This window comes from Bactrocera tryoni, unplaced genomic scaffold (assembly GCF_016617805.1).
Source record: "Bactrocera tryoni isolate S06 unplaced genomic scaffold, CSIRO_BtryS06_freeze2 scaffold_25, whole genome shotgun sequence".
Taxonomy (NCBI): Eukaryota; Metazoa; Arthropoda; class Insecta; order Diptera; family Tephritidae; genus Bactrocera; species Bactrocera tryoni.
In genome coordinates this window covers 18,217,228-18,289,316 of record NW_024395977.1, presented here as the reverse complement: position 1 = coordinate 18,289,316, position 72,089 = coordinate 18,217,228, and the positions used below count along the sequence as shown (strand labels likewise).

At 37.6% G+C, this 72,089-nt stretch overlaps 2 pseudogenes; one reads left to right on the top strand and one right to left on the bottom strand.

The window, feature by feature from the left end:
- Nucleotides 1-11,956: 11,956 nt before the first annotated feature.
- On the top strand, nucleotides 11,957-12,159 carry LOC120780986 (annotated as a pseudogene).
- Nucleotides 12,160-31,554: 19,395 nt separating this feature from the next.
- On the bottom strand, nucleotides 31,555-42,987 carry LOC120780774 (annotated as a pseudogene).
- Nucleotides 42,988-72,089: the final 29,102 nt, after the last annotated feature.

Sequence of the window (72,089 nt, the reverse complement as noted above, 5' to 3'; positions counted from 1 at the left end):
CCACAAGATTTACCTGATGCTTTAGCAAAAGCTCAGGAGCTAGAATCTAACAACCAAAGAGCCCGGTTTGCTCAAAACTTCACGTATGATAGAAACAGGGTGAAGTCAACATACACAAACAATAACTTAAGGTTTCCTCAAAGGAACAACGCTCTCAATAATAATACAAATTATAATTTTCCAAAACCAACTCCTATGGATATAGATCCATCGGTATCTAGAATTTACAATAGAGATCTTAATATGAGGGGGCAACAAAGCACCAACAATTTTTACCAACAACAGAGAAATAACAATTTTAATCAAAATGTAAAACCTATGCAAACAAATGCAAACTTCCAGGCCAATAGGGGGCAAAATCAGGAAGCACATGGGGTAAAGCGGCATAGAGAAAGTAATAACAGCTTTCGCCCGCAAGAAAAGAGCCAGAGAATTAATAATATGAACGAGAGCCATTTTTTAGGCGAAGAGGGGACGAACTCCCCTATCTCAAATTACACGACTCAAAATTAAATAAAAACTTAAAAGCTCTAGTTGATACGGGAGCAACCTCATGCTACATTAAGCCTGGGGTTTATAATAATAAAAACGAATTAACCATTTATAAGCGCATAAAAACCGTTAATGGCTATTCCATAATCAAATTTTACCACTTAATTACCTTATTTGGAGTCGAAGAAATTTTCTATGAAATAGAGGGATTAGAATCGGATCTCCTTTTGGGATACAATTTCCTTAAAAATATTGAGGCACTAATCGATGTGTCCAATGGGAAAATTAATTATAGGGTAAAAAATAATTTGGAAAATGAAAATAAAAGTATGAATATTTATTTTGAAAATAAAACTAAGGAACAAGAAGTTTCCAAAAAACCAGCCGACGGAAATACCGACAAATATAAAAAAATAAATACTGTGGAGCAGGAAAGCTCTACAACGCCAGCCGATGATAATACCGGCAATTTAAATAAAAAATATATTGTGGAACAAAAAAGTTCTACACCGCCAGCCGAAGATTTTACCGGCAATATTATACTAAAAAAATTTATTTTGGGACAAAAAGATCCTAAAACGCCAGCTGACGATTTATACCAGCCTAATGAAAGATGTAATTATAAAGAAAATATTGTGGAACAAAAAAGTTCTACAAAGCCAGCCGAAGATTTTACCGGCAATATTTTATTTAAAGAAATTATTTTGGGACAAAAAGGTCCTAAAACGCCAGCCGAAGTTCTTACCGGCAAAATAATACAAAAAAAAAGGTGAAAAACCAAATAAAAATATAAAAATACCAAATTTAAACTACTTGGGAGAAGAAAATCCTAGGACGCCAGTCGAAGATAATGCCGACAATAAAATCAAAAAATATACTCCAAAAAAAGGTAGTACTAATATTTTAAAAATAAATAATTTCCATATTACCGATGAATATAATTTCGAAAAATTAACTGAGCTTCAAACACATGCAAGCTTCCCATTTGACCCGGGAGAAATAATTTATGAAAATATGATACGATAAAGAAATAAACTAAATCCTAGATACAAGAAACAGCAAGTTAAGGAAAATTTAGAGAATAAAATAATAATTAATAATAGAAATAGAATTATTCATAAAGATAATATAAAATCATAATTATTATAGGTTTCATTTTAATTTTGACTGCACTAATCAGCTCAGCAACCGCTGATGTTATAGATTACACCCGACAAGACTACGTACTTATCGAAAAAGGAGATGTTTCCATTTATGAGGAATACGGGGACTTATTTCACATTACTAATTTATCTTATTTTGAAAACATAATAGCAGACGAAAATAGAAATTTTTACAGTAATAATGAACAAAATCACGACAGCTTAGGAATTATTACACAGGAAACAGAATCAGAAACTTTGATAATTAAAACTTTATTGGAACAATTAAAACAAACCCATTTTAGGCAAAAAAGGGGTATAAATGAATTAGGAACACTTTGGAAATGGATAGCTGGTACACCAGACCATGACGACTTTGTAAAAATTAATAACAAATTGGACGAACTAGTAGTAAATAACAATAAACAATATACAACAAATTCAGAAATTTTTAAAATAATAACAGAATTAACTGACACAGTTAATAATATTAAAGGTGATACCATAAACAGGAAAATAAAAACAAAACGAAATCAATATGTTATACATGAACTGCAAAATTTAATAAATAAAATAACCTTTGTTAAAATTGGAATTTTAAATCCAACAATTTTACACTTTGATGAACTAAAAAACATAACATACTACCAACACGGTATAATGACAATAACAGATTTAATGGACATTTCTAAATTCAAAATAGCCCAAAAAGGAGACATAATTATAATTTATATAAAATACCCTAAAATAGAACTAACATGTAAGTACTATGATGTAAGAGCCATAGCTCAATTAGATGGTAAGCTTATTATTGACCAGAACATAATATACTGTAATAATAAATTTTTCAATATTCAGAATTGTAAAACAGAAATTTCAAAAACCTACTGTAAACTAAATAAAAAAAGCACATGTTTGTCAGAAATTTTAAACAAAAACCAAGGAAAATGTAATAAATTAAAAGAAAAAAACCTACAAATTGAAGAAATTAAATCAGGAGCGATATTAGTTTCAGGAAAAAATATTGTAGATAATCAAACATTAAATGGAACATATCTAATAACATTTGAAAATTATACAGTAATAAATAATCAATCTTATGAAAACATTGAAGTAAAAATGTGGAATTATTTTAAAAATAACCATATAAACAATTTTGAAATTTTAGAATATTTTGAAACAACCAACAAACTGTTAAAATTAGATAATATAAATATTTTAACAGAACGGAACAAGAACATAACAGTCCATTCATATTTTTGGTACATAATTTTAATTTTGGGAATCATTTTCATAACTTACTTATTACTAAAATTAAAAAAATCTCGCGAAATTCCCAGACCAATCCAAAATACGCAATTTCAAGAAATCACTTATAATGCTCTTTTGGACCAAATATATAAATTAACTCAAAATAATAGTGAATCGGGGACGATTCATTTTAGGAAGGGGGGAGTTAACGATAGCCTCCGCATAGAAACCTTACCCTAACTGTAAATAAAATTGAATCTTTGCACTTTGCAATTACATTGTGTCATAAATTAGAAATATAATTAACGTTTTTGATTACTTAAGAATTCGATATGCTTTTTCCGTTCTGACTCCAAAAATCCATTATTATCAAAACAATATCGCTCGCCCTCACAAGAAGGCATAACAATAACAATCGTAAAGAAAACAGAACGCTTAACGTTCTGCTGGAATTTGCTGTCGCAGCTAAAATTGTAATTAACTCTTTGTTCTGGATCCAATCAAGCTGATGCTTACACTTCAGCTTTAACTTTAAGTAAATAAAACCAAATTGTATATATATTAGTATTTCTGAAATAAAGATTTGATTTGTATCTTGCAATCCACTAGAACCACACGTGTTCTCATTTCATCCGCGCGTTCGCGGATATAAAATATATATTTTTTTCAAAATTCCCTCGTTGCGGGAATTAATTTGTACACAATTTCGTTGTGGCCATACTATGTAATTCCTTTCACTTCAATGAAATTTTAATATTTTGTTCAAAGTGAAATTTTTTATGCAAAAAATAAGTAAATAGGTAAATATTTTTGCTTTAAATTATCAATTGTTATTACAAATGATATAATAGAGCTATTTTATGCTTTTATTTGTAAAATAACTTCAAGTTTATTAGAGCTGTGAATAATTTTACATTTTACATATTAGTGGCATCACCACTCTACCTCATCTTTCTATCTTCCATTCTACTGTCAAATCTACTGTCGTCCTACTGTCGTTGGCAAATATAGGAGGATATTGAAGTTAGCGAGAACGACAACTGTCGGCCTGCAGTCGTGTAGTCGTGCAGCTGTCAAAATAACAGTGTCCATAAGAACGTGTGTATTTTAATATTAGACAGATGTAGTTTGCAGTCTGTCGCGCTCTATGTGTTCAGCGCTTGACTGTATACTTTCAAATTGATTGCAACATAATACTTACCATTTTACATTTCTCATTCCTACGGTGTTCATGTTACAAAAATTGCGACAATGCTCTACATCACGGGGCATCTCGACAGGCAAAAATTTATGGCATACTAACTGTCAAATCTATTGCTATTGCCATTGCCAAATCTGTATGTGGACATTTGTTACCATGAACATAATCATTTGCGCAATGGCGTCGGGTAAGTAGGTTCGAGCTGATGTAGCGCATGTTTTATACTGTGTTTTGAGCTCTTTGACTGTTTAAAACTTTTGTTTGGAAAATAAAAAAATAGTAGAAAGATCCTTTTTTTTTTTACAAATATATTTCTGGGAAAAATAAGAAAAGGAGAAAGATCTTGATTTACGCTTTTATAAGTTTATTAAATTTAAGACTTCGCTCATTCCCAACCCTTTTTACATAATTTTTCTGTAAATTAACAATATTAAACTAAATATTAATTTTTGGAAAAATATTATTTTGAAAATGTACTTTATTTTTATAATAGAACACAACCGTTTTAATACTCGCTCTACTAAATTTAATATTACCGAAATGGAAGTGCCGTCGGTATATGTGTAAATGGGATATGTTGCCTCTTCGAAATTTTCATAGAAATGTCAAACTGCAGCTTATTGCTTTCAATATATGGCATACTAATTTTATCCTGTCGAGATGCCCCGTTAGAGGTGGCCATATTAGCCCTCAGTGGCATTTTTGCATCGTTCGGTCACGCAAGGCACATTTTGAGGACTAGATAAGGGGATCATCGCGGGCAAACATGAAAAGGGATTGGAAAGCATCGTATTTTTCCACTCCTTGTTTACAAATGAGAGCGCGCGTATATATGGGTAGTTGCACTGTGGGTAGCAATTGTAAAATTGTCTAAAAATTTTAAGTTTCTTTATAAATACCACAAATTTATAAAATGTAAGACATATAATAAAAAGTATAATAAATATTTCGGAAGATGTTCTTTGGTGAAAGTTCCAGCTGCTTTCAAATTAATTAAATAATTTTTTTTTTAATTTTGGACAGTGTTTTCACGCGCTGATAACATTTCTCCACATTTAAATTATAATAACTACAGTTTATGAACCACTGCTTCTTCAAACACATATGCACAAATGAGCGCTCAGCACTCACCTATTAGCGTTTGTATTCTATTTGTGTGCTTAGCCATTCTCAATTAATAATAATATGTGTTCCTTTTCTAAAGTGCGTATTATTATTTTAATACATTTCCAGACGCAACTTAGATCTTTACAATTTAATGAAACCATTATAGAATAAAACCTCAATCCTATGAATATTTTGGTAGCCAAACTGAAAAATATCACAATCATATATGTGTTTATATAAGCATTTTCATTAAATGGAACTACAATATGTTTAAAGAAAATATATATGTACATATTATAGTCACATGTATCTTTTCTTTTTTATATACTTGTGTGTAGATATGTGCAATACAATAACTTAAATTTAAAGTATCAAAAACACAAAATATATTTTGATAGCTACTGTTTTATTTACGGCTTTATAAGATGTATTAAACAAAAACCAAATTTTAATTAGTTATAAATTTTTTTTAATAAAAAATAAATTATTTTACTTTAATTCCATAGAAAATAATTATATGTGCAAAATAGAAAACTTCTTAATATTCATATCCAATGTTATTTTAACACGAATATAATACAAATAACCTTAAGTAATTGATGTTTTAAATATTTTTAGTATGTAATAGTATTACCCTTTTGCAGTTTTACCATGCACAGTCTTCGTGGCATGGACCCTACTAAGTTTTGCAAAGTAGTTAGCTGAATTTTCTCCCGCTCTGAGACAATGGCACTTTTTAACTGTATAATAGTACCATACTGCTTGGCACGTGCATATATGTACTTAAGCTTAAGATCAGGACTCAAAACTGGCCAATCCAATAATTGGATATTCCGGGACTGGAAAAATGCTTTCGTTGCGCGAGACACATGAATGGGGGCGTTGTCTTGCTGAAATATCCAATTGTCGTCATGAAAATTCCCAGAAAAAGGAATGAGCTCACTATCTAGTAGATCAATATAAACTTCTGAATTCACTTTAGTAGGTAAAAAACACATAGGAGATTTGCCGTTAGAACTAAAGGCAGCCCATACCATTAAAGATCCCCCACCATGGTTTCGCTTATAGCAAGTCTCTCTTGGATGTCGTATATCTCTCCAATATTTGTGATGACCATCTGGACCATCCAAATTAAACTATTTTTCGTCACTAAAAATTATATTTTCAAACTCCTCCTCCCAAAACCGATATTAGTCGCAAAATAAAATATGAGTACCTTTATGTTGCTTTTTCATTCGCGGCTGAGCTAGTTTTGATTCAAATTTAAGGCCCAAATCATGCTTCAAAATTTGCTGAACACGCTGTCTAGAGATTGGTAGGCCCAATTCTAGTTTTATCTGTCTGCAACTCATACCTTCGCTAATTGCTAAGTGATGAATGCGTCTCTTGGTCCGCTTATAAACTGCTGGTAACCGACCAGTACGCTTTATGACACCATAATGTTGAGGATTTTTCAAATAATTTGAAACTGTATTACTATGTCGGTTCACTGACTCAGCGATTCGTCCAATTCTTATGCCGGCTTCGTGCATTACAATTATCCTACCCCGCTCTTCATCCGATAGTTTTGTACCACGTTGCATTTTAACTATATAACCTATTCCTACTATATTCCAAAATAGTAAATTATTTTTCTACGCACTATATTTAATTCCTATAATCTACTTATTTCCCAATTTTTCACTATAGTTAAAAATCAAACTTTATATGTTGTCTGTACAGCTGCCAGAGCACAAATAGATGAGTTTGCACATATAATTATTTTCTATGAAAAATACTAATCGCAATGACATTTTCAATGAACGGTAATTCAAATGAAATAATGTTAAACCTTATATACAAACAAAATATGTAAACGTCGAATACTGCATACTGGAAAAAAATTTAGCGTTATTAATTCTCGAGATACACTGAAAAAAAATTTGCACATATAATTCTTTTACGAAGGTACAAGTATAACTTATATAATTTTTTTCCTAATAATAAAAATAAATATTAACGCGAAACTCTAAAACCTGCAAAATAATTTTACCTCTTTTTGTTCACACAACTGTACAATTCCGATATGAAGTAAATTTCCGCTTTTTAATTTGGATACAATGTCAAGTTTCATGGAAATGTCATTGATTTTTTCCCAACTTTTTATGCTCTTTCCTTCCTTCCGTAAACTGATATTCCACTCATCTAGCCCTCGTTCGCACTATGCTAACTTTGCGGGCTAAAAACTTGCCCATCCCTGCTCTACATAATAATAAATTAATATGCCAACATAAACAAAATTTGTTAAAGAAATTTCATTTTTAATAAATAAAATTCAGAATAAATATGAACACTAAAGTGACAAGTTGTTTTTCATTCACATCTAGCCTACCAAGTTTCAAATATCTCAATGTTTACTCAAGTTACAGCTTGCAAGGACGGACGGACAATCACCGGATTTCAACTCGTATCGTTATCCTGATCATTTATATGTACATATATAACCCTATATCTTTCTCGATTAGTTTTAGGTGATACGTACAACCGTTTGGTGAACAAAACTATTACACTCTGTAGCAACATGTTGCAACCGTATAAAAAAGGAGTTCCGTTAAATTTTGAGTAAAACTTAAATTCCCGGTGCCGAAACGTTCAGAATGTTAGAAAATGTCTTCGGTGATAAGTGTTCGTCGCGAGTAAGTGATACTGATTGGTACAAATTATTCAAAGAGGGTCGAGAACGCGTTGACGATGAACTGCGTCCAGTTCGCCATCAACATTAACTAATGATCAACATGTCAATAAAATAAAGGTATTGGTGATTTAAAATCGACGATTAACAGTCAGAGATCCTGCTTGTACCGTTGGAAAATCGGAAGGTAAATCATTTTGAATGATAATTTCTGTGAAACAATGCGTTCTTTCTATGAGGAAGTCATAAAACGTATTGTTACTGACGATGATTTTTGGATCTATGCTTACTACCCGCAAACAGGCGACCAATGCTTAACAAAATATTTGAAAAAAGGAGCTAAAATTAACATTCGTGACCCCCAATATACAAATTGGTTTGAGAATGCACAATGAAAGCGCTGCTGACGAACCCACTGGTTCTCAAGTATCCGGATTTCAATCTAAAATTCCCCGTAACCACATGATTTTGCAATAGAAGCTGTGAGCAGATCACTAAACGACCACTAAAGAGAACACTCAGCGACAGAAAAAGATCTGCTTGCCATAGTCTGTGCGGTCAACTATTTCATATCTACGGTAGACAATTCGACCTCATGACACACCATCAACCGCTTAAGTGGTTATAAATTGTATATGGGATATAAAATTGAAATGCAGACAGAATTTTTTCCGGATAATAATAATAACTTTATTTATCAAAAATGGGTTGAATCGAATCTATACTTCCTTGAGCCATAATATACCTAATATAAAGATTTCGAACTTCCGCCTGACTTTATTCTGGATATATCGGAATATTTTTGAGATATCTCAATTAAAATTAGAGAGCGTATTTTAGTCACAGCAGTGTATCTTTGTGCCTAAAATAGGTAGTTCAGAGAAAACTGGACCTAGCCCCATGCAACTAATATTGGTGATGGTAAGTGAGGTACCTTAATTAAACCCAACGAACATTTTATTAGTTAGTGGCATGTTAATAGTATGTGCTATTGGATAGATAGATAAAACCAGTTCGATACTACCCCAAAACCCAGATACTACATATATGACCCCGCACATAGAAACCCGGGTAGTGTGTCAAAACAGGATTTTTCACGAGAAGCGTTGAAAGATGTGAAGCACGTGTTCTCTCTTGTTCGTTACTATGTTAGCAGTTTAGCACAATGAAGCCGTCTGAGTGATGTCATGGTAATCGAACGCTCATTGTTTTGGCTGTCGCTTTCTGTTGTTGCTGTTCGCTGTTCGAACAGAGCTAGTGTTATCAAAGTCAACATTATTCGTTATCGACAAAAGCATGCTTATCCTGGAATAAGCAGTTTGTGATTGTAGTATGGTGATTTCGACGTGCAGGTAATCATTTTTGTTTAGAAAGGAAAGAGAGTGAAAGAATGGAGACAGAAAACATTGATTTAGAGCAGGAAGTGCAGCGAGTAAATGCGATGTACGGTATATCGGTATCGTAATTGGAAGTGGAATCTTATCCAGGAAGAAGGAACTCCGGCAGGCGTGAAGAAAGTAGTGGCGAAGGTGACAACAAATTTTCCGAAAGTGAGTTTCTGGAGAAATGTACAGATGATATGAAAGAATTCGAAACCATTGAAAGTATGTTCGGACCGACTGCAGAACTGTGTTGTACCCGCTATAAGTGTAACACCATTTTATAAAGACAGCTTGTATGTACGTTTCGCGACTACTGTTTGGAGTTGCGAAACAATTAACTCGACCTCGTTATTTTATCACATCTGGAGGCGCATCGGCAACACCTTTCGCTGGAAGCCTATTATAACACTCTTTCGCGGAAAAAGTATTCGGACAGAGATCAAGAGAAGATACGAGTCGATACAGAGTACACGTTCCGTGGCATGCGAATTTGCCGCCAAATGTATCTATTCATTCACAGTGTAGATCGTGATAGGTATGAAGGTCTTAATAGACACTTCGACGAAAATGGATTGTGTACAAGAGCCACGGTCATGTAGGAAAACCGTTGAACCGACAAACGGACGTGACGTACGAACTAAGAGAAGAAATCATAAATTTCAAGAATTTTCCAGAACACTGTGCTGTTCCATTACCTGGTCGCCTCCCGGCATTTAAAAATTACAATGTAATGAAATAGCCAACGTCAGAAACGAAAATCGCGGTGCATCGGCGGTATATTGCAGCGTGCGCAGATTGTCCGGAGAAGAAAATTTCAGAACGTTTATTTTATAAATTGTGGCAGGAAGGTTTCCCTTACATCAAAACAATGAAACGAATGTCAGCCTTGTGCAATACGTGTAAAGAAAATACGACGTCTGTCACGATTGCGAAAAATGCAGACCAACGAGAAGAAAAATTAAATATTTTTTTACAACACATACGATGCGCGAAAAATCAGTTAGCATTGTACCAAGAGTGGTGCGCTGGACAAGATGAACCTGACATACTTGTTTTGTCGTTCGATTATGCGCAAAATGTGGTTTACCCAGTAGGGTGGGTCGATTCCGGACTTTTTTCGATTCGGGATTTATAATAGTGCGGAAAAGTTGCCTTAGTACTTCCTGATTCCAATGCAACTTTTTGTTTTGAGATCGGATTGCATCTTCAACCCCAACTCCGGCCTTGAAATTTCGGAAATTCGCCTAAAATCGTGAAATTGTCTACCTAGCGCCTGAAATACGCATCTCATGGCAAAATGTATAAAACAAAAGTTATTTGTCACGTCATTTGCTACCGAAGTGGTATGAGTGATCATGGCCGTAGGACGAACCGTTCCCGAGATACGAGCGAAAATGCGGCGCTCCACAGCGAAAGGTGAAAATCGGCTTGCGGCCACACTTCTTGACGTTGATTTCGCCGAGTGCTATCACTCACATTCATTCATCTACGCCAAAGGACCCGTTCGGATAGGTCTCCACACAAATATTTTTTCATTGAGTTCCTTCACTCTTGTCGGTGATTTCGCCGAGTTCTATCACTTACATTCATTTCCCTGCGCCATACGACACGTTCGGACTGGTCTCCACATAAATATTTTTTCATCGAGTTCCTTCACTCTTGTCGTTGATTTCGCCGAGTGCTATCACTTATATTCTCTCAATAGAACACAGAACTCAAAATGTCTGTATCTAAATTTAAATTTAGACAGAAATGTCCTGTGTTTGGCATATATCCGTACAATCTCTTAGTTACGTACTTACCAGGATGTTCTTTTGTGTTTGATATTAGTTTGAAATGATTATCAGTTTGAAAGATTTCGTATAGGGCGACTCCGAGGCGACAACTATTAACCTAGGAGTAAAGAGGTTACAGAAATAGTTGCAACAAAGGTTGAAAATACTTTCAAAAAGTCATCTATTCCTATAGTTTCACACACTAGAGTTGTACAAATGCTCACCAAATACCTCAAGAAATTTCTGACTCTTAAACAAATGTTTTTAATGAACCCAATAGGTTTGAGCTCTAAAAGAGACGACTTTGTCTCTTCTGCCGGAAAATTATTTGACTTTGCTGCTTGTAAATGCATTTATTTTTGAAGTTATACTTCTTATACGAGTTCGGAAAAGGTCGCGATAGGTTTAGGTTGCGCAACCTTGCTCAATATGAATCTATGCAACCTTGTCTGCGAAGATGTTCGAGCAGCAAGCGAAGCGGTGACAATCGGCGATCGTTTGTTCGTTTCTTTCGGCACAGCTCGGCTTTTCTACCAACAACACAATGTTGCCATGCTTATGCTGTTGTTGTTTTTGTAGAACAATGTTTCAATTTTTGGTTGGTGACATATTAAATCAAAAATAAATTCTGTAGGGATTCGAACCTACGTCCTCGTCGTAACTTTTCAAGCGCTTACCACCAACACCACCATTGACAAATGCACTGTATTGCGTTGTCCTAATTATGGTTTGGTTATGCATGAAAGAAATATACAATGGATCGCCGATTGTTACCTCTTTCCTTGCTGCTGCTGCGCATATGTATGTTTGTATGCTTGTGTATTATTGAAGTTATGCTTCTTTTTCTTTTTTCTTTTTGTCTTTCATTTCTGCGAATTCTCAACTATTTTGCGTATATTGTGGTTGAAATACTCTGCGTTGGCCGTTAAAAAATTAAGGCTATACTTTACAGGATCATTTCTGTAGTTAGTCTTCATTTAAACTTTTTGGAAATCGACCCGCGATGACGAGGTACAGCGTTTTATCTGACAGCGTGAGGTTTATGAACTTCATTTCTAATATTGTGTTGTGGCATATTAGAAATGATGTTTCTTCGAAAATCGCTCGCTTACAACGGATAAAACGACTTCTGAGCGGTGATTTTAATGAATAAATTCCAAGGTTTTACGCAAAAATAATGCGGTCAATAAGTACAGTACGCTTATGTATGCTTGCGCATTATTTTTCTTTCGTTTGTCTTTCATTTTTGCGAATTCTCAACTATTTTATGTGACTTTATTTCTTTCGTCTCTCTTTTTTTTTTTGTGCGAATTCTTTGAATTTCCGAACGCGCACATGCGTATACATACATTCATATGAGCATGTGCATATACACAAAATAGGATAGAAAGATGTATGCCTTTTAACATCGTATACTATACTAATAAATATTTTTCGTACTAATAGAAATTAAATTTATCACAGCAATATTATGTATATGTATATTAGGTATATTGCTGTGATAAATTTAATTTCTATTAGTTAAAATGCAAAAATTTAAGACTAAGTCCGTCGAGATTCGAACCTGCGTTCACGTCACAATGTGCTTACCACCAACACCACTATTGACACTTTCGTGGCGTTGCCTTAAGTATGGTTTGGTTATGCATGTAAGAAATATACGATGGTTCAAATAATTTCGCTTAAGTATAGAAATATGCTTTTGTAGAACATTTACTTTCGCAAACACACAGACAAATGTGCAAACGACATAATATATGTATGATTGTTTCGCATTTTGCTTCTACGCCGGTCAAATTTCTGTACAAAATTCTACTGAAATGCATGAGAAAATAAAATGGACAACTAGGCAAATAATTTAAAAAAATTTATTGATAATTAAATATAAATGAAAATACGTGTAAATTTACTTAAATTTATTTAAATTTATTAAGAAACTTATTTAAATTTATTGAAAAACTGCAAAGAAAAATGAAAAGAAAATTCATTTTACTTTGGCCCAGTTTTGTGCGCAATACAAATGCAACGCCAATAATGAATACAAGAAATTGACTAAACACCATGATATAAGATATACAAATTATAATATGACAACCCAATTCGAAGAGTACAAAAGAGAGATGGTTACGCTGCATAATCCCTTCCGCATCGAAGAGACAGAACTACTTTCCCAGTCCTTCATTTAGACTTTGCTTTATAAAATGTGCATAATGAATTTAAATGTTCTAGTTTTCTTTCATACAAAATGATATGCATTTCTGAATATCACTAAGAAGTATAACTTCTTCCGCGCGTAGGGACTCCACGCACCTTTTTTTTCTTCTGGCACTTGTCCAAAGGAAAGGAAAGTTCCTATCAATGAACAACCATTTCTCTTGGACCAGAGAACCAGAAGAATTGGTCGCATTGGAAGTGTTGATCTACCTGAAACAAAAAAGATTACAAAGAAAAATGAACGTAAAGAAAAGCTTTCAAAACGTCATTCAACATCAACACTTACCAGAAAAGTGTCAGCTAGAACACGTGACCATTCAGATCAGGCAGACTCTCATACAGACGACAACAATGTAGGTGCGTCGCACATGGATTCTTCCAAAAACGATGCTGAGGATGAATTTTCTCTTCCATCCTCTAAAACCAAACAAAACACACTAGTATTAGAACACACTGCTTTAGCTGCCCAAAGATTTGGAGTAAGTGATAGAGCAGCGGCCTTGAATGTTTCATCTGCTTTTCTGGATCCCAAAAAAGCAAGTTTGATAACAGAGGATCAGGCTAGCTTTGTCACTGACAAATGCAAGATTAGTCGGGCAAAAAAAAGTGTTGGAGTTAAGCTCCAAAACACCGAAAGTATTGACTCTGTATATGGGCTGTATTTTGACGGCCGCAAAGACAATACACTTACACAAGTCAGCGAAGCGGAACCTGGTTTGTCATTACTTTGGCCACGTCACCTCTCCTTCCGGGTCAGCTGAGGATGAGACGCAAACTATATGGCAACATTTACAAGACAATTCAGTTGATGTGGAACATCTAGAAGTTGTCGGTGCTGATGGCAAAAACACGAACACAAGTTGGAAAGGTGGAATCATTCCGAAACTAAAAGAAAGAATAGGTAGGCCATTACAGTGGGTTGTTTGTCTTCTACATTTCAACGAACTTCCATTTCGTGCTCTTTTCGAACACATAGATGGTGTCTCAAAGAGTCCAAATACATTCTCTGGCGACATAGGTAAACTGCTCCCTGATTGTGAGAAGTTGCCTGTTGTCAAATTTGAAAGTTTTCCATCGTGCCAATTACCTTCTGAGGTTATTAATCCGACCCAACTTAGCACAGACCAAGCTTATCTCTATAAAATATCAGAAGATGTTATTTCCGGTCAATGTTCCTCAGATTTAGCGTCGATGCATCCAGGTAACATGTGCAAATAGAATTCTGAGATTATACATTTCTACTGACAAACCAACAAAGGAAATAAAGATTTTGGTCAAGTACATACTTACAGTTTACTCACCTTGGTGGTTCTCAATAAGTTTCAACAGTTCATTCAAAGATGGCTCGCGCCATCTCTATGCTGCAATTCAAAGGTTGAGATACTTACCTGCTAAACTGCTAGAGGTTGTCGATTCATCCATTCAACAGAATGCTTTCTTTGCTCTTCCAGAAAACATTCTCCTTAGTGTGATGACTGACGAACGGATAGAAGTCAGAAAGTTGGCCCTTGACCGACTTCTGGCAGCCAGAGAAGCAGAGTCTGACACTGTAAATGGAAGGGTTAGATGTAATAAAGTGCCAATGCTGAACTTCAAAGCTAATAATTATTACGATAAGATTAACTGGAAGACTATTACCTTGACTGTTCCACCAGTTCTTTGTTCAGTTTCTAACGAAGAACTCATAAAAGGGCTGTCGGGAGACACTGCAGAGGTATGGAAATTTAGTGAATTCTCCTCTCACACCGTGGCAGTCGAGAGAACCGTCAAACTGGTGAGTTTAGTACAAAATCTGATTTTATCAATAAATTTGACACAGATTCAGACTAAAACAAGGCTGACGTATTGTTGGTTGGTTGGGTTGGGCTTGGGAGATTAGCTGAGAGCTGCAACAATTTTCACCTTGCGCTGTGGCGCGCCGCATTTTCGCTCGTATTTCGGGAACGGTTCGTCCTACGGCCATGATCACTTGTACTATTTCGGTAGCAAATGACGTGACAAATAACTTTTGTTTTGTACATTTTGCCATGAGATGCGTATTTCAGGCGCTAGGTAGACAATTTCACGATTTTAGGCGAATTTCCGAAATTTCAAGGCCGGAGTTGGGGTTGAAGATGCAATCAGATCTCAAAACAAAAGTTGCATTGAAATCAGGAAGTACTAAGGCAACTTTTCCGCACTATTAGAAATCCCGAATCGAAAAAAGTCCGGAATTGGCCCACCCTATTACCCAGTGAAATGTCGAACATGAATGACCTTCATATAAAATACATTTCCAATAAAAAATCCATACTTCTTTTTTTTAAAATACATTAGCGTTATCGTTAGCTAATCGATGAGCGGCATTTTCTTCAGTCAAAATATTTCCATATGTGGCGCAATGGCTCATTGCACAGGTATTACATATCTGATGACTTTTATATTTTTCGACAGTGTTCCTGTGGAAACTATGAGGGAAAACCAAAATTTTCACACACTAACCGGGTATTTGACACACTAGCCGGATTTCTAAAACATTTGTCACACTCATTTTCACTCACTCTGAAGCGTTTCCGAGACGAACCAACAAGCTCTTGGGTTGCTCCCTGTAGTTCTACGTACATTCTCGTTGAAAACCGATAATCGACATTTTGACATACCAGCCGGGTTTCTATGTGCGGCGTCACATATAATGATTTTTGTTTTTCAAACAAATCTTATACCGAAAATGTCGGTCAGTGTATGAGTTTTATTAGTATATGTGTTTATAATATTTCTTGGATTCCGATGCTCTGTTTGACGTTTTACACCTGGCTTTGCTTCCTGTAAGTTACTTACTTACTTGTTTAATAAAAGACCACTTTCATTTACCTTGAAAACTGCTTTGGCAAGATATCTGAAAAAAATTTGGCACACATTATTATGCAAATTAAGTGCTTCAGTTTGGATGAATATAGCATGTGTGGTAGCTGCTATACAAATTGAACGATCCGAACTAAGTTCTTGTACGAAAAATTTCCCACTGTAGTAAATTTCACAAGGACCTACTCGTCTCAGTCCTTGTCCCGTTTATCGCACTTCTTGGACGGCGGTGATGTCAGCTCTTATGTTGTTTTTTAGGATGTTTTTTTTATGTGGCGGGTCCGAAACCCAACGCACAACCCTAGGGAGGGATGTTTCGCTTTTTGACTTTAGCTCGCTTTCAAACGGACGATTTTTGGCTACTCGGTTGATACCGGACCAGAAGTCGTGAGCTGCTTGAGTCATATGTAAAATAATCGTTTCTAGTCACACCCAAGTGAATGGCGCTCAGAACCTTCTTCACTTAAGTAAACTTCTGCATATATCTCTTTCCTCTACACATGGTTGATTGATTGATTGAATATGAGGAATGCACCGCGACCTTTGGTCTATTGTGCCCTCTCCTAACTCACATAGACTCACCCAGCCCCAGCGCATTGATGAAGTTCAATAGACTTCCGGGCGCTAATGAGGCTATGCGATCCTTATCCGGAAGCATTGATCCAAGGGCCTTAGTCCTGCGTCTCCAGACTGCTGTGCAGTCGATCAGCAGGTGCTCCGGGGTTTCAGGATCCAAGTCGCAGAACCGGCAGTTAACGCAAGAGGATAGGCCCATGTTTTACAGATGCCTATTCAACTTGCAGTGGCCAGTATACTATGCAACCAGTAGCCTGAGTTTGTTCCTGGGGAGGTTTATTAAAATATTGAACCTACTCAAGTTGTATCCTCCCATTAGCAACTTGGCATGTTTCATACCGCGTGTTTCCCGCCAATGCTCCTCCCTGCCCACTTCTTCTTCCTTGCGGAGTAGCTCCTTTATGGTATGTAAACCTACCCCAATAAAGGGTTCTGGTCCCACCATCTTGGTGGAGGCTGCGGAGCGGGCTAGCTCGTCCGCCAGTTCATTACCGGCTGTACCTCTGTGACCAGGCACCCAAATTAGGTGTACCTGGTTACGTTCTGCAAGGCTGTTCAGCCTTTCCCTGCACTCCTGCACTAAAGCGAATTGATTTCGTAATAGGCGATCGCTTTTAGCGCCGCTTGACTATCGCTGAGAATGGCTATTATCTCATTGCGATAGTTGCGACGGAAGTTTATTTCTATACACCGAGTTATGGCAAAAACTTCTGCCTGGAGAATGCTTGGGATCTCTCCCATGGGTATGGAGAGCTTAGTACGTGGGCCCGCGATCCCTGCACCGATTCCCTCCGACATTTTCGAGCCATCGGTGTACCACCTCAGCGTGCTATTCCTCAACATCAGCTCGAGATTGAAGTCATTCCACTCGTCTTTGCTGCCGAGGGTGACCTTGAACTTCTTCTTGAAGGTAACTGTTTTGGTAGTGCTGTCCCTCGGGAGGAGGGCTGATGGTACATCGCCACTTATCTTTTCCATCTTCTGGGACGAGTTTACCTTACCTTTGCCCACCCTCTGCCGTTATTTTCGGAATTGTGTGCTTGGCTACCTGACCAATAACCAAATGAAGCGGAGTAAGTTCCAGCAGAACCTCCAGTGTTGCCGTTGGACAAGTGCGCATTGCGCCCGTCATGCAGACACAGGCTAGTCGCTACAGCTTCGATAGTTTGGTCTTAACCGAAGTCTGCGACGCTATTGAGGCCCAGGCCACCGCCCCGTATGTGATTATTGGTCTCACTATCGTGGTGTATAACCACCTAACGATCCTTGGCTTACAGCCCCAGGACTTGCCTGCCAGCCGATTGCACACCATTGAAGCTTTTGTTACTTTGACCAAGGTCAGGTTTATATGCTGCCTTCACCGCAGCCTCCCTACACCACATCTTCGACAGGTTTAGACCTCTCTGTATTAGGTCACAGAGAGTGTCTTCGTATTTACCTTTTGCTATAATTACAATGTCGTCCGCATACTCCCGGCAGCGGATCCCATTGTTCGTTAGCAATACTAACAGGTCTTCTACAACCAGACTCCATAGCAGAGGTGATAACACATCTCCCTGTGGGCAGCCTCTTGTTGTGCCGAGACGAATCCTCTTATCACCTACTGTGGTCTCAGCAACTCTGGTGCGCAGTACGGCTTCAATCCATCTGCGCACCGGTGCTTCCACATTCCTTTTCTCCAGTGCCTTGGCTACACTTCTATGAGACGTGTTATCAAAGGCACCTTCGATGTCCCAGAACGCGCAAAGCATCACCTCTTAATGCTCCAGTGAACTCTCTAACTCAGAGGTTGTCTGGTATAGAGCAGTACTGGTGGAACTGCCCGCTCTGTAGGCATGCTGAGTCGCATGCAGGGGTGCTCTGTTCAGCGCTGTCGTCCTTATTTCATGATCCACGATCTTCACCATGGTTTTTAGTAGGAAAGACGTTAGACTGATTGGCCTGAAGGATTTCGCCACTGAGTAGTCTTTCCTACCCACCTTGGGTATGAAGATCACCTTCGATGTCCTCCATACTTCAGGGATGTACGCCATTGCGAGGTTTTTCCTCAGCAGCCGAACCAGGTGAGGCAGTAAATACTGCTCTTCCTGTTGTAACAGCGCTGAAAAAATACCATCCACTCCCGGAGACTTGAATCTCTCAAACGAGGCCATTGCCCATTGGATCGAGTCCGCCGTAAATAGCTGTTTGGCGATATTCCAATCCTCGCGGGATGGCCTGTGTTCGATCACGGGTACACCTTGGTCTGCCCGAACCGTCTCCGGGAAGTGCGCCCGCAGAAGCTCCGTCGCTCTGTCCTCTGCGCTGGTCGTAAATGTCCCATCTCCTCTTTTGATTGCTACTACTGCGTCGTTTGTGCCTATGGCCAGAGCTTTATGCAGCTGGGCCGCCTCTGGTGTTGAGGTCACATTCTCGCAGAATCTCCTGAAGCTAGTCTGCTTTGCAGACCTAATCTCCTTATTGTATAAAGTGAGATAGCTCCTATAATCTTCTCAGAGTCCCGAACGTTTCGCTATGTTGAATAGGCTGCGTACTTTTTCCCGGAAGTCTGCTAGTTTCCTTGAACACCAGGGACAGTTTCGTCTGTCTGTGGTCACTTGTAGGGGGCAGCTGCCATGATAAGCGTTAGTGACAGACTCGTTTAGCTTAGATAGCCTAATCTCCAAGCCTGGGAATGAAACGCTATTATCAGTCTACCACCCCCTGCTCAATTCCTCATTTAGTATATCCCTGAAGGCATACCAGTTCGGCTTCCGAGGGTTGCGTCTGGGGGGGAGTTTCCTGACTTCTACCTTTAGCGTGAACCTTAAAATCCTGTGGTCTGACAAGTAGGGCTCCGTCGAGACTCTCCATTGCGAGACCAATCCCTTTGCAGTCTCAATACTCAAGGTGATGTCCAGCACCACTCTCCTGTTTATAGTTATAAATGTGGATTCACACCCCACATTCTCTATCACTAAGTTACTTCCTATTATGTATTCTACAAGGGACTCACCTCTTGAGTTGCAGTTGGTACTGCTCCATTCTACATGGGGGGCGTTTGCGGCGCACCCCATAATAAGGGGAAGCCTATGCTTTCTGCAATGCTCCACCAGCCTTCCCACCACCTCCGGGGTTGCCGTGGGTACCTCCCCTGGGAAGTATGCTGTAGCCAGGACGAAGTCCTTGCCTTCGAAGTCCCTGGCTTGCACCGCCACCAGATCCTACGTCAGGAACTCTGAAATGCAGAAGAATTCAATGTTATTCCTGACAACTATGCAAGTTCTGGGTCTCTCGGTAGAGAGATCCCAGATTACCTTATTTGACTCCGTTTTGAGGCCTTTAACCTATCATCTATGGACCCAAGGCTCTTGGATCAGCAGCATGCCCAGTATCTCTGCTGTGAACCTGTTCGCTATGACAGCCGAAGCTGCCGCCGCGTGATGCAGGTTCACCTGGGCAATTTTCGTATTGACGGCCATTATAATAATGGTTCGAGGAAGGGTATATCCTCTTCCTCGCCGTCAATCACGCTGCCGTCCAGTGGGTCTCCTAACCCCTCGAGGAGTTCCTGCGTGGAGGGAAGCTTTTCTCCCTGACCGCAGGAACTAACATCCGGGACGTCGATGGCCGCCGGTGACATTGCCTGTCCAGTCCTGCTTCCGCTGGGCTCATTCGCTACCTCGTCCACCTGCATTGCTACTTCGTCCGGGGGTTCAACAGTCTCTGCCTGTTTTTCGACACCCCCGCTTTGTTGTGGGGCCGCATGACCACCGTGCTGAACCTGTAGAACAGGCGGAAGCTCGCTTCCCGGACGTACTTGTACGATTCGTCGCCAATTTACAGGTACAATCTTCAACCTACCATGTCGCCTATGTTTTCCACCTTGCTTCTGACGATGCGCCAGGACGAGATGCTGAGGCCCAGGTTCTGATTTTTCACCAGGCCTAAGGCAAACTCATAGCGTTTGTCCCCGCATCGAGGGAGGATTTTGTCATGCTGTGCATGATTGGCAAATCTTCCGCCCTCCTCACGCAGAGGACAGGACTCCTCCAGTCCCCCAGCTTTGGGGCGAACTCCCGCAGCCAGTTGGCGGAACTCTTGTCCTTGCAGTCCACTTGTATCATACCTCCTTTAAAGTCTACTCCCAGGAAGGATGCCGCGTATTCGATTCCCTGAATACCTCATCCATAAGGAGGTCTTAGAGCACGGTAAGGTCCTCCGGTATTAGCAACTCCGCCGGGTATTTTTGAGGCAGTACAGCCATGCGGATGCCTTTGACAGCATCCTCCACCCGGTGGGGTGCCGATTTAGAAGGTTGGCCTCCGGCCGCACTTGTGTTGCTGCCCCTCAGTCTTTTGGAGCTGGGCGGCTCCTGCGGCGTGATTTGGCCATTCTTTCGCTTTGCGGCTTGAGCATACGTGTCCGAGGGCGCTGCCCTTCCACCGGCACGCCTTGCGGAGTATGTAGCACTGACTGGGCCACGGTTGCTGGCTCCGCCGCTTGCGCGCGAGCTGACACGGTCATGCCACGCACCTTATCTGGGGATGCGTTGCTCCCTTTGCTCCTGCTTCTGGCTATAGCCTCCGCAGCCTCTGGAGTCTTTCCTTCTCGGAAGTAGCGCAGGTACCACTTCATACTGGCACCACTCATACCTTTCCTGTGCGGGTCGTCACATCCGCCGGGTTTACCAGCTTCTGGGAGCGGGCGTTGCCCACCTCTTCTGCACTTCCTCCTCCGTCCACTACGAGCGCCGTCGGGCTCTGCCCGATGTGACTCACCCGAGTCCGACCCGCTCCGCCTTATGGCGGGGGTCTTGGCGGCGCTCGTTGCTGCTTCCGCGGCGTCAGGTCCTTTCGCCAGGCGAGCGCCGCTACATGAGGGCATGCCGACACCATCTTCCCTGGCATGCTCCTCAAACAGCGCCCGCTCCTCTGGCAAGAGAGCGTAGAGGAAGCTAAACTTCCGCCTACCTCCTTGACCTCCTTTGTTCGCTGCTGCACTGGTTTCCTTATCGTTGTCCGAGTCCGTTTTCCGTGTTTGCTGCCTTGTTTCATCTTTTGTTGCATCTTTTCCTTACGACCCTTGGCTCAACAAGGTGAGTTGTTGGGTGTATTATTTTGATGGAGAACTAGAAGGTCCGCCACGCCAGAGCCGCTTGACGCGGTAAGGCCACAGTTACTCCCCAATTTGACCCGGTGCTGGGGAGGCTCCGTTATAATACAGCCGAATTTACCTCCTGGCTGCAAATCATCCAATGGGCACGGGAGTCGCATAACACCCTGGATTAGGAGGTGGTAGCTCTTGGTTGGCGCACGCATGCGGCACCCGACATCCTGCCTGGGCAGTGCCTGTCGGTACCACCCACACCGGTTGGGGGATGCCGAGTATGCCTTGCGGCTAAGCCCCTGCACCGCGGCAAGGTGTCTACCATTCGCAGAGGTTACATCGTCCATTGAATAATTTCTCTCATCGTAAAAATCTCCGAACGCACTTTATGTACTTCAGAAAGACAAGCGTATACTAAACACTAATGATTATTTTGGTGTGATATTTGGCACAGATGTCACTGACAGTCATACTAACTTAGAAAAAACTATTTCGACCATTGACGCGAAATTTGAATTAAAAAGTCTGACTCTTTATAACTTTCAAGCGCGTTGATTTTTACAGTCTGCCAAATGTTATGTAAATGATCAGGATGAAGAGACAAGGTAAAATCTTCGCCACTGTCTATAAGTCTGTTTGAACTCTAGTTAGTAAAAACTGTAATGATACTTTGTATATATGTTCCCTGTCAAGAAAGCAGTGGCAGATTTGCAGATGGACGTTATTGAACCACTTCCACGCTCACAAAACACCATTAAATGAAACAACTTATAAATTGCCATTAGTAATTATAGTATATATTTAACAGTGACAGTGTTTGTGCCTGAAAAAGTTAAAAGTTAAAGAGTTAAGCTCCGCAGAAACTTTCTAAAAGTAACGTGAAAGTGTTAATAAAAACAAAAAACACCAAAAAAAAGACTTTTTTTGCAAACAATAAACATAATAAAATACCAAATAAGTGCAAAATAAACAATAAAAGAAACAAAAAACATGAGCGCAGCGCGGATAAGTCGTCGCAGCGAACAACTGAGCAGCCCCGACGAGCAGCAGAGCTCACAAAATACATAAGCAGTTACCAGCAAGCACGCAGGCAGCGAAGAATAGCATAACGCAAGGTGATAATGTACCATTAAAAAAGGGCAGTCTGTGCAAACATGGCGATACGTTAATATAAGAAGGAAATTAAGTCCTTCAAAGTCAGCGGTCAATCCTAAAAAATTTCAAGGAGGCACACCAAATATGAATAAAACGGAAGTTTTAAATGGCAACAGATTTGCCCTACTTAGCAAGAGTTCAGACGACGATGCGAAGGGTACCACCGCAGTCGTTAATGCCAAACCACTTCCGGTAAATTTGCGCGAGCGTAGCAGTAATACTCTTGTTGCTAAATTAAGTGAACTAACAATTTTCATATAGTGCCTTTGAAAAAAGACAATATAGATGAAACAAAAATTCAGTCCTACAGTGAAAAAAGTTTTATGGAAATAGTTAAATTTTTGTCAAATAAAAACAAGAACTATTATTCGTATCCACTGAAGAGCTCTAAGGGTCTAATTGTTGTAATCAAGGGTATCGAGTCGCCGTAAACTCTATTGAAGTCACAGAAGCATTGGAAGAATGCGGGTTTGGTATTAAAACTGTTGTAAATATATTTAATAGAAATAAAGTACCACAGCCAATGTTTAAAATTGAATTGTTGCCGAATTCTAATCAACTTAAAAAAATTAAACCCATCCCATATATAATTCAAAATATTTGCTGCATCTTAGAATAACTGAAGAAGTAAGAATATGCGCATACCAAATCATATTGCACTCTACGCAGTGTTTGTGTGATATGTGGTGATTTACATTACTTCTAAATGCACCCTTAGGAAAGACGAATTGAATAAAAATGCATCAATTGTAGAGGAAATCACACTGCTAACTAAAGGAGTTGTCCTGTATGCGAAGATTTGAAATCGAAGTTGTCACAGGGCATTCAAGCGCGTCGTAACCAAATGTTACAAACACCCCGTGATGAAATTATAGCAACCTCAAACAAAAGTTCAAATCCTATTACTTCTTACAATAATAATATGCAAGGAAGCTATGCAAATGTGGTGAGAGGCAACACTGTGCAAATGCAACTGCCGCAAATCCTCCAAATGGAGGTATTGAAACTACTATTATAAATCTTACACAGTGTATGACACAATTTATGTCTACCATGCAAAACATGACCCAGGATTTAATAAGATCACAAAATCAAATGCTGCAAAATTTATTAAGTAAAAAATTAGCTTACTAAATATCTGTATATGGAATGCTAACAGTGTTAACCAACATAAATTAGAGATAATCAGATTTTTGTCTGAAAAGAATATAGATGTAATGCTCATATCAGAAATTCATCTAACAAATAAAAATAATTTCAATATACGGGGACTTAGACTCTATGATACAAATCATCCGGATGGAAAATCGCATGGTGGCACCGCAGTGTCTAATCAACATTCGTTTAAACCACTATGGTCTAGAATCTCATGCTACACCACAGTTACAAGCTACAATTATATCACTAAAAAATCGGAGTTGTTACTTAAACCTTACGGCTATATACTGTCCACCTCGTTTTAAAATCACAGAAATCGAATTTAAAGACTTTTTTGGAATACTCGGTCAAAGATTTATAGCTGGTGGAGATTACAACGCAAAACACACGTACTCACGTCTTATTAATCCAAAAGGACGACAGCTGTATCAAACTGTTATAAATAGGCACAACTACCTTGAAATAATATCTCCTGGTAAGCCGACATATTGGCCTAGTGATCGTAAGAAAATACCAGATTTAATTGATTTTGCTGTAGTCAAAAATATATGTAGATAAATCGCACATAACAGCTGATACATGGACTGGTCTATCTTCTGATCACTCTCCTGTACTAATAAAGTTATGTGAACAAGCCATATTCGTGAATCCAAAAGTGGGTCTAACTTCTTATAAAACGAATTGGCTAAAATATAAAAAATGCGCCAGTAACCACATTAATATTGAGGACAAAATAAATACAGGAAGAGATATTGACGAAAGCGCAGCTGTCTTAGCAACACCAAACAAAATCTATAAGCCGCTTGGTTCCAGAAAAATCACTAATATAGAAATAGAAAAGCTTGTAAATAAAGGAAGGCGTGCAAGACATGACAGATAAATCGCTCCCCTTCCACTCAGCTTCAATTAAAATCTGCTAAATTAAAAAAAACGCTTAAACGAGAGGAAGAATTCACACCGAGATGTATATAAAGCAGCTGTGTCCAAATTCAAACAAGCGAAATTCCCTTTGGAAAGCCCAACAGTCTATAAAGCCACCAACCGACTTCAACATGCCTATACGAGACTTGGGTGGAAATTGGGTTCGAAGTAACGAGGAAGAGGCTAATTGTTTTGCAAATCACCTAGAAAAGGTTTCAACCTAATTGCCCAAAGAACAACTTTAAGTTGTCAATCTTACCCAACACAGCTAAAAAGTCGCTCGAGTCTTTTAAGACTTCACCTACTGAAATTATTGGGCATGATAATATTTCTCCAAAAATGCTATTTGAGTTACCAAATATTGCTGTAGAGGTGCTCTCTTTGCTCTTCAATGCTATTCTTAGTTTCAGATACTATCGAATTTCATGGAAAAGTCGCAGATTATCTTGATAGATAAACCTGGGAAAGACTTAACACAGCCTTCTTCTACCCTGTCTTTCTAAAGTATTACTATCAAAAGATATCTCCTTTTTTCGCTTGGCAACCCTGGAGCGAAGTGACGAGAATTAAAGTGTGATAGAATAAAATCAATAAATTCAAAATTCTAAATATTTACAACAATTAAATTAAAAAACTTGTTTCAACACGGAATTGCTTTTTATGGAAATTGAAGTTGAAGTGTGGTGAGATCATCCAGTGAATATGCTGTTGCACCTGCTAAAAGTTTCTCAGTGGGTAAGGCAATTATCATTTTTTTCTTATTGGATTTTGACCAGCAAACAGGAACCTGAAAAGTGACTACCTAGCATAAGCTTTATTTATCTAGAGATCTTACAAGAACTATTTATATTTACGTTATTTATAGTTAAGCTTTTACCAGTATTAGATCAGCTTAGAAGTATACACCGAAGTATACACATAGTTATTTTTACTAAATATTGGCTCATTATGAAAAATGTCCGAATGTCCACCTGGTGGTGGCCAAATATCCGAAAACCCAGAAACTACGGCAAATAAACTAATTTGTTATGAAACAATTATAAACCAACAATCCAGGCAGTTGGAAACAATAGAGCAATTATGCGCCGAATTAAAGAAAGAGAAAGCATTTCTCAAAGCCGAAAATCAGAACATAAAAACAAAGAATTAAGTCCTACAAATAACGAAATAAATGCTGAATTATACGCAACAGATGAGGAAGAGCTTGCCCGCGTAACAGGTGTGTCATTGAGGTCGTAAAGCAGTGAATGCAAATTGTTTCAATCATATGGACATACTCACAGCTACTGTGGTAAACAAGCATGAAATGTTGTAACTGTGGAGAGGCTCATCCTGCTAACTACAGAGGATGCGTAGTTGCGAAAGAACTGCAAAAGATTCGTGACCAAAGAACTGATACATAGAAAAACGACCCACGTCCTAAAAGGTCGGTTGTAAAAGATGCCAAAAGCCTTCCAAAAAACGCAATACGCCAACAAATGGCTGAAAATAAAGTTTCAAAAGCAAATGAGCTAACTTATTCCCAAGTTGTAAAAGAGAACACTAGTTCAAATTATGCTATCATTCTTTAACAAATCTTAGAAAAGCTTACAAAACAAAATGAGTTTACCATTGCACTTTAGAAGAGGCTTCATAAGCTCGAAAACGCTGTACAAAAAATAAATGAATATGACAAAATTATTAAAAATTATGCTATGGAACTCAAACGGCCTTACTAAACACCAAAATGAGTTAGAAACAATACTCGTTACTGAAAAAATTTACGTATGCTTAATATCTGAGACCCATTTTAGCAAGCAAACTTACATTAAATTCAGAAACTTCAAAATGTATCATGCAATACATCCGAATATTTGTGCACGCGGAGGAGATGCTATTATAATAAGAAGCAATACAAAACACCATGAAGAAAACCGCATATCTACAGAAGAATTTAAAGCAATAACGGGAATGATAGATAGTGACAACAACTTGTCCCTTACAGCAGATTACAGTCCCCCAAGACATCAAGTAAATCTATGGCATTTTATTTTTTCTAGAACTGATCAATAGCCATAAAAACCGATTTATAATGGTTGATGATTATAATGAGAAACATACCCACTGGGCTCGAGGTTTATAACCACAAAAGGCAGAGAGTTATTGAAAGCTCTTCAAATGATTGGGTGCAGTATCATGTCTACTGGAACACCAATTTATTGGCCAACAGATCCACTTAAAACACCAGATCTTATTGATTTTTTCATTACAAAACATATCTCTTCAAATTATATGTGCATAGAAAGTGGTTTGGATATGACCTCTGACCATTCACCAGTATATTTAAAACTACACGAAAGTGTTGTTATTAAGGAACCTCCACTTACGTTACCAAATAAAAATACTGACTGGGAATACTTTAAGCAAATGCTATTCAATGTTGATAGTCACGTAAAAATAAGTTGTAATTCTGAGCTAGATAACGAAGTCATGAATTTGACAAACACAATTCAATATGCAGCCTGGAGTAGTACACTAATTAAAATGAATGTCACAGCAGGACATAGGTAGGTAGGTAAGAATGCAGCCTTATCGGGCTCAATTAGCACTTGATGTGCCATTTTGATACACTATTCGTAGAACCTCCTTTATCTGCTATTACGTTTCACCTTTTCTCTCAAACCATTTTGAGGTTTCGATGAAACTACTTATGTCCGATATGCTTTTGGTGGAAATCCATTCAAGGTTTGGTGCTTGGTGGATTCCGAGTGTTTTGTGTCGGATCTGTGCTAGAGCTGGGCATTCGCAGAGAAAGTAGAAGATTGTTTCCTTGTTCCCTGCTACTCCGCAGCCACGGCAGATGTCGTTGTAGGGCAATCCCATTTTGGACGCATGTTCCCCAAATGGCCAGTGCCCTGTTGTGGTAGCTGTTATTCTGTAAATATTTTTTCTTGACCTATTTAATAAGTCATTGGTTCTTTTCCTGTCATATGTTGGCCATAATTGTTTAGTTATGACGCATTTTGTAATGTTTTTCCACCTGTTGTTTGCAATTTGCTGAAATTGTCTATTGATCTCTCCTTTTATCGATCCTAGCGGGCTTGGTATTAGCTCCGCCATGGATTCATTGAGAAAGCTCCTGCCTTTGCCAACTCGTCTGCTTTTTCGTTACCGAAAATGTTCCTGTGGCCGGGAACCCAGATCAAGTTTAGCTGGAGCTTGTCTTTTATTGAGCTTAGTGCTCTCTTGCAGTTGTGAACTGTACTGGAATTTGTCATGGGTGAAGACAATGCCAGGAGGGTCGCCTGGCTGTCCGTAAATATAGTTGCTTTATGTATATTCCCGTGGTTTTGTAATAGAACTTCGCAGGCTTTTTCTATGCCTAGTACTTCTGCTTGGAAAATGCTAGCCGAGTTCGGTAGACGTATAGAGAGAGATATGCCTAAAAATGTCCATTGGTAGTTGATGCAGGATCACATTGAGCGCATCAGTCGGACATGACCTGACTGCACCCGTAACACCCGCACATGCTGCTCTTTGTATTCCATTTAATTTTCTAATATTGTATTGTTTGTTTAGCGCTGGCCACCATACCAGAGCTCCATATGTAAGTATAGGTCTTATGACAGCCGTATACATCCACATGATTATACTTGGTTTAAGGCCCCAATTCTTGTTGACGATTTTCTTACAAGTATAGTAGGCCATGTATGCTTTGTTTATTCTTTTTCTATATTTATTTTCCAGGACAGTTTGGTGTCAATCTCCACCCCCAAGTATTTAGCTGTGGGGGATAGAGTGAGTGTAGTACCGTTTAGTACCGGAAGTTGAAACTGAGGTATTTTGGTTCTGCTAGTGAATAGCATCAGTTCTGTTTTGTTCGGGTTAACTCCTAGACCATTGTTTTTAGCCCATAGGTTTAACCTACGAAGTGCCCTTTCCATAATCTCGCTGACTGTTGAAGGAAACATACCTGAAACCAACAACACTATATCGTCTACATACGCTACTGCTTTCACTCCTCCGCCGTTTAGTTGGAGTAGTATTTCGTTCAGTGCTGCAACCCATAGAAGCGGAGAGAGGACCCCCCCTTGAGGCGTTCCTCTACTCACATACCTTGTTTGTGTTGCAGCGCCGTTTGAAGCTATAATCTTCCTATTCTCAAGCATCGATAGTATCCATCTGCACACAGTGTCGTCTATCCCACCATGTGCCAGAGAATTAATTATTGCATTTCCTTCTATGTTGTTGAAGGCGCCCTCTATGTCTAGAAATGCAGCCATGGTGTATTGTTTGTGGTGTAGTGATTTTTCAATTACACTTATCCCTCGTGAAGGTCGGTTTCGGTTGATCGGCCCTTCATGTACGCATGTTGGGACTTCGATAACTTCTCCGCCATTATTGTTCTTACGTGTAGATCTATTAGCCTTTCTAGTACCTTCAACATAAAGGAGGTAAGGCTTATAGGTCTAAAATCCTTGGCATTCTCGTGTGTTCTTCTGCCTGGTTTTGGGAGGAACACAACTTTACTTCTTTTCCAACTTCTTGGGATGTAAGATAGTTGCATGCTTGCTTTGTATATATTTTCTAGCCTTAGAACCATTGGTTCTACCAGTTTTTGCAGCATTATGGGCATAATCCCGTCAGGACCTGCCGCTTTATATGGTGCAAAACTATTTATGGCGTATTTAATTTTTCTTTTGTCTACTATTTGGCTTCGATAGTCAGCTGCGTTCAGCGGTGGTTCTGGTTGAACCCTCGTTGAAGGTATTTTCTGACTCCCGGGGAAGTGCGTTGTGATTAGTACCTCCAGAGACTCTTTTGCCGAGGAGGTCCAATCACTTCCCTCCGCCCTAATGTAGGCAGTATTAATATGATCTTTGGATAGCATTTTACTCAGCCTGGCGGCTTCTGTGCAACTTTCTATCGATGTGCAGAAAGATCGCCATGAGTCCTTTTTAGCTTTCCTGACTGCTTTTTTGTATTCTTTCATACTGTCTTTATATGGCTGCCAGATTTTGGTTCTAAAACTCTCATTGAAAGCCTTCCTTAGTTGTGTTCTCAAATTCTTGAGTTCACTGTTCCACCAAAGAAGAGACTTTCTCTTTTTCAAAACTGTTAGCGGAGTAGATTTATTAAAAGTTGTGGTTAGGAATTTTTCTAACTTCTCTACTTCTGAATCTAATTCCTCAGGATTTCTGATGCTCTTATTGCATCCCTTTTCAAGGCATTTTGTTGCTATACTGGTAAATTTTCCCCATGCCGTTCTTCTAGGGTTCCGGTATGTGAGAGGCGCACTGTACTTCTCGCGAATGCTGAAGAGTATCCAGGAGTGATCCGACATGGAAGGCTCATCGGATACCCTCCAGTTTTCCACAACGAGACTGTCTGAATCTGTTGATAGCGTGAAGTCAAGCACTTCCTCCCATCCCGGAAACCTGTCCGAGCTTGGGAAAATGAAAGTTGGCTTATCGCCCTTGTTGCAAATACTTAGATTACTATTCAAAATAGTATACTGCAAGAGTGACTCACCTCTGGTGTTTATACTGGAGCTACCCCATACGGTGTGCCTTGCGTTTGCATCACACCCTATTAGGACATCATCCTTCCTGTTTTTCTCTACTAGTCTGGTGAGCGGGGCCGGTGGTATGTCTTCTCATGGGCCAAGTAGGCCGAGACTATACTAGGTATAGATTTGTTCTGCAGCTTAATGCACCTCAGGAGTTTTTCGCCTGGCTCCTCCAGAGGGGGTAACCAAAGGCGAGCACGAGGTCTCTTCGGAATGTCCCTGGCGGGGATAAGCCTCAATTTTTGGCCTACAAAGGCGTTGCTAATTTTAGCAACACTACCCGTCAGGAAATCTAGCGAGGCCTGGTCCGCGCACTTGATGACCCTGTAGCCCCTGAGGGTCTCAGAGGAGTCAAACTCCGAGTGAGGACCCGCAGGATTTCAGCCTCACCAACTGGGGTACCGGCTGCCTGGCGTCTTTGGCTATCTTCCCTAGTATGAAGACTGCCCTCCCCTCTGCCTCCCCTAGTATAGGTTGACAGCTGCAACCAACTGTCATCGGCTCGTCTCATACTAAGCTCAGTTTCTATATAGCACTCGAGCTGTGAACACGTGTTATAACCTCTCTGCGACAACAAAAAGAAATTCGACACTCCGAAAGCTTTTTTTCAACTCTGTGTACAGTTGATTTTTTTCACATTTTCCAATAAATTCATCCAGGCTAAATCATGGACAAATAAAACACATTTAGCTTATTTCACATTTTCGCTTAAATATGCACTATGTTGGCAACGCGGGCAATAACAATCATTGAAAATTTTACAGCAGTCTTTAATGAATCAAAAATAGAAAAGCTACTTGATTTCATAACGAATATATATTGTTTTCTTTAACGGAAATATATAATCAAGCTTATCATAAAATGAACATTTTTTACATATGTACAAATCTTGAACAAATGCATACGTGTACATATGTACGTGTTTATATAAAACAAATATGTTGTAAAATTATAAATAATTTTATTATTTGATATTGAAAATGGAAAATCTTGCTCTAAAGTGCATTTTAAAATTAAAAAAATTAAAATTTATTAATTTCTTCGTGTTAAAATTGTAAGCAACTGATACCGGCGATCTCCACTTGCTTCTCTCGCCAGCTCATTAGCAGGTTCTGGCTCCGGTTCGGCACTTTCAATTTGAGTGCCAATAATTGTAACGTCGTTTGTAATAATAGATATATTGTGCATAATGCATGCACTTGCTACTAAATTCGAAATTGCACATAAATTTCTGTGTTCCGTAAATTTAAGAAGCCTTCGGAAACGTCCATTCAGTGCTCCAAATGCATTTTTAACAACTATTCTTGCTGAAGAATGTGTTTTTTTAAAGCTGATTTGATTAGGCGTTAACAAACCCTTATCTTTAAACACCGGTATGAGGTAATTTCTTCAAGGGTATGCCGAGTCCTCGATAATAAAAGTAGAATTTGGAAATAAACTTTCCATATTACTTTCCGCTTTTCTATAAAATGCTGACCTTTTTAGCACTCTAGAGTCATGATATGATCCGGGATCACCACAATAAATATCAATAAATTTTTTATCGGCATCGACAATGGCCGGTAGAACAACACTATAATTACGTTTACAATCAAAATATATATGTTTGTCTTTTCTTGGTGCATTAATTGTTATGTGGGTACAATCAATAGCACCAATAACACCTGGTATTTGTTTCCTTTGTAAAAACTTGCGAGTTGTTTCTTCCAACGCATCTCCAGTTGGCCACTTAACATACTCATGGCCTATTGAGATAACCCACGCGACAACCCGACGAACAATCGCCCATGCTGTGAACTTCGTTACACCAAACAATTCGGCTAGTTGTCTGTAGGTAATTGTATTACTTAAATACCATATATACATACATGTACATCATTGTTTTAACAGGAATTTTGGCTTTTCCGGACTTCGTAGCAAAACGGGTTCGTTCACTTTCTTCATATCTTCCTGCAAAAAATACTCATACAGAAAAGTCTAATAACAAAAACAAAGCATACCTATTAAGTCGAACTTGATTCAGCAGCTAAACCAGCAAAGATGGTCAATATTTCCAACTGGAAAACACAAAAAATTTAATTTTGTCTTAATTTTAATTTAAAATCCCTACTTACCGCATCTTTTATAAAATTTTCCATTTCGTGCACTTCTATACTTTTCATTTATATATTTTTCATTTGTTTACATTTTTATCTGTCAAAATGAGGGTTGTTGCTATTGCCAACTACTTTTTTTGGGAAAACTCATAGCTATTGTGAATGAAAAAAGCATTTTAACTGGCAATGCCTCTAGTCCAATATACAAGCTATGAAAGCTTATGACAAGCCAACGTATTAAATTCTCTTAAAGATTTTACACGAAATTTGGGATCAAGGGCAATCGATTGTACCCATATTGGGATTGTTTCACCCTCAAGCACAGACGCATACATATCTGTATTATCCATTTATGTTTTTGTTTGTTTATTTTTATTAAAACAGCTGTTTGACAGCAAAAAGCTTTTTACCTCACGTGGTGACTTTTTTAAGCTTTTTTCTTATGAGGTTTGAGCAGGAATAGCTCCACAAAATATGCCTCACAAGAAATCTCTCAAAGTTTTCCTCTCAACTCAGATGAGAGTTTTTTTCAGAATAGGGCTGTAAGTCTTCCATACAAAATAAGCTAAAAGCTTAATTGGCTGGTCAAATAAAACTCGCCTATTATTAGTTTTTGAAGAATCTGAAATTAAAAAGAGAGAAATGTGTTTTAGTTATTTGACTAATGTACTTTTATTTCATATAGTTCTTTTACCTTTTATAACACGGAAGTTGCTAGAAAAATTAAATATGGCCTACAATCTACTTATGTCTTTTATAATAACTTATATTACTTCATTTTTAAAAGCTCTTCCTATTGGTGTGCCAGCCATTTCGCATTTTTAAACAGTAAAACTGTGATAAGGAAGTCTAAAAATTGATGTCTATGTTCCAGGCAATATCCAGCCTCGCTATACCACTCTAGGTATTTCTGTTTTGTAATTGCAGTAATCTGGGCTAAAATCATCGATTTTATACCCACTCTGCATGAATATTTTAAAAAGAGCTCTTTATAACAGCTCATTTGAAGGCGGTTTATTTCGAAGACTCTATCATCGGGATTAACCAGCCTTAGGTCATCTGCGCTTTTATAGTTTTCAGACCTTATAAGGGCTTCCGATGAGGCTTCCAAAGAGTTATCACACTTTCTCATTAAATACGCACATTTTTCGCACTTTAGTCTACAGAAAACCTTCTGGTATATGGCATATCCCGTGTAGTAGCGACGAACCTGTATCTCGCCTGCTTTTTCAGTCTCAGCAAAGTGCTCATCTGGAATACATATTTGTTCCACGGCAAGTTGCTCAGACGGTTTTAAATTGTCTTTCAGGTCGTCTTCCTGGCCAATGTTTCAGTCAAGGTTTATATCGTCGTCTTCTTCGCAATTGCTACCAGTTTGCGAGAAGTTGAGTCGCAATATGTGGAAATTAATTCCCGCGACGAGGGAATTTTAAACGAAATATATGTTTTATATCCGCGAACGTGCGGGTTAAATAAGAATACGTGATTCTCGTGGATTGCCAGATACAAATCAAATCTTTATTTCTGAAATAGTAATATTTATACATTTTGAGCTTATTATCTTGAAGATAAAGCTGAAGTGTAAGCATCAGCTTAACTGAATCCAGATTAAAGAGTTAATTGCAATATTAGCTGTTACAGCATATTCCAGCAGAACGTTAAGCGTTCTGTTTTCTTTACAATTGTTATTGTAATGCCTTCTTGTGAGGGCGAGCGGTATTGTTTTGATAAGAATGGATTATTGGATTCAGAACGGAAAAAGCATATCGAATTCATAAGTAATCAAAACGTTAATTAAGATTTTTAATTGATGAGACAGTGTAATTGCAAAGTGCAAAGATTCAATTTTATTTACAGTTACGGTAAGATTGTTATGCGAAGGCTGTCGTTAACTCCTCCCTTCCTAAAATGAATCGTCCCCGATTAACTATAATTTTGAGTTAATTTATATTTTTGATCCAAAAGAGCATTATAAGTGATATCTTGAAATTGCGTGTTTTCGATTGGTTTGGGAATTTCACGAGATTTTTTTAATTTTAGAGTTAGGTAGGTAGGTAGGTAGGAGTGCAGCACTATCGGGCTCAATTAGCACTTGATGTGCCATTTTGATACACTATTCGTAGGACCTCCTGTATCTGCTATTACGTTTCACCTTCTCTCTCAAAGCATTTTGAGGTTTCGATGAAACTACTTATGTCCGATATGCTTTTGGTGGAAATCCATTCAAGGTTTGGTGCTTGGTGGATTCCGAGTGTTTTGTGTCGGATCTGTGCTAAAGCTGGGCGTTCGCAGAGAAAGTGGAAGATTGTTTCCTTGATCCCTGCTACTCCGCAGCCACGGCAGATTTCGTTGTAGGGCATACCCATTTTGGAAGCATGTTCCCCAAATGGCCAGTGCCCTGTGGTAGCTGTGCAAATACTTTTTCTTGACCTATTGAATAAGTCGCTGGTTATTTTCCTGTCATACGTTGGCCATAATTGTTTAGTTATGATGAATTTTGTAATGTTTTTCCAAATGTTGTTTTCAATTTGTTGAAATTGTCTATTGATCTCTCGTTTCATCGATCCTAGCGGGCTTGGTATTAGCTCCGCCGCGGATTCATTGAGGAAAGCTCCTGCTTTTGCCAATTCGTCTGCTTTTTCGTTACCGAAAATGTTCCTGTGGCCGGGAACCCAGATCAAGTTTAGTTGGAGCTTGTCTTTTATTGAGTTCAGTGCTCTCTTGCAGTTGTGAACCATACTGGTATTTGTCATGGGTGAAGACAATGCCAGGAGGGTCGCTTGGCATCCGTAAATATAGTTGCTTTATGATACTCCCGTGGTTATCTAATAGAACTTCGCAGGCTTTTTCGATGCCTAGTACTTCTGCTTGGAAGATGCAAGCCGAGTTCGGTAGACGTTTAGAGAGATATATGCCTAGATCAGCGGAGAATACCCCCGTGCCTACTCCGGATTCCATTTTGGATCCGTCGGAATAGACGAAGGTGGTATCTTCCTCTACTATTGAACTTCTTCTCCATTCTCGTCTAGATGGTATCCTCACCTGGAAGTGTCTATTGAAATCCAGCTTTGGGAGAATGTAGTCTGATTTATTAATGATGAGCTTGTTTAGGATTACACTATGTCCGCAGTTCTGCTGATTCCATCCTCCCAATTCTTTTATTCTTATCGCTGCAGTAGCTGCTGTTTTGCGAATAAAAATGTCCATTGGTAGTTGATCCAGGATCACATTGAGCGCATCAGTCGGACATGACCTGATTGCACCCGTAACACCCGCACATGCTGCTCTTTGCATTCCATTTAATTTTCTGATGTTGTATTGTTTGTTTAGCGCTGGCCACCATACCAGAGCTCCATATGTAAGTATAGGTCTTATAACAGCCGTATACAGCCACATGATTATACTTGGTTTGAGGCCCCAATTCTTGTTGACGATTTTCTTACAAGTATGGCCTACTATGTATGCTTTCTTTATTCTTTTTTCTATATTTATTTTCCAGGACAGTTTGGTGTCAATCTCCACCCCCAAGTATTTAGCTGTGGGGAATAGAGTGAGTGTTGTACCGTTTAGTACCGGAGGTTGAAACTGAGGTATTTTGGTTCTGCTTGTGAATAGCATCAGTTCTGATTTGTTCGGGTTAACTCCTAGACCATTGTTTTTAGCCGATAGGTTTAACTTACGAAGTGCTCTTTTCATAATCTCGCTGACTGTTGCTTGCACTCCTCCACCGTTTAGTTGGAGTAGTATTTCGTTCAGAGCTGCAACCCATAGAAGCGGAGAGAGGACCCCCCCTTGAGGCGTCCCTCTACTCACATAGCTTGTTTGTGTAGCAGCGCCGTTTGAAGCTATAATCTTCCTTTCCTCAAGCAACTATAGTATCCAACTTCACACAGTGTCGTATATGCCACCATGTGCCAGAGAATTAATTATAGCATTTACTTCTATGCTGTTGAGGCGCACTCTATGTCTAGAAATGCAGCCATGGTGTATTGTTTGTGGTGTAGTGATTTTCCAATCACACTTATCACCTCGTGAAGGGCGGTTTCGGTTGATCGGCCTTTTATGTACGCATGTTGGGACTTCGGTAGCTTCTCCGCCATTATTGCTCTTACGTGTAGATCTATTAGCCTTTCTAGTACCTTCAGCATAAAGGAGGTAAGGCTTATAGGTCTAAAATCCTTGGCATTCTCGTGTGTTCTTCTGCCTGGTTTTGGAAGGAACACAACTTTACTCCTTTTCCGACTTCTTGGGATGTAAGATAGTTGAATGCTATCTTTGTATATATTTTCAAGCCTTAGAACCATTTGTTCTACCAGTTTTTGCAGCATTATGGGCATAATCCCGTCAGGACCTGCCGCTTTAAATGGTGCAAAACTATTTATGGCATATTTGATTTTTCTTTTGTCTACTATTTGGCTTCGATAGTCTGCTGCCTTCAGCGGTGGTTCTGGTTGAACCCTCGTTGAAGGTGTTTGCTGACTCCCGGGGAAGTGCGTTGTGATTAGAACCTCCAGAGACTTTTTTGCCGAGGAGGTCCAATCACTTCCCTTCGCCCTAATGTAGGCAGTATTAATATGGTGTTTGGATAGCATTTTACTCAGTCTAGCGGCTTCTCTGCAACTTTCTATCGATGTGCAGAAAGATCGCCATGAGTCTTTTTAGCTTTCCTGACTGCTTTTTTGTATTCTTTCATAATATCTTAAATGTCTGCCAGATTTTGGTTCTTAAACTCTCATTGACAGCTTTCCATAGTTGTGTTCTCAAATTCTTGAGTTCACTGCTCCACCACGGAAGAGACTTTCTCTTTTTCAAAACTGTTAGCGGAGTAGATTTATTAAAAGTTGTTGTTAAGATTTTTTCCAACCTCTCTACTTCTGAATCTAATTCCTCAGGATTTCTGATACTCTTATTGCATCCCTTTTCAAGGCATTTTGTTGCTATACTGGTAAATTTTCCCCATGCCGTTCTTCTAGGGTTCCGGTAAGTGAGAGGTGATGCGACATGGAAGGCTCATCGGATACCCTCCAGTTATCCACAACGAGACTGTCTGTGTCTGTTGATAGCGTGAGGTCAAGCACTTCCTCCCACCCCGGAAACCTATCCGAGCTTGGGAAAATAAAAGTTGGCTTATCGCCCTTGTTGCAAATACTTAGATTACTATTCAAAATATACTGTAAGAGTGACTCACCTCTGGTGTTTATACTGGAGCTACCCCATACGGTGTGCCTTGCGTTTGCATCACACCCTATTAGGACATCTTCCTTCCTGTTCTCCTCTACTAGTCTGGTGAGCGGGCCGGTGGTATGTCTTCGTCATGGGCCAAGTAGGCCGAGACCAAGAAGAAGGGCTTATCCTTCTGTTCCACCTTTACCACTGTGATATCTGCTGTGCTGTAATTAGGACAAAGAAATGCATTTATACTTTTATTGATAAGAATGCATGCCCTAGGTTTACCTCTGTTCCGTGTGTAAAACAGGTTATGGTTGCTGCTGTTTAGCCCTTTAATGGTATCTTCATTGACCCAGGGCTCCTGTACTAGGCTGATGTCGATGCCCCCCTCGTTCACGAGGGTTGTCAGATTCGCTGTAGCACTCTTCGAGTGCTGCAGGTTTATCTGTACGCATATTATGTTATTGGGCATCTCGGGTTTCTTCGATGCCCACATTCTTTAGCAACTGGCTGGCGTCGTCGACCTCTTCCGTGTCGTCTTCGTCAGCCGCTTTGTCGCCTTGGAATATTTTTAGTCTGGCTTTGTGGATTCCGAAGCTGATTTTGTAGTCAGTCTTCTTCAGAGCCTCAATGGACTCATCACAAATGGCCACTAGTATTGGCTTGCTTACTTTATTCGGTTTTTCCTCCTTGATTAGCTGCCACTCATCTATACTAGGTAATAGATTTGTTCTGCAGCTTAATGCACCGCAGGAGTTTTTCGCCTGGCTCCTCTTGAGGGGGTAACCAAATGCGAGCACGAGGTCTCTTCGGAATGTCCTAGCCCGCAGGATTGTCGAGTACATAGCTTAGCACCATACTCGACAATCTGACGTCGATCTCCACCCATCTCTCCTGCATTGTGCTCGGAGAGGAGGAATTTCCGTCTATGATGGCCACCTGCAGGCTATCTCTGGCAACATCGCAGAAATGCCTTGCCGTTGTTGTGCTGCTGTGTTCGCCTTCGCTTCGCCTCGGTTTTTTGGGCTGAGTTCCAGGTACTTCTGTGATGGAGCGATTTCTCTTCTGAGAAGTGTTCTCTCGCTTGCTCTCTTCTTGAGGTTGTGATTGCTTCCTTTTCAGGTAGCCTTCATATTCCTCTACGATAGATTTGAGGCGCTTTGTTTCGGCCTCATCAACTGGGGTACCGGCTGCCTGGTCTTTGGCTATCTTTCCTAGTATGAAGACTGCCCTCTGGTACCGGTTTTTCCTCAGCTGATTCTGGGATTTCTTGCGCTTCTTTCTGTTTTCTCCTTTAGTCGCCAGTGCACTTTGGTTGGTGCTCATGGTAGCCTTGGAGGTGGACGCTTCCTCCCTTATATCAGGGGCTTTTACTGCTGTATCTACCGGTATACTTTGGTTGGTATGTCCGGTAGTACTCTTACTCGTCTCCTGGCTGGAGGCAAGTAGCTCGTCTTCTTCGGATTCCGATAGTTCATGTCCTTAGTCGTTGCTGTTGTCGTCAATTCGGTTGTTGTAGTTGATGTTGTTGTTGTTGTTGTTGTATTATTGTTTTCGTTCATGTTTGGTCCCACGAGTAATCCGGAAAGGGTTGGTCACTCGTCCGCAGAGCCGGTATGCGGAGAGAAGCCTTTTATACCTCCGACCTCGCCCGGGCATCGGAGGGGACCGTTGGCGATCAGCTATTTATTACCCCCCGCTGACCATTCAGCCCTCGGCACGTACCTCGACACCTTGGCTTAGGGTGGTGTTGGTTCGGGTATCCTCATACTTCCACAATAGGAGATGGGCGTAAAACCTAGGGTTTATTCATCCATATCTCTATTGTGGGAATTATGAAGTGTCCCTCTTAGTTCGTAAGATTAGAGTGCGTTTCCTTTGGGATGCACACTTTACTCTTACTTAAGCCCCTTCGCCACGACAAGGCGACCAACTTCAAAGGAGCAGCAGGACATAAGTATACCAAAGAAATTAAAGAAATGGTAGCAGAAAAATGCCGATTACGCCGAAAGTGGCAACAAATATAAAAATATAAGTCTCAGCTATTATTTGAAAAGTTTATCTAACGACCATAGGTATGATTATTCACTTTGGAAGTGTACACAAATTTTTTTTCGCCCCGTAACTCAGCATCATCCAATCAGAAAAGCAGACCAGACATGGGCCAAGAGTGATATGGAGAAAGCAAATACCTTGAAGGTGTCTTCAAACCATATGAGACATCCAATGCAGCAAAAATGGAACCTCATATTTACGAAAAATATACCGAAGTTCCTCTAATAACTAACGATGAGGTATGTACAGAAATAAAAAAATAACTGAAGTATAAAAAATCTCCTGGATTTGACCTTATTACCAGTGAAATACTAAAACAGCTTCCTCACAACGTTATACATATGTAAAATTACTGCTATAAGGAATGCTACTATAAATCTTAAATACGTATCTATTTATTAGAAAACTGCAGAGGTGATTATGTTCAATAAACCTGGTAAGCCAGCACATGAAATTACTTCGTATCGGTCCCTATCTCTCCTGCCAATACTCTCAAAACTTTTGGAAAAACTGCTTGATGTGCGTATTAACAACATAATTGAAGAGAGGAAGCTGATACCGGTGCATCAGTTTGGCTTTCGAAAAAATCACTCCACTATTGACCAAGTACATAGAATAACTCGAGTCCTTTGAAAAAAAAGTTTGATTGGCCGTTTCCTCCTTTGATAAAGTTTGCCATGGCGGGCTCCTAAACAAAATTAAAATGCTTTTACCAAAAAAATATTACAATATTTTAAAATCATACCTTTTGGAACATTTTTTTCGAACTAAATATGGAGATATGTATGTAAACTGATTTAAGGGAAATAAAAGCTGGTGTTCCTTAGGGTAGTGTGTGAGGACCTATCCTTTACCTACTCTTAACGTGCGATCTACCACAATTGTATTACAGCAACATTTGCAGATGATACTGCGGTTCTGTCTGTCGGCAAAACACAAACTGCATCAATTGCAAGATTGCAGGAACATCTAAATCAAATATTTGAATGGACAGCTAAATGGCGAATAAAATTAAACGAGTCTAAATCAGGTCATATTGATTTCACATATAACAATACTTGATATATAGTATGCCTCTGTACTTAAACGGTGTGCAAATACCATATCACAATACTGCGAAATACCTCGGCATGGCCTTGGACACAAAACTTAGATGGAGGGAGTGCACATGTCAAAAAGAAAAACAAAGAATTAGAAATAAAATTCAGAAACATGTATTGGCTATTGGGTAGAAACTCTGCATTATCCACATATAACCAAATTCTAGTCAACAAGCACGTCTTCAGACAAGTTTGGACTTATGGGATACAACTTTGGGGCTGCTCAAACCCTAGAATTGTTGCACAAATCCAGCGATTCCAAAACAAAGTTTTAAGATGCGCCGTCAATGCGCAAAAAGCAAAAAACCGTATCACATTATACAGTAACCAAATTCTATGCAATTTATACGCAGAGCACCATTAATTGTTTTGTATTATACAATAAGCAAAACTAATTGTTCGTTAGTGAATTTTATGTTAAATAGTTACAATGAAATTTAAAAAAAAAAGATATCTCCTTTCCTCCAAGAAAATAATACAATACCAATGCATCGATTCGGATTTCGTGCAGAATAGAGCACGTACTTAAATAGAATTACTAACGAAATAAGGAAAGCATTTGAGCACAGGGAGTACTGTTCAGCAGTATTTCTAGATGTAGCTCAGGCGTTTGATAAGGTGTGGCACGAAGGCCTTTTATATAAGATTCAAAAAATTTTACCTTTAGAATTGTATAAAACATTGGAGTCTTATTTAAATAATAGACAATTTATTTTGAAAGTAGATGATTTAATATCGGATGAAAGACAGAAAAGGGCTGGTGTATCACAGGGCAGCGTTTTAGGCCCAACAGCTAATAATGTATTAACATCACCTTTTGCGGATGACACAGCTATTGGTGCCGTAACAACTGCTACATTTTAGCATCAAGAATATTAGCGGAGCATTTAAGTTCTGTCGAAGAATGTCTGGCGAAGTGGCGCATAAATGTGAATGAACAGAAGTGTAAGCATGTTACATTTTCGCTTAGACCGTGCTCGGCAGTAGAAATAAACAATATTTTAGTACCCCAAACGAACGAAGTAACATATTTTGGTATTCACCTAGATAGAACGCTCACGTGGAGAAAACACGTTTCTAGTAAAATAACATGTATGAAGATTCTCTAAACTTAGCCTAGACAACAAAGTGCTTTTATATAATGTGGTCATAAAGCCGATTTGGATGTATGGCATTGAACTGTGGGGTACGACCTGTGAAACTAATATTGATATTACACAAAGATTCCAATGGAAAATGCTTCGAACAATTACGTATTCACCATGGTACATGCGTAACGAAAATATCCATAAAGAGCTTGGCATTGCTATGGTAAAGAAAGAAGTAGAAGATAGCAGACTTAAATATATCTAAACTCCGAGATCACCCAAACTCTTTGGCTAATGCTTTGATACATTCCTGCGATCAAACACGCCTTTAAAGAAGAGATATGCCTGCCTATTAAAGAGCAACGTATCATCAAAACAGCTCAGTCACTTGCTTGAGCCTGTCTAGTATTTAAATAGATTGAAGATTTATTTATTTAACATAATATATGGCATGGCCTTTGATCTTTACCACCTCGTATGGACTAATATACTTACTGGCCAGTTTTTTGCCTGTTATAAACTGAGTGACCTTAATGACCTTGAAGTCAGCTACCTGATACCCATATTCGCCTTTTCTTTTATTATCATAATTTGATTTGTATGCATTTTGTGCTTTTAACATTTGCTTTCGGGCCTCTTGTCGAATCTTGTTGCGTTCATCTTGCACACCTTCTAGTACCTCTTCTTGCAGTACCCTTAGCAACTCGCTATCTGCTTCGTTGCGCATCTTCACACCGAACACAATTTCGAATGTTGTAAATTTTGTCGAATCATGAATGTGAGAATTAATTGCGCGCTGTACTTGTGACATGTACTTATACCACTTGTCCGGTTCTGCTTCGTTAATACGGAAAGAATAACGCAATTGACTCTCTCAATCTGACCGTTACCCCTTGGTACGCCCGCTGTTGTCTCGACGTGCTCGATTTTATGTTTTTCACGAGATTCTTTAAACATTTTGGAAGTATAAGCTGTACCCTTATCCCTTATTATACGCTGCGGACTGCCAAAAATTGTCACAAATGACTCAAGGTGACTTACAACTTCTTGTGTTTCTGTAGTTTTAGTAGGATATCATCCATCCATCCACGACAGCAAAAATATATTTGTAACTCTTTGATGTTGCATCCCAAATGCTCAATATGAAGCGTCACCTTTATAGATGCAATGTAGAAAATCCTCTTTTTTACCCAGCTTCTGGTTATGCATGCTCTGTTGAACTTTCTTTTCGAGGTGTGGAATGAAATAGTTCTGCCGTATAGCATGTATGATTTTTTTACAGCCCATATGCTTCAATCTGTGCGTTTCCCTTATTATTTCGCCCTCCATCTTCTTCGGTACCGCCAATAAATCTTTCCCGTCAACTTGCTGTTAGATTAACTTGTTTCTTATTTTATAATCGCCGTACTGTTTTGTTTTTAGGATCTCTGCCACAGCTGCCTAATGTTCATCTTTCGTCTGGGCCCTTAAGATCTGAGCTTGAACCTCTGATGTTACTGTCATCACGGGAAAACGACTTAAGCTGTCCACGTGTTTCATTCTGCTTCCGGCGAAATGCTCTACTTTAAATGAAAAGTCATGAAGATACATCAGCCATTGCACCACTTCACGTGGCATATCTTTTTTTCCGTTAGTCTGCTTGAAAGCCGCAAAATCTGTCACCAAAGTCAATTCTGTGCCCATCAGGTAGTGACACAACTTCTTGGACGCTAAATAAGCTGCTATTTCAAGGAAATAGCTGTGTAATTTTTCCTCTTGATGATGTCACTTTCCATCATGCTGCTGCAAAAGTGTTGCGCCAAAGCCATGTTTCGTGGCATCGACATGTTGTTAAACTGGTTCGTGAGTGCCGACTTCAGGTAATTGATCGCTCTTACCTCTGTCTCTCCAATCTGAAATACTGTCTGTTCTGTTAATGGTCTGGCATGTTTAGCGTAGTCTCGGATAAATTTTCGAAAGTATCCGGTTAAACCCAGGAACGCCTGTACGTCTCGTTTGTTTTTTGGTATTGGAAAGTTTCTGACTGCTTTATCTTAACCTTGCCCAGGCCAGACGCGCCCGTCTTCAACCTCGTGTCCAAGCAAAACAATTAGATTTTTTACAAATTGGCACTTTGCCCACTTCGTTTCTAGCACATACTGCTGCGCTTGTTGTAATACCCGTTGTTCTTCTGTACGCCCTGTACGCCCAAAAATTACGATGTCATCTACATACATCTCCATTATACCTTCGTTTGTTAATTTTTGGAAAATATAGTTAACGTAGCGTACAAAAACGGCGGGAGAGTTTCAAAAACCAATTGGAGCTCTGTTAAATTCATAGAGTCCTTCTTTCGTTACAAACGCTGTATATTTTCGACAACGTTCTTCAACTTTGACGTGGAAGAAACCATTTGTAAGGTCCATGTCGGTGAAATATTTTGCGGCTTGCATTTTTTCAAGTACTTCTTCAACAATTGGCACTGGAAACCTATCTTTTAACAACATTGTATTTAATTTACGAAAGTCTACGCATAATCTGTAGCCATCTTTTTTCTTTGCCAATACCACCTTGCTAGCGACCTCTCAACACGACTCGCGTATAATGCCTTTCTGCAACCATTCATCTATTTGTTCTTTTACAAAATTTCTCTCCGCTATTGACAAACGAGTAGGAGACTCACGGAAGACGATATCATTATTTTTTGGAACAATATTCAACTTAATTGGACAGTTCAATAGAATAAAAGTCGGCTTATAGTTTTCAATTAATTGTTCGACAATTTTATTGAATTTAGGTTTAACATCTACTTCATTGTTGCTACTCATTAAATAAACATTACAAGCACTTGCGTTATCTTCAATCTGATGAAAGCAATACTCATTGACGTCCATTGTTACAACAAATTTTTTTAAGAAATCGTACCCAATGATTACGTCTACATTGATTTTACTACTACTATTTTTTGACAGATGTCACACATCTGCGGTGACGTTGCCTAAACCATATAGTGTAGCGAAACTCTTCTGCAATTTGCATGTGGTAAATATTTGCTCATACACACCCATATGTATTAACGACACGTCTGCTCCAGTGTCTACCAAACAGCACAAGTTTTCGTTATTAATTGTCAGCTGCAGTTTAAGTTCACGTATAAAATAGTACTCAGCTCTGGTTGCCCAGAGCTCCTTCATTTATAGAATTTCTTATCCTAATTCATGTATGCACCATGCGAACGGATATGGTTCTCTCAATTGCTCAACTCTCTCTATAAATTGTATAGACATGTAATACGTGTTGTCAATGGAGTTGAACTCAGACAGAATTGCTGCTATTTCGCCTGGTGTATAACCTCTGCCTGTTGTTGCTTGTGCTCTCTCTCCCGCTCTCGTGCATGTTTCATCGAACCAAAGCGCTGATCGTTCTCTATGTTCTGCATGCGTTTCTGATTGTGGCGTAGTTAGCAAGTGCGCAATTGACGCATTAATTTCTTGTGTCGCAATTACTGGTGCCGGTTGTTGCATGATGAACGGTTGATTCGGATGCCACGACGTAAGTGGTTGCTGCATACTTGGCTGCGTTGTCGCGCGAGTTATGGCTTAGAAATAAAAGAGCTTAGGCCTTTTTTCACAACCGTCTTTATTAAAGTGAATCTTAAGACTGACTAACTTTACATTTCTTATTAGTTTACCTACTACTTATCCTAATGCTAAATGTACTAACATTCTTTGTTAGTTCGCTTCTAATATTAGGATTCACTGTTTTATCGTTCCATATTGTTTACTTATATGTATATATTTATGTATATAGATTTTATATATACTCTCTTATTCCACAACAAAGCTAATGTGGAACCCAATTCTATGTTAGTACGATATTAAGCATTTACTATCTACATACATACTATTACTACATGTTTAGAGTGTAGGAATGTAACTCCTCCACCCTTTGATTTGAGATTCTCCTGGATCTCATTACAAAAATATTATTTTAATTTTATTAAATTTTAATGCATTCAGTAGTATAAAATAAGTTTTTTTATAAATATATAAATTGTAAACATTTTTAATTTGGAGTTGTTTTAAATATGATTTTAATAGCTTAGCGTATCTATGTATAGTGCTTAAACAAAAGAAACGTTGTTTTATATTAATATTAATGTAAATTATGATAGGTAGTTATTGTTTTATATTTTTGCAATTTTATTTCAACCATTCGTTTATTAAAATTGAGACGATCAATGGGAATATAGGTTATATACATATAACCGGAATTAAAAAAAAAATTATATTTTGTTTTTTATCTTCATTTAAAAGATATATATTGTGCATTACACTGAAGGGGATAGATTTTTGTTTTAAAATGGGCTAATTGTCGTTAGAGTTTCTATTGTCATTGTTGTCATTTGCAAATTTAAAAGGACGTTTAATATTTGAGGTATGTACGTTTTCTAGATTTCTTTTAACTAATTTTGGTTATTCTTTGTGTCTAACGCTTTTGTAATTTCGAATGAAACCTTCTCTCCTTTTTTCTAGGTAATTTTCTTTTCTTGTATTATATTTAGAAATGATTTTCAATTTTGCTTCTTCTAACCGATTTTTAATTATGTTATGATTAACTTTGTTGTTTTGAACATCTAAAGGAGTAGCTTTTACTGTGGTATGAAATGAATTGTTATAAAGTTTTACGGCTCTACACGTTTGAATGGTAATTGGAACTTTTTCTTCTAAATTTAGTCTTTCTACATCTGAATTTCCCGTATGGCTATGTGGTTTAGTGGCATGAAATTCTATATTTTCTCTATTTAAAAATTTCCGGATTGGTTTTGAATTAAATTCAATATCGAAAACAAACTTTTTTATATGGCCTTTAATTGACAAAAATTCATTAATTTTGTCTATGATCGTCTGACTATTTCTATCGGGTAAATAGAAAGAAATGACATGTTTCGAAAATTTATCGATAAATATTATAAATGACTGTTTACTGTTAACATAAGTATCTACATGAACAATTTCATTAACTGTATTTGGTGTTTCGGTAATTTGAAATTTAGCTTTAATCGGATTTCTATCATATTTTCCACCATTACATATGTCGCAATTATTTATTATTTCATGGATTCTAATTTTTAGTTCTGGATGATATACTTTAGGCTTCATTCCCTCGTAAGTTGGAATATTGCCTGAAATTCCTTCTTCGATTTTATGGAAAAACGATATTTGTCTCTTTAATTCTTTGATGTCTTTGGCAAAGTTTGTACAATTTACAAAAGAAATATTTTGATTTTTTGCGAAAGAATTTAAAAGTATTTGTTCCACTTCATTATGTTTTTTTTCATTTAGTTTAAAATATATAGCGATCTTACCTTTTTCAAAGTGTTTATTTACAATATTAATGTCGTTGTGAGAGTTAATATCTCTTATGTATATCGATAAAAATGCGTTTGGTTTTGAAAATATTTTCTACTTCTTTTTCTTTTGTTTCGACTAAAATTAATTGCTGTATTAAACGATTTACGACTGTATTGAGAATGTTAAAGTGATTATAAAGATTTTCTTCATGAGAATGGCTAGGACTTCTATTGAAAGCATTGTTTGGTCTTGTTGTTCACCAGCGTTTAAATCTTTTATTTGCAACATTTTGTTAAGGGTCATTTCCAAATTTTCGGAATTCACCATTTTTATTTCATCACTGTTAATTCAGAAAATCTGCTACATATTTTATTTTCTTTACCGGTTATATAATCGATTTTTGCATCGTACTCTCCTAATTGTACCAGCCAACGTTGAAGTCTTGGATTTATATCCTTACCAGAATTTTTCTTTTGTAGCCATTTAAGTGGTTGATGATCTGTTCTTATATCGAATTCTCTTCCATATAAGTAGGGTCTGTAGTATTTTACTGACCACACTATTGCTAATAGTTCCTTTTCGATGGTTGAGTAGTTTTTCTCGTGAGTATTTAATGTGCGTGAAGCATATGAAATTGGATGGTCATCTTGTGTGAGAACTGCGCCAATAGCAAAGTTGCTAGCGTCTGTAGTTAATTTAAATCTTTTTGTAAAAATTGGATACCTTAAAATCGGGGGATTTGTAATAATATTTTTTAAATTTTCGAAAGCGGTTTTATAACTTGGGTTATTAACGTTAATCTTTGCAACTTTTTTCAGATATGCGACCATAGGATAAGCTATTTTAGAATAGTCTTTTATAAATTTCCTGTAAAAGCCGGTAATGCCTAAGAAAGACTTTATTTGCTTTTGAGAAATTGGTATCTTGAATTTTTGGATAACTTCGACTTTATTTGGATGTGGTTTTATTCCTTCAAGAGTTAGTATATGACCTAAAAAGTCTGTTTCTTTCTTTAAAAAAGTGCATTTTTCTAAACGTATTTTCAATTTTGCTTGTTTTAGTTTTGTAAAAATTTTCCGCATATTATTTATATGTTCTGACAAAGAAGTACTAAGAAAATGTCATCTAAGTATACAACGCATATCTTGTTTATAAAATCTCGAAGTACTGAGTTCATAAGACATTGGAATGTCGATGGAGCATTTTTAAGACCGAATGTCATTTTTAAGAATTCGTAATGTCCTAACGGAGTAGAAAACGCTGTTTTCTCCCTGCCGTTTTCATCTACCAGTATTTGATGAAATCCTTTCGCGAGATCGATAGAGGAAAAATATTGTGCTCTTCCTAGTTTATCCATGATACCATCGATATTAGGTATCGGGAATTTATCGCTAATAGTAATTTCATTTAATCTCCTGTAATCGACGACGATACGCCATTTTTTATTTCCGTCTGCATCCGCTTTTTTGGGGACTATCCACAAAGGGCTGTTGTAAGCAGAGTAGCTTTCTCTAATTATATTATGTTCTAACATTTCTCTTATTTGTTTTTGTATTTATAATTCATGAACTTGTGGATACCCATAAATTTTCGAATAAATGGGTCTATCGTTTGTTGTAATAATTTGATGTTTGATTTCATGCGTAAAAGAAAGTTTATCTCCTTCTTTGAAAAATAATTCGTTAAATTCTTGTAATAGATCTTTTATCGATTGGCATTCTTCGATATTTAAATGATTCAACTTTAAGTTTTTCATATCACTGAATTCGAGTGCGCAAATTTCCGTTTTTCCATAAGGAATTCGTTGATCGAAATGAATTATGTTTCCTAATATATTAATAAATGTGTTTTCTTTATCTATTTTAACTTTAAAAGGAATAAGAAAATTTTGTCCTATAATAGCTTCGTATTTGTTGCTGTTAAAATCTATTACTTTCCATAATAAAGTACCTAAGACGTTAAATTCTTTCGGAAAAGGTGTTACAATTTTATATTTTATTTCGTTAATTCCGTTGATAGTTCCATAGCATAACGGTTTGGAAAGTTTTACCTTCTGAAATTTTCGAATAGGGCGTTGGGTTTTATGATGCTAGTTGAACCTATGTCTATTAGGCATTTAATTCTGTGATTTCCTATTGTTACTGTTATTTGGGAAGTTGAGGGTTTGAGGCGGTGTTAAAAAATTTACTTCTTTTTCTTCACCATTGCCAATTTCCATCAAATTAGAATTATTGGACAAACGACTTGTACTTGGATTGTAATCGACGCTCGTATAAGAGCTTTTAGTTTGTCTCAGTAAATTTGGTTGTATTTGATTTGTAGAATTGTTGTACCCGTAATCGTAATTATTTCGATTAGAATTTGTACGTATATTGCGTATGTAATTGTTATTGTTCCCGCTTTGTTGTCTATTATCGTTTGTTGGTTTGGTTTGTCTATTGTCTGAAATTTTATTATTTTCGTAAGATTTTATTATTTCGTATAATTTTTCTTGAAACCTTCGTAATTTGCTTTGTTTTTATCGACATATTTTCGATGTCTATAATCTATCGCTGTTTTGTCCTGCAACAATTTTAACTTTGAATATTTTACGAATATATCATTTAATGTTTCTGTTTCGGTTACATGAGCCCTTATAGGCCCATTGATTTTCTCTAGCATTATATCAACAAGGTCCCTATCTACATTTTCACGTTTGTAAATGCCCGATTTTAAAGGGTCAAATATGTATATATCACTTATGTCTGCCTTACATTTTTCAAAAATTATAAATTATTCATTAAGATTACTTACTTTTACCGTCCTACAAAATTTAATACCTCTGCTTATGTCTTTCTTGGGCCAGATCCTTGTAGAATTTGGCTTTAAGCTTCCCACGTTGAGTTGTCCTCCAGTTCTCTCGTTATTTTTCCAGCGGTGCCTAGTATTTTTTCCAGAGATAAAGAGATGTCCAACTCCGCTCTCACTGGAAGTGAGAGAACAATTGCTAAACGTCAAAACCACCTAAACTTTGACAGTTGACTGGATTGGGGAGGTTTTGACGTTTAACAATTGGAAACAAGCGATGGCCAGATTGAAATCTTACCAAAAAAATATGTAAACGGAGGAATTTGTTGCCGCTGTTCAAGATCGCTAATAAAAATTTAAAACAATGAAAATCAAAGAAAATGCGAAATTTAAATATATTTCATGAAACGTTTTGTAATTTGATGCATAATAGAATTAATTTTCAATTACAAATGATTAACAACATTTGATAATTGAGAACTAACAGGCTTAATTCACCTTATTAAGTATTGAAAGATCAAAAGTCAGTTGTTTTAATATACCATAAAATCATAAAAAAAGATTTAAGTAGTTTCGTCATATATTAAAAGTCCAAAATATAATAATTTGCAATCGTAATAAATGTTGAGTGTCTTAATTCAAAATGCCCAAAAATTCTTATTTTGTTCGATCTGGCCATAATGGAAAATGTTATAAAAAACGCTTATTTTGAGACGCTCTCACACTGGAATAAGTTGGGCATCCCATTATCCCTAATTTTTTCGTTTGCTATGATATTGATACAATGTTGAATGAGTTCCTGGTCAGTGCCGCAGAGAGAAATGTTGGTTTCGACCGCTTAAATAAATGCTCTTTGATTGTGATGGTCGTCTAGTGGTTTCATTCTCCGAAATTAGTCCATGATATCCCTTGGTAACATGTGAAATCTGTAGAATTGTGGTTGTTGGTTCATTTGTAGTTGTAGTAGATGTTGAGCATGTTGTTGTTGCATTTCTTGTTGTTGGGTTTGTAGCAATTTCTTGCCTTGCGATAACCCTTTCCAGCTCGGCGATGGTTTGGTTTAGATTCTCCATTGTAGTAGTAGTTGTAAATAAGTCGCTTTAATTGTTGTTTGAAGATGTGGTCCGCGGAGTATTTCTTTTTGGACCAGTTGTGGAAAAGTAAAGATGTATTCTCCTTTTATTTAGAATTTCTTTTAGACGTTCTAGAAACTTTTTTATTTGTATTTTGTTTATATTTCTGGATGCACATGAACTTAGTTATTTCTAGGCCGCTGTCCTTATTATTTTTCGCGTAACTGTATACGAGTATATAGCCTTTGCTTTTAGAAAATTTTCATTAGCTTTTTATTTTTATTAGCTTCTGGTAACACATAAATATTTTTTTCCTGTTTTCAATATTTTCACTATAACCAGTATTACTTGGCGTGTTTTGTTTTTTATACCCTGAACAGGGCATATTAAGTTTGTCACGAAGTTTGTAACACCCAGAAGGAAGCGTCGGAGACCCTATAAAGTATATATATAAATGATCAGTAGGTTGAGCTGAGTCGATTTAGCCATGTCCGTCTGTCTATCTGTCCGTCTGTCTGTATATATACGAACTAGTCCCTCAGTTTTTAAGATATCCTTTTGAAATTTTGCAAACGTCATTTTCTCTTCAAGAAGCTGCTCATTTGTCGGAACGGCCGATATCGGACCACTATAACATATAGCTGCCATATAAACTGAACCATGGGAATCAAGTTCTTGTATGGAAAACTTTAACAGTTGACAATGTATCTTCACCAAATTTGGTACAGATTATTTTCTAAGGCAACAATGTAATCTCCGAAGAAATTGGTCAGATCGGTTAACTATAGCATATAGTTGCCATACAAACTGAACGATCGGAATCAAGTTCTTGTATGGAAAACTTTCACATTTGATAATGTATCTTCACCAAATTTAGCATAGATTATTTTCTAAAGCAACAATGTAATCTCCGAAGAAATGGGTCAGATCGGTTAACTATAGCATATAGCTACCATACAAACTGAACGATCGGAATCAAGTTCTTGTATGGAAAACTTTCACATTTGACAATGTATCTTCACCAAATTTGGTATGGACTATTTTCTAAGGCAACAATGTAATCTCCGAAGAAATTGGTCAGATCGGTTAACTATAGCATATAGCTACCATACAAACTGAACGATCGGAATCAAGTTCTTGTATGGAAAACTTTCACATTTGACAATGTAACTTCACCAAATTTGGTATAGACTATTTTCTAAGGCAACAGTGTAACCTCCGAAGAAATTGGTCAGATCGGTTAACTATAGCATATAGCTACCATACAAACTGAACGATCGGAACCAAGTTCTTGTATGGAAAACTTTCACATTTGACAAGATATATTTACGAAATTTGGTATAAATTATTTTCTAAGGCACCAATGTAATCTGTGAAGGGTATATTAGCTTCGGTGCAGCCGAAGTTAACATTTTTTCTTGTTTTTTTTTTTTTGATGGTTAAATTCGGTTGTCCGTAAATGTATACATTTTTATGTTTTTGAAATGTTTTTTTTTTTAATACTTGTTAAATTGTTTAATTTTCACAAAAGTATTTAAACTCTTTTTCTTAATATTTTTTTCGTTTAATTAATTAATTTATTTTTTTAATATATACATAGTTTTTGACACATTAATAATATTTCAATTCTTTTTCTTAATATTTTCCGCTTTTGTTTTATTTCTTTTTTTTCAATATATATACATATATATGCATTTTTAGATACATGTGAAAAGAACGTTTTTTTTCTATAAAAAAAAATTGATGAAGAGTAAGATATGTAGGTAGCACGCTTTACTACTTTATGTTGAAAGTTGGCTTTAATTTTGTTACCATGTGTTTTTTTTATTTTTTTAAACTATGAATGGGTTTTGTTGGTTCCGCAAAAATATTTGTTTTTAACTTGTTTTTTTTGTGGCGTTTCACAAAACGGTTTTAAAAATGTAGTTGCTTTTTTCGAAACTGTGCTTTATATATATATATACATATACCGCAATTTCCGTTGTTACTGTTGCAAGCTGTAAATTTTATCTTTGTCGATACTGTACCATTTTTTTTTGTGATACGTGACACTAGCACGGTTTAGCACTTGCAACTTTTTGTATTTTTTTTTTGTTTTTTTAGCACTTATTTCGCTTCTCTTTTTCTTCAAGATTTTAATGCTTTTCGCTTAACGCTTTATTTTCACTTAACATTTTTCATGTGATTTTTTATAAATTTGTGTTTGATTTTCACCAAAAAATTTTTTAATTTTTTTTCACTGTAGCTTTCGTTTTCTTTCGTTTGTTCGATTTCTTTGATCTTTTGATCAAAATTTACCCGACTGCGCCAGTTATGGCTTAGAAATATAAGAGCTTCGGCCTTTTCTCACAACCGTCTTTATTAAAGTGAATCTTAAGACAAACTAACTTTACATTTCTTATTAGTTTACCTACTACTTATCCTAATGCTAACTGTACTAACATTCTTTGTTAGTTCGCTTCTAATATTAGGATTCACTGTTTTATCGTTTCATATTGTTTACTTATATATATTTATGTATATATATATATATATTATAAATATATATGACGATACGATGAAAATACGTCGTTGTAACCGGTCGACGTTCAAACAGAATTTAGAGATTTTTTTTTTTTTTTGCTTTTACGCTTCCCCTAGTGTTTTCATACTAACTGTAGTACGCTGGGATATTTTTGTTTTGCTATTAAAAAACCGTTTTCAGTAAAAATAAAATTTATTCCAATTCAAATTATGTATACATACATATCGGGTGATTTTTTAAGAGCTTGATAACTTTTTTTAAAAAAAAAACGCATAAAATTTGCAAAATCTCATCGGTTCTTTATTTGAAACGTTAGATTGGTTCATGACATTTACTTTTTGAAGATAATTTCATTTAAAATGTTGACCGCGTAAGCTGCGTCTTAGGTGGTCCATTCGAAAGTCCAAATTTTGGGCAACTTTTTCGAGCATTTCGGCCGGAATAGCCCGAATTTCTTCGGAAATGTTGTTCTTCCAAAGCTGGAATAGTTGCTGGCTTATTTCTGTAGACTTTAGACTTGACGTAGCCCCACAAAAATAGTCTAAAGGCGTTAAATCGCATGATCTTGGTGGCCAACTGCCCATGCATCCCGAAAAATGCACTGTTTGGTGTGGTTTGTACGCTGGTGGAATCATTGGACCGTATTTTTCAAAGATGCTGTTGGACGCAACGTTACGGTGAATGGCGATCGCTATCGTTCGATGCTAACAAACTTTTGTTGCCAAAATGGAAGAACTGAACTTGGTTGACATGTGGTTTCAACAAGATGGCGCTACATGCCACACAGCTCGCGATTCTATGGCCATTTTGAGGGAAAACTTCGAGAACACCATTCATCTCAAGAAATGGACCCGTAAGTTGGCCACCAAGATCATGCGATTTAACGCCTTTAGACTATTTTTTGTGGGGCTACGTCAAGTCTAAAGTCTACAGAAATAAGCCAGCAACTATTCCAGCTTTGAAGACAACATTTCCGAAGAAATTCGGGCTATTCCGGCCGAAATGCTCGAAAAAGTTGCCCAAAATTGACTTTCCGAATGGACCACCTAAGACGCAGCCGCGGTCAACATTTAAATGAAATTATCTTCAAAAAGTAAATGTCATGAACCAATCTAACGTTTCAAATAAAGAACCGATGAGATTTTGCAAATTTTATGCGTTTTTTTTTAAAAAAAAGTTATCAAGCTCTTAAAAAATCACCCGATATTATCAACATATGTACTCGTAAATAGTAATATACATACGTACAATTATACAAATTTACTTCAAAAAGTCTGTAATTTTACCTTGTTTTTTCTTGTTATGGTGAAAATAAGAATCGCGTACAGCATTATGAAGAATAGACATCATATTTTTTGCAGATTCATCAACGAAATTAGCATGTACAAATTGATTTAAAATTTCTGCAGATTTTAGAGCTTCAGATACGCTTGGAGATGAAGAAATCTGGTCATTTTCATCAGCGCTGTCATCACTCTTGTCGACAATTACATTTTGCACAATTGCTTCATCGGTTAGTTCTCCACATAGTGCAAGATTATTGTCACTACTAGAAAATTCCTCGATTTCTTCTGTTGATATGGGTAAGCTACTTTCAAAAGCACTTGCCCAAACTGAGAGCGGAACATCATCTTCATCATCAAAATCAGATGATATTGAGGTGCTGGTAACGCCTATATTCGCGATAGAAAATCTAGCATGTTTGACACAGTTGGAAATCGTTATTTCAGAAACCTTGTTCCAAGCATCATACATCATAAGAATGGAACCAAGTATTGTAATCTTCACTTGCCCAACCTTGTTATTTTTAATGTTATCGTGGACGTTGATTAGTTTTAGAACAAGGAATTTTTGAAAATATGATTTAAACGCACGAATTACTCCTTGATCCATAGGTTGCAATATGGATGTAGTATTCGGTGGTAGAAAAACTAGAGTAATGCTTCTCAAGTCATCGATTTTAGGGTGTGCTGGACAATTATCAACCAAAAGTAGGATTTTTTTTTTCGTTTTCTTGAGTTCACGATCCCAATCACGCACCCATTTCGTAAAAATATCAGATGTCATCCAGGCTCTGCTATTACTAACATAATCGACAGGTAACGACCGTACATTTTTGAAACATCTTGGACGCTTTGACTTTCCAATTACAAGCAATTTTCTTTTTATTGTACCACTCATGTTTGCTGCAATTAGCACAGTTAGTCTTTCTTTCGACAGCCTTCCGCCTAAACATTTTTCTCGTCTAAATTTTAAAGTTTGATTTGGTGTCAACTTATAAAATAATCCCGCTTCATCAGCGTTAAAAATCTCATCATCGCTAAATTGGGCTTTCAAATTTGGCCAAACTTTTGCTAACCAGTCGCTCACATCACTCTTTTGGACTGACAGAGATTCACCAGCAACTTTGCCTGCAACAATATTGTGTCTTACTTTGAATCGGCTGATCCAACTTGTTGAGCATTCGAATCCAGAAATGTTAAACTTCTTGGCAAATTCATTTGCTTTTTCTTGTAGTATAGGCCCATTTATAGGTATACCCTTATTACGCTGCACTTTAAACCACTGCAATAATGCTTTATCTACATCATCTTGACTCGAAACTCTCACACGTTTAATTTTAAGAACATTTTCATTGAATAGAGGTTCAATTTTGCTTTTATTTTTCTTGATTTTAGATATTGTGGAATGACTAACATCGAACTCTTTTGCAAGAAGTGCATTTGATTCGCCAGCTTCTAAGCGATGTATAAGTAGCTTTTTCTTCAATAGAAAACCATTTTCTCTTCAGAGCACTCATTGCGGCGCATCTTCTTATTGTCTGACCGCGAAAAAATAACTAACTAACTGACATTTATACATTGAAGACGAGACTGATCTAGAAAAATTTACGAAATACATACATAAGTAAATAGCTACATATGTACTAGCGAAAGACATAAAAACAGTGTACCGCACTTTACCGTTATTGATTCCGCAACTATAACCAGTAAACTTATCTTAAAACTTCGTGAAATTACGTCGCTAAAGCCGGTATGTCGCTAAAAACGGTGACGCTTTAAGCAATGTTTTTTACAAAAATTTGTATTAAAACCAAACTTTAAGTTGCGTTTACGTCGCTAAAAGCGGTCGGACGCTGTAAGCGAGGTCGTTATATTCGGATTATACTGTATATATATTTATGTTTTTAGTTGAGTTGGCGTTAGCATACCCGAAATACGCTCACTCTCTTATTCCGCAACTAAGCCTAATGTGGAACCCAATTCTATGTTAGTACGCTATTAAGCATTTACTATATACATACATAAGTATATATTATTAAAACGTGTTTAGAGTATAGGAATGTAACTCGCGAGTTACATATGTACATATGTATATAGTTCCACAAACAACAATATGTAATGAAAACTACAAGGTAGACGAAATCATAAGAAAATATTTAAATCAACCTAACAACATTACTGCGTAAAACATTTATTTATTTGTTGGTTTGATTTAAATTGACACTCACATAAATATGTATAACGAAAATGCAAGTGTCGTTGCTTCATAAAGCAACGATACTTGCAATGTAAACAATTTGTATTTAAACATTGTGGCTTAAATTTCATGTCACCGAACTTAAATTTATGAATACTACATGAAACGTTATTACTTTTACTTTCATAAGCAAAAGTCAAAGTAATATCCAATTACGTAAGAATATTTGTACGTCCACTTAAAATAGGTACTTAAGCCACATAAATGTCAATGCACCGAATTTAATACTTGGAAAAGTATTAAAAAATTACATATATTACTTTGTTTACATTTGCTTATTTTGATCAATATTGAAGGTTTCATTTTAAGAACGAAACTATTGTAAAACAAGTAAGGAACCCGAACTTAGCCCGGGTGTCACCGAACATTTTATACTCTCGCATGGTAAAGTGATAATCGAGATTTCATAATACGTCATTTACATATTTTTCAAATACCGTATTTTTGTAAAGTTTTATTCCGCTATCATCATTGGTTCCTAATGTTTATACTCGTATTATACAGAGAAGGCATCAGATGGAATTCAAAATAGCTTTATATTGGAAGAAGACGTGGTTGTGAACCGATTTCACCCATATTACGTACATGTCATCAGGGTGTTAAGAAAATATTTATTTATTTATTTATTATTAATTCACGCCAATCGGCTTTGTACAGAAAAATGTAACATAAATAAAAATAAAAAAGAAGGCATACCCATGACTAGGCAAATCACACATCAATGATACAGTATTGATACAGTATTGATACATTATTAATTAGCACCATTAATTAATTCCTTAACCCTAGAGACGTAGCTCGCATATGTACAACCAAACATATTAATATTTTCATAGTGTCTATTGACTAAGTCTACAACCCTGCTCCTCGGTCCACCCCGCACGTAGTTCTTCGATGAGTTGATTGTTTTTAACAGTCTGTGCGACCTCAGACCAGGCATACGGCCTACGATGCCGAATTGTTCCAACATTTCCGGAGAGTCGATTAATCCATTTAGTAATTTAAAGGCAAACAAGAGATCTGATACTTGTCTCCGACTCATCAGGTCACAAATCCCAAATTGACCACGAACCTCCTCCGAGCCTCCGACCCATCTATTACGTCCCAGGAAGTACGCGACATATTTACAGAGTTTCTTCTGCACTCTCTCCACTTTGTCAATGAGGCAGTCGGTATGGGGAGACCAAACCACTGAACAGTACTCCAACATCGGACGCACCAAGGTCGTGTACAGCCTTACGAACGTATCAGCATTCCTGAAGTCTTCACAACATCTGAAAATGAACCCAAGCGTCCTGTATGCCTGTGATGTAATTTTGTCAATGTGCCCGGTGAAATTTAGTGCATTGTCGATCATGACACCACGATCTTTCACAACTGTGACTTCTTCTAGCTGATGAGCAGCAATACGGTAGACTGCTGTACGACGACTCAAGGACCGTGAGAAGAACATCACCACGCACTTTTTTAAATTCAAACTTAATTTATTTTCGTCGCACCACTCCTCAAGTCTATCGAGGTCTTGCTGTAATTCGCTGACATCATCCTCAGTGCTTATCTTTCTGAAGATCTTGAGGTCATCAGCATAAAGTAGGTAGTCCGACGACATTTTGGTCCCAATGTCGTTTACAAATATGCTAAACAGCACTGGCCCCAGATGGGAACCCTGTGGAACCCCGGACGACACTTTAAACACGGACGACACATAGCCATTGACTCGCACCTGCAGAGATCTCCCAGTCAAGTACGAGTTGAACCAACTCAATACGTTTCCTGCCACTCCGTACTGATCCATCTTTTCTATTAAGAGCTCATTATCCACCATGTCGAAGGCTTTGCTGCTGTTTCACCCTTGTCCAACGCTCTCAGTACGTGGTCGACATACAGGTAAAGGTTTGTATTCGTAGACCTGCCGCCAAAGAACCCATGTTGCTTGGTCGAGATTGTATTCTTGAAGGCGAAATTAACCTGCGGTAAAACTAGTTTCTCAAACAACTTAGCCATTGCCGGTTGTATGCATATTGGTCTGTAGTTGGACACCTCCGATCTCGACCCTGCCTTGTAAATAGGAAAAATATACGAGCGTTTCCACGCCGTCGGAAAAATACCCATCTCCAGTGATTTACTAAAGATGTGGGTTATTCGTTCGGCCAGTCCGACTGCACAGTTCTTCAGTAATATGTTTGGTATTCCATCTGGTCCGGCTACCTTCTTTCCATCTAGTTTGCGCATTTGCTCGTACACTTCATCGAAGCGGATGGTGAGTTCCGATAGTTTCACATCGTAACTAGTCAATGTTTCCGCAGCTTGAGCTATGGGCATTGGTTCCCCATTGTCATTAAGTTTCCCCGCATAGATGCTACCAAAGAACGACGCAAAAAGATTGCTCACTTCCCCACCCGTCGTAGCTACACTATCTTTCCACGACACGGCGGATGGAATATCCATATTGTTCCGTCTCCTGCTTTTGATGAATTTCCAGAACTGACTCGTGTTTACCCGCACAAGCCCCTCCATCCTGGACGTGTATGCGCTGTAACACCCTTTGCCGATTCTTTTGCATTCCGAACGCAACCGACGAAAGACATTGTAGGCGTAACTGGTTTTTAATCTTTTGTATGTTGTATGCGCATCCTTTTTCTGCTGTATTTTCCCTATCAGCTCCCTAGAAAACCAGCATGGATAGTTGCCTGTCCTGTTCGTATGGACAGGAACAAATTGCATAATTCCATCGTTAATTCTATCGTATAGCCAGTTTACCTTGTCATCCAGTGATACTAATTTATACAGTTCAATCCAGTTAATCCTCAAAAAGAAGTAATTCAATCCCCGGTAGTCCGCTTTCTTGAATGCATAGGTCGGTGCCACGTTCGTTTTTAGGTTGGCCTTGATTTCAGCACGCATACTTATAGCCGGGTGGTGCTTATCCTCATCAATAATAGCCTCGGCACTGTCCACATATATTTCAATGCTACTAAAGCATAAATCAAGCGCACGATCATTTATGTTACGAATTTGATTATACTGTTGACAGTTAGCCACACTCATCTCACAGTATACCATATTAGCACATTCGTCTTGAGGACAGCTACTGGGGAGATTATAGTCGCCAACAATAATCAATGCACAGTTGGGATATTTTTCCTTCAAATAAGAAATTGTTGACATATGACTCACATACTTATCAATGACGACTGTGGTGGGAGATACACACATCCAACCACTAGATCGCCCTCGGTACATTTTACTTTAATAAAGATTTGCTCGACACTACTACAGTTAGTTGGCAGTAGTTCAGCATTAATACTTCGCTTCACCGCTATGAAAACACCTCCACCTCTCGTGCAATTGCTTGTTTGGTTGTCTCTATCTTTCCTAAATATTAAATACGTATCATCTACCACTTCACTATCTGATATTGATTTATGAAGCCATGACTCGCTAACACAAATCAAATCACATTGATGCCCTGCTGATGAGATTAAGAACTCTTTTAATTTTGTTCTTAACCCTCGAGTATTTTGGTAGTATATATCTAACTTACGAATTTTTAGGCTTTTCTTTTGGCGCACGAAAAGTCTGCTTATCGACTATCCTCGGTACCCCATTAATATATCTAATTGCCTTGCTGTAATCACCGCTCTTAGTTAGATTATCAAGCTCCGTACGTAGATTCCTGAGGTGCTCCTGCTGAGCTCGAGTTAGGTTCGCCTTAAATGAGATGCCAGACTCACCAGCTGTCTTGATACGCAATAGACTCCTAGCATCTGCTACAGACTCCGTAGTTAGTAGTAGCGGACGAATCTTACCTACCACAGGACGGCCGAGTCTACGGAGACCGAGTTTCGGACCCACCTCTGACATCTCCTGTGGTAATAATGCGACACCCTTTTCCAAATCATCCCGACGTCGATCATTGCCTACCGGCTTCAAAGACTCCGGCACGTTCAAAGCAATAACCTCTCTTTCACGCTTATTGCGTTCATTGATCTCCGTTATTATAATGTTGGGATCCACATTATGTGCATCGAACGATGTTAATTTATTCTCAACAGCGCCGACCCTCTTTTCTAATTGCTTATACTGCTGCGAGATTGCCCTGTTGTTCTCTGCCAATTTGTTCAAGTCCTGCCGGATCCCTGCAACGCTGGTCTGAATATTTTCAATTGTTTTCTTGAACGGTGTTAAGTATTTCTCGAACATATTCTCCAACTCCGATTTGCTTGTTGATAGCGGCAAATCATTGTCGTCCTCATCACTGTCATTGATTGCCTCGATAATACTGAACTCTGAGTGACAGCCAGAGCACCGCCAGTCATTACGACCAGTTTTCCGAAACGCAGCAGCAATTTTTTTGAAACCCTCGTCACTCAAGTCGCTGCACTTTTTGTGGAACCAATTCTTACAACTATTGCAGCTTATACTTCCTGAGTTTCCCCTTATAATCTTGGAGCAAGTTATACAGACATGTTTACTCGACGCCATTGTTACACCAATCAAAAATTTTTGTATACTTTTAGGATAATGTAATATAAACAATTTTTCGTGGCGCCAAAAAAGTCTCCAAAACAGCTGATGGTTCTCCTCTGTGTCCAACTTGAAGTGATATCGGCGAAGTAACAAACCTTCTAAATCAAAATAGTCAGTGGCTGCAAGTTGCTGCCTCTGCACTCCAATACACTTGAATACACCTGAGTACCGCGCTTTGGATTGATGATTAGATTTTGTAATTTTTTGTCTTTTTACACCAAAATTATTTAATTTTTCTTAGCACGCACAATTACACAGTCCTTTATCAGCTAGAGTTGCCAGTATTAATTAGTAGTAAGTAATAGTAATATTATATACCGAATTTCATTGAAATCGGTCTAGTAGCTCCTGAGATATGGTTCTTGGTCTATAAGTGGGCGGCGCCACGCCCATTTTCAATTTTTAAAAAAAGGCTGGGTGCAGCTTCCTTCTGCCACTTCTTCCGTAAAATTTAGTGTTTCTGACGTTTTTTGTTAGTCGGTTAACGCACTTTTAGTGATTTTGAACATAACCTTTGCATGGGAGGTGGATGTGGTTATTATCCGATTTCTTCCATTTTTGAACTGTATATGGAAATGCCTGAAGAAAACGACTTTGTAGACTTTGGTTGACATAGCTATAGTAGTTTCCGAGATATGTACAAAAAACTTTGTAGGGGGCGGGGCCACGCCTACTTTTCCAAAACAATTGCGTCCAAATATGCCCCTCCCTAATGCGATCCTTTTTGCCAAATTTCACTTTAATATCTTTATTTATGGCTTAGTTATGACACTTTATAGGTTTTCGGTTTCCGCCATTTTGTGGGCGTGCCAGTGGGTCGATTTGGCCCATCTTCGAACTTAACCTTCTTATGGAGCCAAGGAATACGTGTACCAAGTTTCATCATGATATCTCAATTTTTACTCAAGTTACAGCTTGCACGGACGGACGGACAGACGGACGGACAGACAGACATCCGGATTTCAACTCTACTCGTCACCCTGATCACTTTGGTATATATAACCCTATATCTGACTCTTTTAGTTTTAGGACTTACAAACAACCGTTATGTGAACAAAACTATAATACTCTCGTTAGCAACATTGTTGCGAGAGTATAATTAGTCTTGAATAAAGGAAGAAGTAACAGCTTAAGCTTGTTTTTTAATTCAACCTTATTTTCTTTCTCGCGTGGCCGTACAGCTTAAGCAAGTGCGCCATGTACGAAATTTATTTATAAGTTAAAAATAACGAAATTTCTTTCTTCACGAAATAATTAAAGTATGTATTCTCAAAATGTATGCTGACATAGTTCTCTTTGTGCCCACTTCAACTGTCGCAGTTCCTCTCATGCCGACATTAATATAATCAAAGACGAGTCAGCGTCAAAACAAACCACAAAAGTGACCGAATTACCGAAAGAAACCTTTCTCAAAATTTTTATGGCGAAATTACCGTAAATGCCAAAACTTACTTTAGCCAAAACAAATCGAACTGTAGCTGAGCGCTAAAAAAAAGAAAGGTCAATACAGTGATATTGTACAATATCATAAAAGAAGGCCCGAACGTCTTCACTTCAAGATTGAGAGTAATTAACACACATGCAATAGCGCTACCGATGTATGTCCGAAAATTACAGAACGCATGGCAACAACATCAACAAACACATAATCATATCGAATTCATATCCAATTGCATGTCATCAAAAGGCTTTGGAGTCACGTGACTGCAATTACTACTGTTTATGGAAGTCTGCCATTCAAGCGCAGTCGCCGAAATCTTGTCATAAGTATCTCAACCAACAAATTCGGCTGCACTCGCATATCAAATGAAATAAAGTGTAATAAAAAAAATTTCTAATGAAGCGCAAAGTTCGCGTGTAACCGAATTAAAGCCAGGGGAATTCCTTCATGCATTAATTTGGACATTACTCAGATATACTTGAGAATATATTTTCAAGCAATTTTATAAATATTCTATATAACTCTCGCACTTAATGCCATATTTGGCTTACTAAAAAATAAATATTTTTTATGAATAATATGGGTGTTGGCTTTAGTATTGAGCCGATTTTATCAGTTTTTTTTTTGCAATATAACATATTACTAAAATGCCGCATACTATTAGAATACTTTCTAGCTTTCATTAAGGTTTCTCACAAACCATGGTATGATCTAGTGGAGGTGTAATGCTGAACAGGGAGTTTAACTGGAAATTAGGGTAATTTTTTGTACGAGTGGTGTGTATGTGATGGGTGTACGGGGTATAACCCCTGACCACCAGTCCAAAGTTGTATTGAAACTCAACTGGTAGTAATTTCGTCTACGAGGTCTGGTCCGAGACTTAATTCAGGTACCACGAGAAACAGGAGCCCTTGGTGTTCGCTCCAACCTGCTCATGTGGACTGGCCCCGCGGGGAGTAACGTGGTGATTTTGGTTAAAACCCAAATACGGAAAGAACTGACACTTTGTCAGATGAATGTTGAGTTGCATTGCAACCGGGTGCCGGACCCAAAGTACGGCAGAGCTTTTATATGGGCCTCGAACGCTACCAAAGTGGTTAGTGTGTCCATTCCACACTGCCAATTGGTGGAGCAATATCGTTCAGTAGGTATTTTGGTCATTCTCCATTTATAAACTGTTACAAACTTAAGAATTTACATACGAATTAATACAAAGTGAGATCACATGAGTATTTAGAGGGATATAAATATTGTTTAAGGTGTTGAACTTTCAAAATAAACTTAGCCTAATAACTGACCACCTCATAGCAATAATTTCTCAGCCTTTGTGCTTATCATCGTTGCTGCAGCTTCGCTTAGATTTTTCTCTTCTGGGAAATTTGCGCGGTTTGTAGTCCAAAATTTAAGGTGCCCAAAGTGCGTATGTTGTTTGTTGTTTCGCACATCATTTCGGTGTGTGGTCAGTATTAGACTGTTTTGTTGGACATTATTGTCATAGAAATTCGTCATCATCGCTCGCACAACTGCTTGCCACCGCTACTCATACAAGTAAATTGGTTTGTTACATTTTTTTGGAAAATTAACTAATCACTTATTCCCTAACTATTTATTAGAAGTAGAAATATTATTATTCGAAATAATTTTTGAAGTCCCTATAAAGCACATACAAGATCCTGTTCTGCAATATCTTCGGACGAGTTTAAGCAACAGCGCGCCAGCACCTTAAACAATTTTACTCGCATTAAGGGGCTATACCAGTGTGACTCTTTCAAAAAAAAAATTTTTTTTTTTTGCTTTTTTCGATAGCTTATATATTCAAAAATATCCTGTGAAATCGGCGAGGTCGTATTTTAAATAGTTTTTGAATGGCAGCGTTCTAAATAGCGACCGCTCAAAGGTGCAAACATATATAAGTGAAACTTTAAACGCGTTTTTCTCGAAACGACATTTTTCAAATTTGCTGACATTATAACTCAACGAGAAATTAACCGATCGACTTCAAATTAAAACTGGATATAGTTGAATACATTTGCTATACAATAGACTACGATCTTTTTGATTGGCTGAAAATTGTCAATTTGGCATTAAAAAAACGAAAATTTTTTGGTAAAAAAACAATTTTTTTTTCAAAATGGCGCCATTTTTTTAATTTTTGATATTTTTCAAAGATCGTAGTCCATTGTATAGAAAATATATTTAAGTTTAATAAACATTTTGAATTTTTTGTTTCAGCTACTCAATCGACCGGAATCATGCCAGCAGTTGAGGCACTTTTTTTTTTGGCACTTCCGCAGACAGCACATTACTCCGTTATTTTTCAATATTTTTGTAAAATTTTTTTTTTTTATACTTTATTACGTCCATAGAACGTCGAAACATTCAATCTAGTACTTTCTTTTAAAAAAATTCACGAAAATCGCCTAATTTTTCATGCGTCACACTGGTATAGCCCCTTAAAAATAGCGTTGACGCCAGCGACTAGGAGGAAAGGCTCATTCAACTGCTGAATACAAATGCCGTTTATGCATCTTGGAGGCATATTTTAAGTAGATAAATTAGTTATCCAATGGCAACTGATAGAAGATAACACCGTTTCACTTTCTGACACAACTTGCATCCACCAGTTAAGCTTCCTACGTGTGACGGCAAGTATTGGAGTTCAAGCAAATAATTTGCCGAGAGTTTAATTTAACAAATACGAGTACTGAAAAATTCAATTATTTGCGTTGCGGAATTGTCTCCAAGGTCAAGCCTTAGAAACTGTAAATGCCTTTCACATAACAAACGAAATTTCCCCAAAGGCGTTTGAACGGTTAAAGATATGGTATGAAAACAAAACTATAGATTTCCTTGAAGAAATGGATTAATTATTTGATTTACCAGCAGTTATGAAACCAAATGGCATTCAACTAAGAAGATTGATTGATAAGGCTTCAGCTATTTATGTTGCCTTTACATTACTCAGGTAGTGAGACACAAATGTATGCTATATGCACATGCACTAACCTGCACCTCCAATTTCGTCCTTACCCGATCGTTGTTCAACGATGGCTCATTATTATCCTGATGATTTTCGCCACTTCCATGCGCTAGCTCTGCGCCACTTGATTCACTTGACTCCATAACCTGCTTTACCAAATCTGTATTTACGTCTTGATGTCGGCTTATTAGTTCGGCTTTGGTACTGCTGGTCTTTAAATTCAACTTTTTCAACGCTTCTTCAGTTGCACTACTGTTGAAGTATTTAGGTCCATCCCACTTCTGAAGTCTGTCCTTCAAGACAGAGTCAGATGACCGTTCTTTATTGAATTCAAAATGCGACTGCCCACTTACATGTTAAAATGAACTTACTCAAAGTAAAAATGAATGAAATGAAATAAAAATGAATGTGTATTGTAATAAATTGTAGAGAAGCCAGTCGTAACAAATATGGTGATGACACTTGCTTCTTCTTTTTTCTTCTCTCCTTCTTCGTCGAAATCTACGTTGCTCTGCTTTTGTTTAAATATCTCAACTTCGTTGACTGCTGCTCTGTTCTCGCTGCTGCGCTCTATTTTGTTTTCGCTGCATACTTCGACCGCAACTAATTCGTTCTTCGAATTTTCTGCTCCGTCCTTCTGCGTTTTTTTGGCTGCTGTGAATTAACTCGGCTTTTTATTTGAATGTAACATTCCGTGTTCCGTTTTTGTTCTTCGGTTGAGCCCCCATGTAAGGTCCAATAGGATCAAAGTTTATTAACACAAATGAGATTTATTACACAATAGTTGATACAAAATGAAATTAAATTATACAAAAGTTGAACCTCAGTCCTCAAAATCCAAATTCACACTACTCTGCTGCCGATTCTTCGCTCTCTCTCTTCCTCTCCTCTTCCTGCCAGGCTGTCCTTTATTGACCAGCGTTGCCACCTTACATTTATATATGTATATATTATGTACCTCAAACCCACTCAAAAAGTATCTTGTATTACCAAAATTAGATAAAATCGGGTCTATACTATCCCTATCTGCCATATTCGGTTGGTCTTATAATATAAGGATTGCGCACAATTAAATTTTTAAAATTTTTTGAATTTCAAATTTAATACTTTTTCATATGAAAATGTCTTTGCAAAATATAATCCGATTCTCCTGTTAAGTTTCAATAGAATTCGATAAGTGTTGGTTTCAAAATGAGTAGTTAACCAAAAGTGCAGCGAAAAATCAAAACATATCAGGTAGAAAACTAGCGGAAAAGCTACAGTGTTCTGAAACTTTTGTCAGTTTTATTGTTGTCAAGTGTCAATTTTTAAAGATAGTGACTTTCTCTTAATAATTAAACTTATAATTAATCAGTGTAAACAAAAATATAGTGATCTTGTTGTAATTTAAAAAAAAATACTTTGCATTGTAAATCAATCATGGCCTCCGATCCTGGAGGTGGTGACCAAAACTACTTTGCAGTCTTGGAGCGGAGCCATCGCCCAAACGGAAAACTCCTAATCTCAATAATCCCCATGACTTCCCACGTTTAAAGAAAAACAACAAAACCCTGAACCTCTCCCCTTCCTCTTGTCCCAAATTCCTAATAATTAAAAACAAAGGCAGTCAAAAACCTTTAAAATCCATTAATATATTCCTTCTCCAAAAAGCCCTAGAATCAATCACATATGAACCACCCAGTTCTGTCTCATTTACCAGAGACGGAAATCTTCTCATTCTCACCAAAAATAACCAACGGACCAACAAATTCCTTAAAGCAACAAAACTATTAAACATTTGTGAAATTTCCGTTAATTTACACCCAACACTAAACACGGTGAAAGGCGTTATATATGCAAGCTGCCTTGCTAGTCTTACTGAAAATGAAATAGTGGACGGTCTACGTCAGCAGGGTGCAACAGAGTGCAAAAAATTACAAAAATCATAGATGGTAAAACTGTAAACACCCCTCTTCACATAATTTCCTTTAATGCATATGAATTACCCAAAGAAGTTAATGTCGCTTGGCTTAAAGTTAAAGTTGAACCTTACATCCCATCCCCAATGCAGTGTAAAAACTGCTTTGTTTTGGGCCATACAGCCAAACATTGCAAATCCGATCCGAAGTGTAATGTTTGCTCCTCTTCAACCCATAACCCCACTCCATGTAGTAAAGTAGAATGCATTAACTGTAGACAACAACATAGATCGGACCACAAAATATGTCCCACCATACTTAAAAGGAAAGGTATTCTAACATACAAAACACTAAATAAATGTAGTTACAAAAAAGCAACTGAAAAATTATACAACAAACCAAAAGAATAAGTCTCACCAACAGACAATTTAGAAGAAGCAATAAATAAAAAAATCGGAAAACCAATAGAACAAAAAACAAATAACAACAGCAAACAATTCCCATCCTCTGATACTTCTCTTACTATTAACAATAGATTGTTACTCCTTACCAGCAATACACACAAAAATCTAACTACACAACTGATTCAAATAAACACTCACATAACATATCCTCTTCCAATCCTTCTTTACCAAACAACAATAACCTAATCTCCCTTTTAAACGCACGCACTCTTCTCACACAATACTTAAACAATAATACAGTATGTACTACAAAACACCGAAGACCGAACTGCTATCCAAAATACTCTTCTAGCTCTCTCAACAGATTCTCTTAGCTCAGAAACCGTTAACGATATAGTATTCTAAAAAACTCTTACTATTAAATATTTCTTTAATAGTGAAGTTTCTTCTCACCTAACACTCATTGATTCTTTATGGTACTTAAGATTCTGCAGTGGAATCTTAATGGTTATTACAACAATTACAATGAGCTCACTTTACTTCTAAAAGAAAATCTGGTTCATATAGTTGCTCTCCAAGAAACTCATTTATTCAATAACCCAATGACAGTATGATACCACCAAATTTTTCTACTTACACAAATAACGACATAGAGCGCGATTCAATTGCTAAAAGGGGAGTAGCTCTATTAATCTATAACTCACTTGAACATTCCAATGTTAAGATAAATAATAATATCTTTTCAGTGGCTGCTAATATTAAGTCCAACATTACTTTCACAATAATTAACGCTTATATATCGCCAACCGACAATTTAACAGAAGCCGATTTATCAAATCTTATTAACACTTCATCACATACTTCTTGGCGACTTTAACGGATGGAGTCCTCTATGGAGTTCCTCTAATTATAACAAAAGAGGTAAAATCATTTCCAACTTCATACAAAACAATAATCTAATACCACTTAACGACAAATTCCCTACCCATTTTTCGACACGATCAACACTAACACACATTGGTCTTAGCATCTGTAATCCGCCTCTCAATATTGAATATGAACTTCAATAGGGGGTACAACCTAAAATTTACTGATTGGATATTGTATCAAAAATCGGTGGAGAGACTTTTAGCCGATTTAACCTTCAACATTAACAATAGTAACCAGGCAGCGGCAGCTATGCTAAGAAAAATAAAACAAGCTGCTCACTTGTCCATACCAGTTAACAAGCCCAGGCTTTGAAAACGCTCAACTTACTGGTGGAATGAGGAACTTACTTCCCTAAGGCTTCAAAAAGTGGATTTATGGAAAATTACCAAGCGTAATCCCACAAATGAAAATGTTTTAAATTATGTATAAAAAAAGCCAATGCAAAGTTTAAAAAAGAAGTTAAAATCTCAAAACGAACCGCATTTATAGAATTTACGAGGGATATTAATTACCAAAAGAGCTCCCAAATTCTCTGGATCAAAATAAATATCATCCATGGAAATTTCCCTTAAAAAAATATCCACGTAATTCAAAACTCTGAAAATTTAAGCACTTCCACTCCAGTAGAAATAGCACAGGTTTTTGCCAAAACCTGGTCAAACTATTCAAAAAATAGCAATTTTTGTGATGAATACGTAATTAGAAAAAGTCTATATATTAATTCTGTCCATATTAATTACCAATTAAGTCAAAAAGCAATGCAAATAGATCTTCCTTTCTCTACACTTGAACTTAATTCTTGCCTCTCTACAGTGAAAGGTAAAACTCCAGGCTTGGACAAAATCCCCTATCCGCTTATTAAAAACCTTTCCCCATTGGTAAAACTAAACTAAGCCAATTATACAACATAATATTTACAAATAGCGTAGTACCTCAATTTTGGAAAACAAGTCTCACTATTTCCATACCAAAACCCAAAAAACACCACTGAAGGTTATCGCCCAATTTCACTTATTTCATGTCTATCGAAAGTAATGGAAATAATGGTAGCAAGAAGATTAATGTGGTACCTCTTAAATAATAATCTACTTTCTAATCGACAAACAGCATTTAAGCCTGGTCGCGGTACAATTGATGCTCTTCTTACCTTAGATGAGGAAATATCAAACTCTCTCTTTAGTAAAAACCATTTTTCAATTATTTCGATTGACATGGAAAAAGCTTTCGACCGAGTTGGTTTCCATACTATCATAGCACAACTAACCACTTGGAAACTCGGTCCAAAAATAATTAACTATATACGGCACTACCTTCTCAATCGAAAAATTCGCGTAAAAGTTAATGGTGTTATAAGTGAGCAATGTCCAATTGAAAACGGTATTCCACAAGGCTCTCCTTTGTCCGTAACACTTTTCCTTATAGCCTTCGATCATTTAAGCCGTATAATAAATGAACACAAATACTTTAAACATCTACTGTATGCCGATGATCTTTATATCTTCAACATCGTGCGAAATTCAAATACTTTTACTAACCAAATTAACACTCTTTTTAACAATATCTTAAGCTGGTGTCATATCAGTGGTACTAAAATCTCTACTAGTAAATCTAAACACCTACACATATGTAACAAACGAAATTGTAATAATATCTCATTAAGCATCAACAACTGTAATATTATAAATGTAAATAAACTTAAAATTTTAGGCTTAATATTTTATCATAAGTACACATGGAATGATCACATAACACAATTATGTTCATCACTTCATATCTAATAGATTAAACGTAATCAAGTGCCTCAGCAATATAAAATTAGAGAGTAATTCCAACACACTCACTCATATATGTAGTTAAATCAATAATTGTGTCAAAAATTGATTATGGGTTCCCTATATTCAGCAAAACATCAAAAAGAAACTGGTCAAAGATGGCGTCAGCATACCACACTGCAGCCCGACTTGCCATTGGGGCTTTCCGTACTACCCCTATAGAAAACATTCTAGCCGAAGCCGGGTTACCTACCTTAGAAAACAGATTGCTTTACATCACCAGAAGCATGATTACGAAAATCATCAATGCCGAAGGCTCTCCTGTTAAAGCCGCACTAACAAACAGGCTACACCGGAAAAGAAAAACCAGGAAAACCTCAGCCTTACAAACGCTGATCCATTCTGCAAAGGAAATGAATATTCATTTAAATAACCCAGTGATCCCAAGCCTTCGCGCTCCTCCTTGGAGTCTTACAAAAACCTGCGTTATTCTGGATTTGGCTAAATTTAAAAAAGAAATTACACCACCAGACATTTATTTAAAATACTTCTCAGAAATTATAAGTTCTCACAAAAATTGGGATACACTCTACACAGATGGATCAAAGGATTACAATAATGTGGCCTTCAGTGTCGTTAAGGATAACTCCGTAATCATGTCAGCTATACTACCTCCTTTTGCCTCAATTTTCACGGCAGAAGCAACAGCCACAGCGTGCAGGAACGCTTGCCTAATAGCAAAAAAGAGTAGACGTAAGCTTCTCATCTTCAGTGATTCTTTATCGTCGCTCAAAGCCATACTAAACGTCAATTATGCTGATCCAACTGTTTCTCAAATTTGAGATAT